This window comes from Choloepus didactylus, chromosome X, assembly GCF_015220235.1.
Source record: "Choloepus didactylus isolate mChoDid1 chromosome X, mChoDid1.pri, whole genome shotgun sequence".
Classification (NCBI taxonomy): Eukaryota; Metazoa; Chordata; class Mammalia; order Pilosa; family Megalonychidae; genus Choloepus; species Choloepus didactylus.
This window is the reverse complement of record NC_051334.1, coordinates 97,813,375-97,885,463: the sequence shown is the minus strand read 5'-3', so window position 1 is coordinate 97,885,463 and position 72,089 is coordinate 97,813,375. Positions and strand designations below refer to the sequence as shown.

The 72,089-nt window shown below is 37.6% G+C and overlaps 1 pseudogene; it reads right to left on the bottom strand.

Annotated features, from left to right (window-relative positions):
- Positions 1 to 61,107: 61,107 nt before the first annotated feature.
- LOC119523473 lies at positions 61,108 to 62,449 on the bottom strand (annotated as a pseudogene).
- Positions 62,450 to 72,089: the final 9,640 nt, after the last annotated feature.

Genomic DNA, 72,089 nt, shown 5'->3' with positions numbered 1-72,089 from the left:
TACCCCAAGAAAATAACCTAATATAGAAATGTTTCTGTGAACTTGTTCCTACCATACCCATAAGAAATTAACAGACCATCATCATTCCTGGGCATTCCCAGAACATTAAATTTACCCATGATAGCTTATCTGTTCTTATTGGGTAATCATTCCCCCTTCCTTAATTGCTCTCTATCACTAGTTCCCCTACATTCTACATTATAAACCATTTGTTTTACATTTTTCAATGTTCACATTCATGGTAACATATAATATTTCTTTTTTTGTGCCTGGCTTATTTCGCTCAACATTGTCTTCAAGGTTCATCCATGTTGTCATATGTTTCATGACATCATTCCTTCTTACAGCTGCATAGTATTCCATTGTGTGTGTATACCACATTTTATTTATCCACTCATCTGTTGAAGGGCATTTGGGTTGTTTTCATCTCTTGGCAATTGTGAATAATGCTGCTATGAATGTTGGCATGCAGATATCTGTTTGTGTCACTGCTTTCAGATCTTCTGGGTATATACCAAGAAGTGCAATTGCTGGATCAAAGGGTAACTCTATATCTAGTCTTCTAAGGAAGTGCCAGACTGACTTCCAGAGTGACTGAATCATTATACAGTCCCACCAACAATGAGTAAGAGTTCCAATTTCTCCACATCCTCTCCAGCATTTGTATTTTCCTGTTTGCCTTAAATCTTTAAATCAGTTTGAGCAGAATTGACATCTTAACTATATTTAGTCTTACAATCCAAGAACATGGGATGTTATTCCATCAATTTAGGTCTTTCTTGATTTCTTTTACCAATGTTTTGTAGTTTTCTGTGTATAGGTAGGCCCTTAACATCATTGTTTTAATTTATTCCTAGTATTTTATTCTTTTGGGTGCTATTGTTAATTTAATTTTCTCTTGATTTCATCCACAGATTTCTCCTTACTAGCTTATAGAAAGATTACTGATTTTTGCATGTTGATCTTGCATCCTGCCACTTTGCTGAACTTGTTTGTTACCCCTAGTAGCTTTGTTGTAGATTTTGTGGGGCATTCTAAATATAGGATCATGTAATCGGCAAATAGTGAAAATTTTACTTCTTTTCCAATTTGTAAGCCTTTTATTTTTCTTGCCTAATTGCTCTATCTAGAACATCTAACACAATGTTGACTAACAATTGTGACAGTGGACATCCTTGTCCTGTTCCAGATCTTAGAGGGAAGGCTTTCAGTCTTTCAACATTGAGTATGATGTCAGCAGTGGGTTTTTCATATATGCCATTTATCATGTTGCGAAAGTTGCCTTCTATTCCTATCTTTTGAAGTGTTTTCATCAAGAAAGAATATTGAGGATGTTGGATTTGTCAAATGCCTTTTCCACTTCAATTGAGAAGATCATATAGTTTTTCCCCTTCAATTTGTTAATGTGATGCATTACATTAATTTATTTTCCTCTGTTGAATCACCACTGAATATCTGCAATAAAACCCACTTAATCATGGTGTATAATTCTTTTCCTGTGCTGTTGGATTCAATTTACAAGTGTTTTTGAGGATTTTTCCATCTGTATTTATTAGAGGAATTTGTCTGTAATTTTATTTTCTTGCAGTATCTTTGCCTGGCTTTCTTATTAGGGTGATGTTGCCTTCATAGAATGAGTTAGGTAGTGTTACTTGTTCTGCAATTTTTTTTGAGATTTAGCAGGATTGGTATTCTTGGAATGCTTAGTAGATTCTACCTTTGAAGCCATCTGGTCCTGGGCTTTTATTTGTTGGGAGGTTTTTGATAGCCAATTCAATCTCTTTACTAGTGATTGGTTTTTTGAGGACTTCTATTTCTTCTAGAGTCAGTGTACATTGTTCATGTGTTCCTAGAAAGTTGTCCATTTCATCAAAGTTGTCTAGTTTACTGGCATACAGTTGCTAATAGTAACCTCTTATCATCTATTTTACTTCTGTGGGCAATGTGGAATGTCTCCTCTCATTTTTAATTTTATTTTTTGCATCTTATCTTTTTCTCTCAGTTTCTTTTTATCTGTGAATATTTTAAACTCTCCCTCATTAAAATTTTTTTAATTAAAGTTGTGGATTTACAGAATACTCATGCATAAAATATAGGATCCCCATACACCACTCCACCAACAACACCTTGCATTTGTGTGGAACATTTGTTATAACTGATGATAGCACTTTTTTGAAAGTGTACTTTTTTAACAATAGTTACCTTTGTTACAATTGATGGAAGCTTATAAAAATAGTAGTAACTATGTCCATGATTTACATTAGGTGTATTTTCCCCCATATACCACTCTATTATTAACTCCTTCTATTAGTGCCATACATTTGTTATAATTCATGAAAGAACTTTCTTAGACTTGTACTATTAACAACAGTCCATCAACTACAATAAGGTTCAATGTGTTTTACAGTCCTATGTTTTATCATTTAATTTTTATTCTGTTAACATATATGACCTATAGTCCCCCCTTTTAACCACACTCACCTATATAATTCAGTGTTGTTAATTACACTCACAGTAATGTGCTACCATATCACCATCCATTTCCAAACATTTGCAATCAACCTAAATAGAAATTCTGTACAAATTAAGCATAAGCTCCCCATTCTCTTACCCAAATCTTTCCCCTTATAACCTGTATTCTAGATTATAACTGTGTGAATTTGCTTATTGTAATTATTGTGTATCAGTAAGATCATAAAATATTTGTCCTTTTGTGTCTAGCTTATTTTTCTCACCATAATTTCCTTAAGGCTCATCCATGTTGTCACAAGCATTAGGACTTCATTCTTTTTATGGATGAGTAATATTCCAGTATTCCATTCATGTCCATTATCAAGAATGTGCTTGTTTGAATCTATTATGTCCCCTACAAAAGCCATGTTCTTTTATGTAATCTTGTGGCAGACTTAGCCTTTTTTCAGGGTGGGACAATTTGATTAGATCTTTTCCATAGAGGTGTGACCCTACCCACTCAGTTATTAGTTCATTGGAGTCCTTTAAGAGAGCTCACAGAGAGAAGAAACTGAGAGAAGCTGAGAGAAATTTTGGAGAGAAGCTAAGAGTTGACACAGACCCAGATGCTTGGAGATGCTGGGAGATGAAGACAGAAGGTCATTTGGAAATGCTAACAGATGAAGCCCAGTTTTTGCCACAGAGAAGCTAAGAGAGGAATCCCAGTTGCTTAGAGAGAAACACCCCAGGAGAACCAAGCAGAGATCTGAGAGGGACAGAAGCCCAGAGACATTTTAGAGAAAGCCACTGGAATCAGAAGCTGAAAGCAATGTAATCCAGGAGCAAAGGACCAGCAGATGACAGCCACATGAATTCCCAGCTGACAGAGGTGATCTAAATGCCATTGACCTTTATTCAGTGAAGGTATTCTCTTGTTGATGCCTTTATTGGACACTTTTATGGCCTTAAAACTGTAAATTTGTAACCTAATAAATCCCCTTTACAAAAGCTAATCCATTTCTGGTGTTTTGCATAATGGCAGCTTTAGCAAAGCAGAACAAGGAAATATGTCTTTTTCTTGTTCCATTGTATTCTGACTCTTATAGAAATTAAAGACTAGAGTTGTATATTAAGGGCACAGTACTATTGGGTTTTGCATTTACCCTTTTAGTTACCCTTACTGATAATCTTCATTTCTCTACACTACTCCAAGCCACTTTCTCCTGTTTTTTTTTTTTTTTTTTTTCCTTTCAATCTGTAGACCTCCCTTTACTAATCCTTGTAGGGCAGATCTTTTGTTGACAAATTCTCTGTTTCTGTTTATCTGTGAACATATAAAATAAAACTAAACCTCATTTCTGAAGGATAGTTTTGATGGATAAAGAATTTTGGGATAGCCATTTTTCTCTTTCAGTATCTTAAATATATCAAACCTCTGCCTTCTCACCTCCATGAGTTCTGATGAGAAATAATAACAGTTTTATTGAGGATGCATTTTATGTGATGAATTGCTTTTCTCTTGCTGTTTTCAGAATTCCCTCTTTATATTTGGCATTTGACATTCTGATTAGTATGTGCCTCAGAGTAGGTCTATTAGAATTTATTCTCTTTTGAGTAATCTGTGTTTCCCGGACATGTATAGTTATGTCTTTCATAAGAGTTGGGAAATTTTGGCTATTTCCTCAAATATTCTTTATGCCCCTTTTCACTAGTCTCATTCTGGGACACCCATGACACATACATTTGTTCACTTTGTGCTCTCATTCAATTCCTTGAGACCCTGCTCAATTTTTTCCATTCTTTTCCCTAGTTGTTATTTTGTGTGTAAGATTTTACATGTCTTAACCTCCCGTTCACTGATTCCTTCTTCTGCCTCTTTAAATCTGCTGTTTTATGTTTTGACTGTATTTTTTATCTCTTCTATTGTGCCTTTCATTCCCATAAGTTCTGCTATTTTTTGCATGTTTTCTAATTATTTCTGATCACCCAGTGTCTTCTTTGCATCCTTTGTCTCTTTTGTCACATTTTTCTTTGACTCAATGCACTGATTTAGGAGATTTATTTGAATATCCTTAATTAGTTGCTTCAACTCCCATTTCTCTTTTGAAGTTTCCATTTGTTCCTTTGACTGGGCCATATCTTCATGTTTCTTAGTGTGGCTTGTGATTTTCTTCTGATATCTACATCTGATATTCTTGATTCTGGGTTTCATATTCATTCTCTTACTTAGGGTTCTCTTATTGATTTGTTTTTGTGCTATAACTCTTCTGTGATGCTTGTTTCAACTTATTCCAGACCTCTAGAGTGTCTCATGTTTAATAGATCATATTTTTTTCAGCTGTTGTTTGATCCTTGCCCTGCATATATGATATTATTTTTGAGGTTGCACTATTTGTGCATTTGTTTCACCCCAGGAAATAACTTCTTTTTCCCTCTTCCTCCTCCAGGAATGTTGTTCTGTTCTTTATGTTTTTGATTTGCCTGTATGTGTTTTCAACACTCTTTTCATTATCTCTAGCTACTTTTACCTGGAAGGCTGATTCTGGGAGGAAGGTCACTCCTGAGAAGTCCTACCTCAGTCAGTTTTCCCAGACAAGACAGATTCAGGACTCACAGAGGGAGTATAGATTAGTTCCAAAGTGCTTTGGAGAGAGGAGACCCAGCAGACTTCTGTGAAGTCTCCTGTTTCTGTGCTTTTCCTGTCCTGCACAGCTAATGGCACTCTTTGGCCAGATATTCCCCACAGTTCTATGGTGGTAGTGTGCCTTTAATTCTCAGCCAACTCCATTCCTGCTGGGTGCTTCATTGAGACACTGAATGCCAATGGTTTTTTGCAGGTTGAAACAATTGCTAGGATCCCAGACACTGAGATGTGAATTATCTAAGCAACAGCCAGCTGCTTTTTACTGAAAATTAATTGAGATATACTCACACTCCATTTAATACACCCAAAGTTTACAATCAATGGTTTGCAGTATCATTATATAGTTGTTCATCATTGTCACAATCAATTTTCAAACATTTTCATTCCTCCAAAATAAAGAAAAAGGTAGAAAAGAATACCCAAACCATCTCATACCCTTTATCCCCCTCTATTATATACATACTTTTATCATTATTTTATTACTCATCTGCTGATACACTGGCTTAAGGGTGTGTCAGTCACTAGGTTTTCACTATCACATGGTCACACAATAAAAGCTATATAGTTATTCAATTACCATCAAGAATCAAGTCTTCTGGATCACTATTCAACATATTCAGGTATTTCCTTCTAGCTATCCTAATATACTAGAAACTAAAGCAGTATATCTATATAATGCATAAGAACAACCTCTACATTGACCTCTTAATTCTATTTGAGATCTCTTAGCCACTGAAGCTTTCTTTTCCCCCTTTCCGTCAAGATGGCTTTCTCAATGCCATGATGCCAGAGGCTGTTGTTTCATTTCTTTTTCCCCTTTTTATCATGATGGCATTCTCAATCCCACAATGCCAGGGCCAGCCAGCTGCTTTTTTTGTGGGCTCAAACATTTGCTGTATTCTCAACATAACTACTGTCCCCTTTGCTGGGTCCTCCCCCTCCCCTTCACTTGGGGAAGAGCCACCCTTCAGCAACATGGCTCCACCACCGAAAAGATTATTGTGTCTCTTGATCAGCCCCACTTCCACCCCTGCCCGGAGCAGGACTGAAAAGAAGGCAGCCAGGTGGCATCTTTAATGGGCTGTTTAAAAAATGTTCTCAGAGCTGGAGTTCAGCACCCCAAGTTCACCAATCAGGAGCTGGAGTTGATGACTGGCCCTGTTTCCTCCTTTTCTTGAGAGCAAACTGATCCCTGCTTTCCTGGAAGCCTCTGTGCCTCTCAGTTTGCCCTGCTTCTTTCCCTGTTGTAAGTGGGGTTGAAACAGAACATGACTGGTTCTCTCTTTCTTGGGTGAGTTGTAAATTTTTCTGTGCTCAAAGCTGGTATCTAGCATTCCAAATTTGCTATTCTAAAGCTGCAATCAGGCCTGGCTGAGTCCCCCTCCCCCTGATCCTAGGAGAGAGGGCTTCTATTTCCAACCATGGAGTGACTCCCTAGGCAGCCTGCTGTATCAGTGCAGGGTGGGCACTAGATGCTACAGTGTGGGGAGATTTACTCACAGGTATTCACCATAATTTATAAGTTGCTTTCTTTTGTTCATTCCTGGCTGTTGAATGACGTGCTTCTCATCTCTGGAAGCCCCAAAGGGTTGTTTCAGACAGTTCCTATATATTATCTGGACTGAATCCTAGAATTCCCTATTCCACCTTTTTGGGTCACAAACTCACATTACTTTCCAAATTTACCATTTTTACCACATTCATATATGTAACTCAGTGCTGTTAATTACATAAGCAATATTGTGTTATAATCAACACCACCAATTACCAAAAGTTTACATTCAACCCAAATAGAAATTCTGTACAATTTAAACATTAATCCCCACTCCCTTTCCCCAACACAGCCCCTGGTACCCCATATTCTATACTCTGACACTATGAGTTTGCTTATTCTAATTATTTCATATCAATGAGTACATAAAATATTTGTCCTCTTGTGTTTGACTTATTTCACTCAACATAATGTCCTTGAGGTTCATCCATGTTCATGCATGTATCCAGATTTCATTCCTTCTTACACCTAAAAAATATTCCACCATATGTATATACCACATTTTTTAATCCATTCATTGGTTGGTAGACTCTTGAGTTGCTTCACAATGCTGCTATGAAACTGTTGAACAACTCAGTAGCCTTGATTCTTGAAGACAAGTGTATAACTATATAGCTTATATAGTGAGACCATGTGGTTGTGAAAACCTTGTGGCTCACACTCCCTTTATCCAATGCATAGACAGATGAGTAGAAAAATAGGGACAAAAGTAAATAAATAATGGGGGAATGGGGGATGAGATGTTTTGGGTGTTCTTTTATACTTTTATTTTTATTTTGATTCTTATTTTTACTTTTATTACATTTTTTGTAGTAAGGAAAATGTTCAAAAATTGATTGTGGTGATGAATGCACAACTATATGATAATGTGAACAATTGATTGTACACTTTTGATGATTTATGGGATGTGACTATATCTCAATAAAATTACAAGGTAAGGAGAAACTAAGATGGCAGCTAGGTGAGACAAGGCAAAAAAAACACCTCCATGAAAAACACTAGATAAAAACCAGAAAGTGACCCAGAATACCGGTTACAGCGATGTGGCAGCTGGATGAGGTCTGTTAGTTCCACAAGGGCCATATACTTGGTGAAACTGGGAGTCTGCACTCTGAAATGAGTGAGTAAGCTGGCTGGAAGACCCACAGCCATGCAGCAATCTGGGGAAGCCAGTGTTTGGTGTTTGGAGACAGACAGGCTCGTTAAAAAAAAAAAAAAGGGAAAAACCCAGGAGTGGCTGCAGCTGTGATAGTGGGAACCACACAGTAAAACACAGCAAGAGGGTGCTGGGCTGGCCTCTCAGTGTCTGGCCTGGAAGATAGCCTGCTGCAGATACCCTTGGGGCCAGGGGAACAGAGGGGAGAGCCGGATGCAGAAAGAAACCCCGTGGCTAGCAGCTGACTCCCTGGAGGGCTGGATAAACTCCTGCCTGGGTCCGTGCCCACAGCCCAGAGCCCCACCAGTTGTCCCAGAGCTGGGAAGGAGGAACTGTGTGAGGAGGGGGGTGTGGAGACACCCTGTTCGGCCATCTTTGCATCAGGCTGAAAGCATCCCAGCATGGCCCAGCAGCCCAGGGCTTCCCTTGAGGGATGGTGCACACTGGTGATGTAGCACAGCATTCCCTTGGCAGAGGTCCTGGAAGATCGTGGCTAGGTGGGGGGACATGCTCAGAGAACCCAGGGACACTATGCCAAGTCCGGTGGTCTGTGGGACAGCGAGAGAGAGGGTCTGGGGCTGAAATGAAATGAAGGCTTAGACTCTTGCGGCAGCCTTGAATCTCTGGGAACCTGGGGGATTTGAATATTGAAGCTGTCCTTCCTCCCTGGCCACCCATACACATGCCCCACATTCAGGGTGGACGGCTCCAACAACACACCCAAACTGAGTTCTCCAACTGAACCCCACAAAAATCATTTCCCCACACACTGTGGCAACAAGGTGGAGAACTGACTTGAGGGGTATAGGTGACTCACAGATGCCATCTGCTGGTTAGTTAAAGTGTACATCACCAAACTGTGCCTCTGAAAAATTAGATAGGTATTTTTTTTACAACTTGAAAGAACTCTATTAAGCAAAGCAAATGCCAAGAGGCCAAAAACAACAGAAAATCTTAAAGCATATGATAAAACCAGGTGATATGGAAAATTCAACTCCAAACACAAAAATCAAGATATCAGAAGAGACACAGTACCTCACACAATTAATCAAAAAACTACGATCAAGAAACGAAAACATAGCAAAGGATTTAAAGGACATCAAGAAGACCATGGCCCAGGATATAAGCGACATAAAGAAGACCCTAGAAGAGCATAAAGAAGACATTGCAAGAGTAAATAAAAAAAAATAGAAGATCTTATGGAAATAAAGGAAACTGTTGGCCAAATTAAAAAGTGTCTGGATATTCACAATACAAGAATAGAGGAAGCTGAGCAACATCTCAGTGTCCTAGAAGTCCACAGAACAGAAAATGAAAGAACAAAAGAAAGAATGGAGAAAAAAATGAAAAAGTCAAAACAGATCTCAAGGATATCATAGATAAAATAAAATGTCCAAACTTAAGACTCATTGGTGTCCCAGAAGGGGAAGAGAAGGGTAAAGGTCTAGAAAGAGTATTCAAAGAAATTGTTGGGGAAAACTTCCCAAACCTTCTACACAATATAAATACACAAAGCATAAATGCCCAGTAAACTCCAAATAGAATAAATCCAAATAAACCCACTCCGAGACATATTCTGATCAGACTCTCAAATCCTGAAGAGAAGGAGCAAGTTCTGAAAGCAGCAAGAGAAAAGCAATTCACCACATACAAAGGAAACAACATAAGACTAAGTTGTGACTACTCAGTGGCCACCATGGAGGCGAGAAGGCAGTGGCATGACATATTTAAAATTCTGAGAGAGAAAAATTTCCAACCAAGAATACTTTATCCAGCAAAACTCTCCTTCAAATTTGAGGGAGAGCTTAAATTTTTCACAGACAAACAAATGCTGAGAGAGTTTGCCAATAAAAGACCTGCCCTACTTCAGATACTAAAAGGGGCCCTACCAACAGAGAGACAAAGAAAGGAGAAAGAGATATAGAGAATTTTAACAGACATATATAGTACCTCACATCCCAAATCACCAGGACACTCATTTTTCTCTAGTGATCATGGATCTTTCTCCAGAAGGGACCACAAGCTGGGACATAAAACAAGCCTCAAGAAATTAAAAACATATTTAATATACTCAAAGCACATTCTCCAACCACAATGGAATACAAATAGAAGTAAATAAGTTTTGAACTGTAACTCCACTATTTACTTCCTACATGATATAAAATACACAAACTCTAATGACAAATCAGTGGTTTTGAACTCAATATATAATATGTAATTTTAGACAACTATATAAAGGTGAGGGAATGGAGGAGTATAGGAACATAGTTTATGTGTCCTATTGAAGTGAAGGTGGTATCAAAGAAAAACAAGATTGAAATGGATTTAAGAGGTTAATTTTAAGCCCCACAGTAAACACAAAGAAATTATCAGAGAATATAACCATAGAGATGAAAAGTAGAGTTTGGGTTAAGAGAAATGGGGGAAGGGGCAATGGAGAGTTAAGAAATGAGTGTAGGGTTTCTGTTTGAGGTGAAGGGAAATTTCTAGTAATGGATGGTGGGAAAGAGCATTACAACATTCTAAATGTGATTAATCCCACTAATGGAAGGCTAGGAAGGGGGTGGAATGGGAAGATTTAGGCTGTATGTATGTTTCCACAATTGAAAAAAAAAAATTAAGACAGTCTAAATAGATGACAATTGAATGCCAAGGATGAACTTGGATGGGATTGGAGGATAGAGGACAGGTGGCTCAAAGGGACACAGTTGAGACATAAGGAAAAGGAAATATAGAATGTAAGCTTTGTATCATTGTTGAATCTCTTGTACTTCTTAGCTGTGCTTAATGGGATTACATAAAAGAATGTTCTTGTTCATGGGAAGTGTATACGTGAATTATAGTGTATGTTTAAGGATGTGTGCAGCGAGCTCTCATATGTTCAGAAGACAGAGCAATAGATGATGGATGATAGGGAGGGAGGGAGGGAGAGAAAGAATTAGTGATGTGACAGCATGTTAAAGTTGGTGGATTGAGCTATCAGGGGAGGGGGGTCAAGGTATGATGGAATTCTGTGTATGGAGTCAGTATTGTTTTTGCAACTGTTCCTATAACTTTGAATTTATTTCAAAATAAAAAAAATTGCAAGGTAAGTAATAAATAAAAATTTAAAAAAAATCAATTGGCTGTAGATGTGAGTGTCTATTTCTGAACTCTCAACTCAATTCCATTGGTCAGTATGGCTATACTTGTTCCAGGACCATGCCATTTCAACTGCTGTAGCTTTGTAGTATGCTTTAAAGTCAGGAAGTGTAGGTCTCCAACTTCATTCTTCTTTTTCAAGATGTTTTTGGCTATGGTGGCCCCTTTCCTTTCCAAATAAACTTAATGATGGGCTTTTCCATTTCTGCAAAGCAGGCTGTTGGAATTTTGTTTGTGATTTCATTGAATCTGTAAATCAAGAACTTCCAGTGCAATGCTGAATAACAGTGGTGACACTGGGCATCCTTGCTTTGTTCCAGACATTAGAGGGAAATTTTTCAAGTCTTGCACCATTGAGTAGGATATTAGCAGAGGGTTTTTCATATATGCTCTATCATCTTGAGGAAGTTTTCTTCTGTTACTAGTTTTAAAAATGTTTTGTCAGGGAAGGATGCTGGATTTTGTCAACTGTCTTTTCTGTGTCAAGTGAGATGATAATGTGATTTTTTTTCAATTTTCTTTGTTAATGTGGTTAAGTGATTTTCTCATGTTCAACCACCCTTGCATACCTTGGATAAATTGCACTTGATCATGGTCTAGAATTCTTTTAATGTACTGTTGGATTCAATTTACTGGTATGTTTTTTTTTTTTTTTTTTTTTTTTTTTTGCATCTATAGCAAAAGAGAGTTGTTCAGTAATTTTCTTTTCTTTTGGTATCTTCATGTGGCTTTGGTATTAAGATGATGGCCTTAGAGAATGAGTTAGGGAGTGTTCCCACATCTTCAATTGTTTGGAAGAGTTTGAGCAGGATTGGTACCAATTAATCTTGGAATGATTTGTAGAATGTACATGTGAGGCCATTTGGTCCTGGACTTTTCTTTGTTGGAAGGTGTTTGATTGCTGATTGGGTCTTTACTTGTAATTGGTCTGTTGAGGTCTATTTCTTCTAGAGCCAGTGTAGGTAGTTTGTGTTCCTCTAGGAATTTGTCTATTTCATCCAGTTGTTCAGCTTCCTCTTACGATCCTTATTATTTTGATGATGTCAGTAGTAATATCCCTTCTCTCATTTCACATTTACTTGTGTCCTCTTATCTTTTTGTCAGTCTAGCTAAAGATTTGTCAATTTTATTGATCTTTTCAAAGAACCAACTTTTGGTTTTCTTAATGCTCTTTGTGATGCTTTGAATCTATGTACCCCAGAAAATCATGTTCTTAAATTTAATCCATTCCTGTGGGTGTGGACCCATTGTAAGTAGGATATTTTGGTTTGTATCATTTTCAGATGTGATTCACCTCATTCAGGGTGTGTCTTAATCCTCCTACTTGAGTCCTTTTATGAGAATTAAACTCAGATAAACAGAGAGAAAGTCACAGAAGCTGAGAGAGCAAGCCACAGAAAGAGACAGAAAGCAACTGAAACCAGAAGTCAGAAACAATGAAATCCAGAAGAGGCAGGAGAGAACAGCAGACACTGCCATGCACCTTGCCATCTGACAGAGGAGTCCAGGATCACAAGCAGCCTTTCTTCACAAAGATGGTTTCATTTTGATGATGCCTTGATTTACACATTTTCGCAGCCTCGAAACTATAACTTTGTAAGTGAATACATTACCATTATTAAAAACCAGCCCATTTCTGTTATATTTCATTTTGGCAGCTTTAGCAAACTTAACACTGCATTGTTTTTGTTTTGTTTTGTTTTGTTTTTTAATTCAGTTTTATTGAAACACATTCACACACCACACAATCATCCACGACACACAATCCACTGTCCACAGTATGACAACACAGCCACGCGTCCACCACCACAATCCACCCCTGAACATCCTCCCCACACCAGAAAGAACCAGAACAAGAACAAAAAACAAAAGCGAAAAAAAAACACCCAAATCACCCCCCCATCCCACCCCACCCATCCCCCAGTTTCCATCCCCACTCCTCCACCCATCCACACACCAGACAAAGGGGGTGCGATCCACAAGGTCTCCACAACCACACCGTCACCCCCTGCAATCCACACCACCATATAATTGTCCTCAGGAGTCCAGACTGCCGGGCCGGAGCCCAGCAGTCCCAGGCATCCACTTCTAGCCATTCCAATACATTAAAGCCGAAGAGGTGCTATCTATATAGTGCATAAGAATGTCCACCAGAGTGACCCCTCGACTCCACCTGGAATCTCTCAGCCACTGAAACTATTTCGTCTCATCTTGCATCCCCCTCCTGGTCATGAAGATACTCTCAGTCCCACGATGCCGGGTCCACACTCATCCCCGGGAGTCATACTCTGCGTTGCCAGGGAGATTTACACCACTGGGAGTTGGGTCCCATGTAGGGGGGAGGGCAGCGAGTTCACCTGTCGAGATGGCTCAGTTAGAGAGAGAGAGGGCCACATCTGAGCAACAAAGAGGTACTCAGGGGGAGACACCTAGGCACCATTACATACAACTTTAGACTCTCCTCTGTGGCAACGAGCCCCACAAGGGCAAGTCCCATGCTCGAGGGCCCAGCACATCAAACCGCCAGTCCCAATGTTTGTGACAACATACGCTAGGGGATCAGCATTTCAAAGTTTAGAGATAGGCCTTACAATTCAGGGATAGAGTTAACTGCTATAAGAGCTTACAATCTAGGGACTATTACAATTATTGTGTCCACGTTAGGCTATGTTCTAAGATTCAATTCTGAGTTTACACATGGTAGTTAGTCCATATTGGTGAGGCATCATCCCTCTCACCATGTTTTCTCCAACACTTTTACTCCTATATATATTTTTTCCTACAATTTTATAGAGTTATATTCACATACCATACATTTATCCACAGTGTACAATCAGTTGTTCATGGTATCATCATAAAGTTGTACATTTATCACCACAATCAGCATTTGAACATACTGATTACTACAAGAAAAATTGTTTTTTTTTTTTTAGCAATAAGAAAAAATGATAAAAAGAAAAATAACATGTCATACAATACAATATACTACTAAGGACAGCAAATAACACCACTACCAACAATCCCATATTACTCCCCTATATCCCCTTCTCATACACATTTAGCATTGGCGTATTGCCTTTGTTACATTTAATGGAGGTATATTACAATGTTACTGTTGACGATAGACTCCAGTTTGCTTTGATTATGTTTTTTCCTGAATACCATCCCTTTTTCAAATTTCTACATGGTTGACATTCATTTGCTTTCCCACATGCAAAAACATTTTTATATTTGCATATTTAGTAACAGTCATTGGCCACTCCAGTTTTTGCCACGTTATACAGTCCCAGTCTTTATCATCTATCTTTACCTCTGGTGTCGTACATTCTCGTATCCCACCTCTTTCAGCTTTACTCACAGACATCTTTGTTCAGTATACTTACAATACTGTGCTACCATCACACAGTATTATGCTATCTATTTCTGGATCTATGCAATCAATCCTAAACATTCTGTAGTCCTTCAGCATCAAATGGCTGATCTCTGCCCTCTTTCTATCTCCTGGTCGCCTGTGTTGTCAGCTTTTAACTCCCAAAGTTTGTTCATTAATATCTGTTCATATTAGTGAGACCATACAGAATCTGTCCTTTTGTTTCTGGCTAACTTCACTCAACATAATGTCCTCAAGGTTCATCCACATTATTAAATGATCCATGCCTTTTTTCTGTCTTACAGCTGCATAATATTCCATCATGTGTATATACCACAGTTTGTTTATCCACTCGTCCTTTGATGGACATTTGGGCTGTTTCCATCTCTTGGCAATTGTGAATAATGCTGCAATAAACATTGGTTTACAAATGTCTGTTTGTGTCTTAAGTTTCAGTTCCTCTGAGTATATACCCAGCAATGGAATAGCTGGGTCATATGGCAAATCTATATTTAGCTTCCTGAGGAACCTCCATACTGTCTTCCAGAGTGGCTGCACCATTCTACATTCCCACCATCAATGAATAAGTGTGCCTCTTTCTCCACATCCTCTCCAGCACTTGTCATTTTCTGTTTTTTGGATAATGGCCATTCTGGTAGGTGTGAGATGGTATCTCATTGTGGTTTTGATTTGCATTTCCTTAATAGCCAGTGAAATTGAGCATTTTTTCATATGCTTTTGAGCCATTTGTATTTCCTCTTCAGGAAAATGTCTGTTCATGTCTTTTGCCCATTTTTTAATTGGATTGTTTGTCTTTCTGCTATTGAGATGCAGGATTCCTTTATATATTCGGGATATTAAACCCTTATCTGATATGTGGTTTCCAAATATCATCTCCCATTGTGTAGGTTGCCTTTTTACTTTTCTGACAAAGTCCTTTGATGCACAAAAGTGTTTAATTTTGAGGAGATCCCATTTGTCTATTTGTTCTTTGGTTGCTCGTGCCTTGGGTGTGAGTTCTAAGAAACTACCTCCTTTCACAGGATCTTTAAGATATTGCCCTACATTTTCTTCTAAGAGTTTTATGATCTTGGTGCTAATGTTTAGGTCTTTGATCCACTTTGAGTTAATTTTGGTATAAGGTGTGAGATGGACATCCTCTTTCATTCTTTTGGAAATGGATATCCACTTCTCCAAACACCATTTATTGAACAGGCTGCTCTTTCCCAGTTGCTTCGGCTTCACTGCCTTATCAAAGATCAGTTGTCCATAGATGTGAGGGTCGACTTCTGAACACTCAATTCGATTCCATTGATCAGTATATCTGTCCTTATGCCAGTACCATGCTGTTTTGAGCACTGCAGCTTTGTAATATGCTTCAAAGTCAGGTAGTGTGAGACCTTCCACTTCATTCCTCTTTCTCAAGATATTTTTGGCTATTCGGGGCACCTTACCCTTCCAAATAAATTTAGTTATTGGTTTTTCTATTTCTGTAAAGTAAGTTGTTGGGATTTGAATTGGTATTGCATTGAATCTGTAAATCAGTTTAGGTAAAATTGCCATCTTAACTATATTTAGTCTTCCAATCCATGAACATGGTATATTCTTCCATTTTTTCAGGTCTTGTTCAATTTCTTTTAGCAGTTTCTTATAGTTTTCTATGTAAAGGTCTTTTGTGTCCTTGGTTAAGTTTATTCCTAAATACTTGATTCTTTTGGTTGCTATTGTAAATGGGATTTTTTTCTTGATTTCCTCCTCTTGTTGCACATTACTTGTGTATAGGAACACTACAGATTTTTGCGTGTTGGTCTTGTAGCCTGCTACTTTGCTGTATTCATTGACTGGTTCTAGTAGCTTTGCTGTAGATTTTTCTGGATTTCCTACATATAGAATCATGTCATCTGCAAATAGTGAAAGCTTTACTTCTTCCTCTCCAATTTGGATGCCTTTTATTTCTTTTTCTTGCCTAATTGCTCTAGCTAGAACTTCCAGCACAATGTTGAATAGCAATGGTGATAGTGGGCATCCCTGTCTTGTTCCTGATCTTAGAGGAAAAGCTTTCAGTCTCTCCCCATTGAGTGTGATGTTAGCTGTGGGTTTTTCATATATTGCCTTTATCATGTTGAAAAAGTTCCCTTCTATTCCTATCCTTTGAAGTGTTTTCATCAGGAACACTGCATTGTTTTTTAATTCCCTATTTCATATCTTTCTGTTCTAATCTTTGTTAGTGCTTTCTTTCTGCTTGCTTTGGGTTTACTTTGCCCTTATTTTCCTAATTCTTCCAGGTGTGCACTTGTGCTTTGATTTTAGTGCTTTCTTTTTTTAAAATTCAGTTTATTGAGATATATTCCCATGTCATTACAATCATCCATGGGGTACCATCAACTGTTCACCTTACAATTCATTGTGCATTTGTAACTCCAATCTATATTTTAAACATTTTTCTTATACCAGAAAAATTAAAAATAAGAATAAAAAATAAATTAAAAAAGAACACCCAACACATCACCTCCTCCAACCCTATTTTTCATTTAGCATTTGTCCCCATTTTCTACTCATCCATCCATACACAGAATAAAGGGATTGTGATCCACAAGGCTTTCACAATCACACTCTCACCCCTTGTAAGCTACATTGCTATACAATAGTCTTCAAGAGTCAAGGCTCCTGGGTTGCAGTTTGATAGTTTCAGATATTTACTTGTAGCTATTCCAATGCATTAAAATCTAAAATATGTTAGTGATATACTGCATAAGAATGCCCACAAGTGACCGCTCAACTCCATTTGGAATCTCTCAGCCACTGAAATTTTGTTTTGTTTCATTTTGCATCCTTCATTTAGTCAAGAAGATGTTCTCAATCCCATGATGTCAGGTCCAGATTCATCCTCCAGAGTCATATCCCATGTTGCCAAGGAGATTTATACTCCTAGGAGTCAGATCCCATGTAGGGCAGAGGGCATTGAGTTCACCTGCCAAACTGGGTTAGCTAGAGAGAGAGGGCCACATCTGAGCAACAAAGAGGTATTCATGGGGAGATGCTCAGGCACAATTACAAGCAGGTTTAGCCTCTCCTTTGCAGTAACAATCTTCATAAGAGCAAGTCCCGAGATAGAGGGCTCAGCATACCAAACCTCCAGTCCTCAGTGTTTGTGAGAGCATCAGCAACAATCCAGGTTAGGAAGTCCAACATCTCTGCCTTTCCCCAATCTCCTCAGGGGGACTTGCATATATATTTTTATTCTTTGCACAGATTATTTTGGGATGTGTCACAATTTCACAGTAACCTATACAAACCTACCAGGTCTCACTTCCTATTCAAAGTTCCATGTAATTATGGTATTTGAAAAAACAGTACAAGTTAAATTGTTTAGGAAGTATAGATCCTGCACCAACTAAACATCTCTTCTATTGGTCTCACATGGAAGTTGAAGTTTTAACACACAGTCAGTATTGTCATTTACCCTTTGGCCCAATTTGCCCTAGTCTTAACCACATCTGCTTCATTCATATCTCTAAAGTCTGGAATGTTTTTCAGCTTTTCTAACAATTGCTGTATGCACTAATACTGACATTCATATCCACCGAGTTCTAGCTTTGAGTTTCAGGTGTCACAAAGATAACCAAAATTCCAGGGATTGATCAGGTTATACACAAAGGGATCAGCATCTCAGAATCTGGAGATAGCCATTACAATTCAGGAATAGATGTGACTGCTGTAGGAGCTTACAATCTAGGGACCATTACAGTAAGTGTTCCTCTGACAAGCTGTGCTCTAAGATTCAATTCTGAGTTAACACAATGTAGTTAGTTCATATTGGTGAGGCATTATAGTGTTTGACTTTCTCTCTGGTGTAGTTTGCTCAAAATGCTGTCTACAGGATCCATTCACCTCATTGTGTGTCTCACAGCTTCACTCCTGCTCACAGTTGCTCAATATTTGATTATATGCAAACACAGCAGTTCACCATTCTGTTCCTCAGATGAAGAACCCTAAACCCACCTCCACCCATTGCAAATCATGCATACTGTCTCCACAAACACCAGTGTGCAAATGTCCATTCATGTCCCTGCTCTCTGATCCTCCAAGTATATGCCCCCAAGTATATGAGGTGCAGGACCTTATAGCACCCACATAACTTAGCTTCTTGTGGAAACAGCACACTCTCTTCCATGAAGTCTACACCATTCTGTCTTCTAACCAACAGTAAATACATCCCTCCCTCTCTCCATGTTTTCTCTAGCACTTTAGTCCCTGTTAATATCTTCCCTACAATTTTATAGAGCTATATTTGCATACCATATAATTATCCACAGTGTGCAATCAGTTGTTCATGGTATCAACATATAGTTATGTATTTATCACCAGAGTCAGCACTTGAACATAGTCATTTTTATGAAAAAAAATGTTTTTTGTTTTTCTAGCAAATAATAAAAATGATAATAAAAAGAAAAATAAAATAGCATACAGTACAATGTAATCATAGGGTCAGACAAAAACACCATTACCAAGAATCCCATATCCCTCCCTTATATCCCATTCTCATACACATTTAGCTTTGGTATATTGTTACATTTAATGGAAGCATATTACAGTATTACTGTTGAACATAGACTCCAGTTTGCTTTGATTATGTTTTTACCCAATACCTTCCCCTATCTGACACTATGCATGATTGAAATTCATTTGTTCTCCCACATGCAAGAATATTTTTACATTTGTACATTTAGTCACAATCATTGACCACTCCAGTTTTTGCTAAGTAAAACAGGCCTAGTCTTTATCTTCTATCTTTATGTCAGGTGTAATTCATGCCCCTAGCCCACCACTTTCAGCTTACCCATGGATATCTTTGTATAGTGTAGTTACAATATTGTGGTACCATCACACAGTATTATGCTATTTCTGGATCTATACAGTCAATCCTGCTGAACATTCTGTAGTACTTCAGCATCAAATGCCTAATCTCTACCCTCTTTCTATCTCCTGGTAGCCTGTGTTATCAGATTTTAACTCTCAAAGTTTGCTCATTAATGTTAGTTCATATTAGTGAGGTGTTGCGGTTTGCTAATAATGCTGCTGGAATGTGAAACACCAGAGACGGATTAGCTTTTATAAAAGGGGGTTTATTTGGTTACAGAGTTACAGTCTTAAGCCATAAAGTGTCCAAGGTAACACATCAGCAATCAAGTACCTTCACTGGAGGATGGCCAATGGTGTCCAGAAAACCTCTGTTAGCTGGGAAGGCATGTGGCTGGTGTCTGCTCCAAAATTCTGCTTTCAAAATGGCTTTCTCCCTGGACATTCCTCTTTAGGCTGCAATTCCTCAAAATGTCACTCTTAGTTGCTCTTGGGACATTTATTCTCCATTTATCCCCCATTTTTTCTACTCATGAATCCATACACTGGATAAATGGAGTGTGAGCCACAAGGTTTTCACAATCACAATGTCACCCATTGTAGGCTACATTGTTATACAATTGCCTTCAAGTGTCAAGGCTACTGGGTTGGAGTTTGATAGTTTCAGGTATTTACTTCTAGCTATTTTAATACATGAAAACCTAAAAATTGTTCTCTAGTGCTCAAGAATGTCCACCAGAGTGACCTTTCAACTCCATTTGAAATCTCTCAGCAACTGAAACTTCATTTCATTTCATTTTGCATCTCCCTTTTGGTCAGGAAGATGTTCTCAATCCCATGATGCCAGGTGCAGATTCACCCCCAGGAAACATATCCTGCATTGCCTGGGAGATTTACACCCCTGTGAGTCATATCCCATTTGTCTATTTGTTCTTTGGTTGCTCATACTTTGGGTGTAAGGTCTAGAAAACCATCTGCTATCACAAGATCTTTAAGAAATTGCCCTAAATTTTCTTCTAAGAGTCTTATGGTCTTAGCACTAATGTTTAGGTCTTTGATCCATTTTGAGTTAATTTTTGTATCAAGTGTGAGATAGGGGTCCTCTTTTATTCTTTGGAAATGGATATCCAGTTCTCCAAACACCATTTATTGATGAGGATGCTCTGCCCAGTTGCTTTGGCTTAACTGCCTTATCAAATTTCAATTGTCCATAGAAGTGAGAGTCTATTTCTGAATACTCAATTCAATTCCATTGGTCAGTAAATCTATCCTTATGCCAGTATCATGTTCTTTCAAGCATGGTAGCTTTGTAATATGCTTCAAAGTCAGGTAGTATGAGACCACCCACTTCATTCCTCATTCTCAACATATTTTTGGTGATTCAGGGCACCTTGCCCTCTGAAATAAATTTGACTATTGATTTTTTTGTGTCTGCAAAATAAGTTGTTGGGATTTTAATTGGTATTGTATTGAATCTATAAATCATTTTAGGTAGAATTGATGTCTTAATTATATTTAGTCTTCCAATACAGGAACACTGCATGTTCTTCCATTTTTAAGTATTGTTTGATTTCATTAAGCAGTTTCTTTTAGTTTTCTTGGTACAGGTTTTTGTGGCCTTCATTAACTTTATTCCTAAATACTTGACTCTTTTGGTTGCTATTGCAAATGGAATCTTTTTCTTGATTTCTTCCTCTTGTTGCACATTACTTGTGTATAAGAACACTACAGAGTTTTGCATGTTGATCTTGTAGCCTGCCACTTTGCTGTATTCATTGATTAGTTCTAATAGCTTTCCTGCAGATATTTCTGGATTTTCTACATATAGACTCATGTCACCTCAAAAGAATGAAAGTTTTGCTTCTTCCTCTACAATTTGGATGCCTTTAATTTTTTTCTTACATTATTGCTCTAGCTAGAACTTCTAGCACAATGTTGAATAACAATGGTGACAGTGGGCATCCCTGTCTTTTTCCTGATCTTAGCAGGAAAGCTATCAGTCTTTCCTCATTGAATATGATGTTAGCAGTGGGTTTTTCATATATGGCTTCTTTCATACTGAGAAAATTCCCATCTATTCCTATCATTTGAAGTGTTTTCATCAAGAAAGTATGTTGAATTTTGTCAAATGCCTTTTCTGCATTAGTCAAGATGATCGTGTTGCTCTTCTGCTTTGATTTGTTGATGTGGTGTATTACATTAATTGATTTTCTTGTGTTGAACCAGCCTTGCATACCTGGAATAAGCCCCACCTGGTTGTGATGTATAACTCTTTTAATGTGCTCCTGGATTTGATTTGTGAGTATCTCATCAAGGATTTTGCATCTATATTCACTAAAGAGATTGGTCTCTAGTTCTCTTTTTTAGTAGTATATTTCTATAATTTTGGTATTAGGGTGATGTTAACTTTATGGAATGCATTGTGTAGATTTTCCTCCTCTTCAAATTTTTTGAAGTGTTTTGGCAGGATTGTTACTAATTCTTTCTTGAATACTTGGTAGGATTCTCATTTGAAGCCACCTGGTCCTGTGCTTTTCTTTTTTGGGAGCTTTTTGATGACTGACTCAATCTCTTTACTGGTGATTGGTTTGTGGAGGTTGTCTGTTTTTTTCTCAAATCAATGTTGGCTGTTTATGCTTTTCTAGGAAGTTGTCCACTTCTTCTAAGTTGTCTAGTTTATTAGCATATATTGCTCATAGTATTTTCTCATTATCTCTTATTTCTGCACGTTCATTAGTTAAGTCTCCTTTCCTATTTCTGACCACATTTATTTGCATCCACTGTCTCTTTTTTTATTATTTTTTGTTAGCCTAGCTAGGAGTCCATCAAGTTTGTTGATTTTCTCAAAGAACCAACTCTGGTTTTGTTGATTCTCTCTATCATTTTTCTGTTTTCAGTTTCATTTGTTTCTTCTCTAATCTTTGTGATTTCTTTCCTTCTGTTTCCTTTGTGGTTAGTTTGCTGTTCTTTCTATATTTCCTGCAGTTGAACAGCTAATTCCTGAATTTTTGCTCTCTCTTCTCTTTTAATATAGGTGTTTAGGGCAATAAATTTCCCTCTCAGCACTGCCTTTGCTACATCCCATAAGCTTTGATATGTTGTGTTTTCATTGTCATTTGCCACTAGGTATCTATGAATTTCTCTTGTAACTTTTACCTTTATCCACTGGGTTTCTAAGAGTGTATTTTTTACTCTCTACAGATTTGTGAATTTTACAATCTTCTGCCGGTTATTTATTTCCAACTTCATTCCATTATGATCTCAGAAAGTGTTTTTTGTAATATCAATAATTGTTGAAACTTGCTTTGTGACCCAACATGTGGACTATCCTATAAAATGTTCTGTAAACACTTGATAAAAAATGTGTATCCTTCTGTAGTGGAATGCAGTGTTCTATAAATATCTGTCAAGGAACCTTCTCCAGAGTAGATCATATGCTGGGACATAAAACAAGCCTCAATAAATTAAAAAAAAAACTGAAATTATTCAAAGCACATTCTCTGACCACAATGGAATGCAATTAGAAGTCAATAACCATCAGAGACTTAGATAATTCACAAATACTTGGAGGCTAAACAACATGCTCCTAAACAATCAGTAGGTTAAAGAAGAAATAGCAAGAGAAATTGCTAAATATATAGAGATGAATGAAAATGAGAACACAGCATGCCAAAATCTATGGGATGCAGCAAAAGTGGTGCTGAGGGGGAAATTTATAGCACTAAATGCATACATTAAAAAGGAAGAAAGACCTAAAATCAAAGAGCTAATGGATCAACAGAAGAAGCTAGAAAATGAACAGCAAACTAATCCTAAACCAAGTAGAGGAAAAGAAATAACAAGGATTAAAGCAAAAATAAATGACATAGAGAACAAAAAAAAAAAACAATAGACTGAATAAATAACACCAAAAGTTGGTCCTTGGAGAAGATCAACAAGATTGACAAGCCCCTAACTAGACTGACAAAATCAAAGAGAAAAGATCCACATAAACAAAATAATGAATGAGAAACATGACATTACTGCAGATCCCAAAGAAATTTAAAAAGGTATAAGAGGATGCTATGAACAACTGTATGCCAACAAACTGGATAATGTAGAGGAAATGGACAATTTCCTGGAAACATATGAACAATCTAGACTGACCAGAGAAGAAATAGAAGACTTCAGCCAACCAATCACAAGCAAAGAGATCCAATCAGTCCTCAAAAAGCTTCCCACAAATAAATGTCCAGGGCCAGATGGCTTCTGTTCTAGTTTTCTAATGCTGCCAGAATGCAAAACACCAGAAATGGATTGGCTTTTATAAAGGGGGTATATTTGGTTACACAGTTACAGTCTTAAGGCCATAAAGTGTCCAAGGTAACACATCAGCAATTGGGTGCCTTCACTGGAGGATGACCAATGGTGTCCAGAAAACCTCTGTTAGCTGGGAAGGCATGTGGCTGGCGTCTCTTCCAAAGTTCTGGTTTCAAGATGCCTTTCTCCCAGGATGTTCCTCTCTAAGCTGCAGTTCCTCAAAAATGTCACTCTTAATTGCACTTGGGGTATTTGTCCTCTCTTAGCTTCTCTGGAGCAAGGGTCTGCTTTCAATAGCCATCTTCAAACTGTCTCTTATTTGCAGCTCCTGTGCTTTCTTCAAAGTGTCCTTCTTGGCTGTAGCTCCTCTTCAGAATGTCACTCTCAGCTGCACTGAGTCCCTTGTTTGTCATCTCATTTATATGGCTCCACTGATCCAGGCCCACCCTGAATGGGTGGGGCCATGCCTCCATGAAATTATCTCATCAGAGTTATCACCAACAGTTGGGTGAGGTGCATTTCCATGCAAACAACCTAATCCAAATGTTCCAACTTAAACCCCACTAATATATCTGACCAACATGATTGCATCAAAGAATATGGCTTTTTCTGGGGGACATAACACATTCAAACCAGCACATTCCACCCCCTGGACCCAAGAAAAACATATTCTTTCCAAATACAAAATACATTCATCCCATTACAATATCAAAAACTTAAATCATTTCAGTAACTATAGGTAAACACAAGATCCCATCAAAATCATTTACAATCATGGTCTGTCCAAAAGCAAAATTCCACTCTGACTGTGGACTTGTGAAACTTAGAACAAGTTACATACTTCCAATATACAAAGGAGGGACATTCATAGGATAAACATTCCAATTGACATAAGGAGAAACAGTAAGGAGAACAAGGTTAGCAGGACCAAAAGAGTTCCTAAAACCCACAGGACAAACTCCATTAGATTTCAAAGTCTGCAAGTCATTAACAGAATGATGTTGCATCCTTGGGGCTTGAAAGAACAGGAGTCTAACCTTTCCTAAGGGCCTTTTTTGGCAGTCCTTTCCTCTCCAAATGCTGGGGTAAGTGCTCCAACATATCCACACACTGGGGAAATCACCTTCTCCACCCCACCCTCCTCAAACACTGGGGCAGCACCCAGATTCCCTTCCATCTCCAGGGCACACACGAAACCCCTTCAGAACAGTGTGGTGGCAGCCAGCCTCTCCCCAGTTCCCTGGGAATGTGCTCCACCCTCTTTGGGGCTTGGGGTGGCAGAACATTTCCTGAGCATCCAGGTGGAAGGCCTGCCCTCGACCTCCAGGGCAAACTCACCCTTTCCATGCATGTGGGCTGCTCTGCTCTCCCAGTGCAAGACCTCTTGACTCCAGACCTCAACTTCCATGGCTCTGTCTCTGAAGAAAATTTTCCTTCAATTTGTTCCTTGTCTGTCTCCTCTAGTCCAGATTGGTAATGGCTCTGTCTCTAAAGATCTTCCAAAAATTCTGTTGGCTTCACATGAAGCACACAGGGGTCAAAGCCATCAGACAATAGGACTTTCCACAAATCCTTTCTGCTTAAGTCTTTCTCATTCTTGGCTTGTACTGAAATAGGGGCTGGGTTCCATCTTTGGTTACATCCTCACATTGGGCTGTAGCTTCTGGGGTTTCACCCCATAGAAGCCCAGAGTTTTTCAGGCCATCATATTCTGGTTTCTTTGAACCCAAGAGTTCAGTTCTAAGTTTATCTCTCTCCACTCGCATTTTACTATAAGCTGCAAGGAGAAGCCAGGGTACATCCTCCACACATAGTTTGGAGATCTCCTCAGCTAAGTATTCCAGGTTGTCACTTTCAAATTCTTCCTTCCATCTGACACCAGGACTCAATTTTGTCAAGTTCTCTGCCACTTTAAAACAAGGATTGCTTCTCTTCCAGTTCACAAGAACACATTCATCATTTCTGTTGAAGACCTCATCAGAAGTGTCTTTAGAGTCTGTATTTCCACAGTCTCTTCATAGCAGTTTAGGCCTTTTCTATCAAGCTTCTCACAATTATTCCAGAATCTTCCCCTTATCCATTTAAAAAGCTGTTCCAACATGTTTGGTATTTGCAAACTCAACAGCAAGGGCACCTCACTTCTGGTACCAAAATCTGTTCTAGTTTGCTAATGCTGCCAGAATGCAAAACACCAGAAATGTATTGGTTTTATAAAGGCAATTTATTTGGTGACACAGTTACAGTCTTAAGGCCATAAAGTTTCCATGGTAACACATTGGTAATTAGGTACCTTCACTGGAGGGTGGCCAATGGTGTCTGGAAAACCTCTGTTAGCTGGGAAGGCATGTGGCTGGCATCTGCTCCAAAGTTCTGGTTTCAAAATGACTTTCTCCCAGGACATTCCTCTCTAGGTTGCAGTTTCTTAAAAATGTCACTGTTAGTTGTACTTGGGGTACTTGCCCTCTCTTAGCTTCTCTGGAGCAAGAGTCTGCATTCAATAGCCATCTTCAAACTGTCTCTCATCTGCAGCTCCTGTGCTTTCTTCAAAGTGTCCTTCTTGGCTGTAGCTCCTCTTCAAAATGTCACTCTCAGCTGCACTGAGTTCCTTCTGTTTGTCATCTCATTTATATTGCTCCACTGATCAATGACCACCCTGAATGGGTGCGGCCACAACGCCATGGAAATTATCTTATCAGAGTTATCACCTACAGTTGGGTGGGGTGCATTGCCATGCAAACAACCTAATCCAAATGTTCCAACTTAATCTCCACTAATATGTCTGACCCACAAGATTACATCAAAGAATATGGCTTTTTCTGGGGGACATAATACATTCAAACCAGCACAGCTTCACAGGGGAATTCTACCAAATATTCCAAAAAGAAATGATACCAATCTTACTTAAACTCTTTCAAAACATCAAGGAAAATGGAACACTACCTAACTCATTTTATGAAGCTAACATCAATCTAATACCATAACCTGGCAAAGATGCTGCAAAAAAGGAAAACTACAGGCCTCACTCCTTAATGCATATAGATGCAAATTTCTGAGCAAAAACCTTGCAAACTGAATCCAAAGACACATTAAAAAAATCATACATCATGACCAAGTGAGGTTCATTCCAGGCATGCAAGGATGGTTCAACATAAGAAAATCAATCAATGTATTACAACACATTAACAAATCAAAAGAGAAAAAGCAAATGATCATCTCAAAAGATGCTGAAAAAGCATTCAAAAAAATCCAACATCCCTTTTTGATAAAAACACTACAAAAAATAGGAATTGAAGGAAACTTCCTCAATATGATTAAGAGCATATATGAACTACCCACAGAGAGCACAGTATTCAATGGTGAGAGATGAAAGCCTTCCCTCTAAGATCAGGAACAAGACAAGTATGGCCACTGTCACCACTGTTATTCAACATTGTGCTGGTAGTGCTAGCAAGGGCAATCTGGCAAGACAAAGAAATAAAAGGAATCCAAATTGGAAAGGAAGAAGTATAACTGTCATTGCAGATGATATGATCTTATATCTGGAAAACCCTGAGAAATCAATGACACAGCTACTAGAGCTAATAAACAAATTTAGCAAAGTAGTGGGATATGAGATTAAAGCACATAAGTCAGTAATGTTTCTATATGCTAGAAATGGATAAATTGAAGAGACACTCAAGAAAAAGATATCATTTTCAATAGCAACTAAAAAAATCAAGTACCTAGGAATAAACTTAACCAAAGATGTAAAAGACCTATGCAAAGAAAACTACATAATACTACTGAAAGAAATAGAATGGGACCTTAAAAGATGGAAAAATATTCCATGTTCATGGATAGGAAGGCTAAATGTCATCAAGATGTTAATTCTACTCAAACTCATCTACAGATTCAATGCAATCCCAATCAAAATTCCAATAACCTACATTGCAGACTTGGAAAAGCTACTTATCAAATTTATTTGGAAAGGGAAGATGGCTTGAATAGCTAAAGACACTCTAATAAAGAAAAACAAAGTGGGAGGACTCACACTCCCTGACTTTGAAGATTCTTATAAAGCCACAGTTGTCAAAACAGCATGGTACTGGGATAAAGATAGACATATTGATGAATGGAATTGAATTGATAACTTGGAGATAGACCCCCAGATCTATGGCTGACTGATCTTTGATAAGACCCTCAAAGCCACTGAACTGGGACATAACAGCCTTTTTGACAAATGGGGCTGGGAGAGTTGGATATCTGTACCCAAAAGAATGAAAGAAGACTCCTACCTCACACACTACACAAAAATTAGCTCAAAGTAGATCAAAGATCACAATATAAAAGACAGTACCATAAAACCTCTAGAAGATAATGTAGGGAAATATATTCAAGACCTTCTATTAGGCAGCCACTTCCTAGACTTCACACCCAAAGCACAAGCAACAAAAGAAAAAATAGATAAATGGGAACTCCTCAAGCTTAGAAGTTTCTGTACCTCAAAAGAATTTGTCAAAAAGGTGAAGAGGCAGCCAAATCATTGGGAAAAGGGTTTTGGAAACCATATATCTGACAAAAGACTGATATCTTGCATATATAAAGAAATCCTACAACTCAGTAAGAATAGTACAGACAGCCCAAATATACAATGGACAAAAGATATGAAAAGAGAGTTCTTTGAATAGGAAATATAAATGGCCAAGAAACACATGAAAAAATGTTCAGCTTCACTAGCTATTAGAGAGATGCAAATTAAGACCACAATGAGATACCATCTCACACAGATTAGAATGGCTGCCTTTAAACAAAAAGGAAACTACAAATGCTGGAGAGGATGTGGAGAAATTGGAACTCTTATTCATTGTTGGTGAGACTTTATAATGGTTCAGCCACTCTGGAGGTCAATCTGGCACTTCCTTGGAAAAATAGATGTAGAGTCAACATTCAATGCAGTAATTGCACTTCTCGGTATATAACTGGAAGATCTGAAAGCAGCAACATTAACAGATATCTGCACTCCGATGTTCATAGCAGCGTTATTCACAATTGACAATTGACAAGAGATGAGAACAACCCAAATGTCCCTCAAGAGATGAGTGGATAAATAAAATGTGGTATATACACATGATGGAATACTATGTGGCTGTAAGAAGGAACAATGTCATGAAACATATTACAACATGGATGAACCTTGAAGACATAATGCTAAGCGAAATAAGCCAAGCACAAAAAGAGTAATATTATATGTTACCACTAATGTGAACATTGAGAAATATAAATCAAATGGTTTATAATGTATAATGTAGGAGAACTAGTGATAGAGAGCGATTAATATAGGGGGAATGATAACAAAATAAGAAGAGATAATCTATCGTGGGTAAATTTAACATTCTGGGAATGCCCAGGAATGACTATGGTCTGTTAATTTCTGATGGGTAGAGTAGGAAAAAGGTTCACAGAAATGTTGCTATATTAGGATATTTTCTTTGGGTAGAGTAGGAACATGTTGGAAGTACAGTAGATATCTTAGGTTAGTTGTCTTTTTCTTACTCCCTTATTATGGTTTGTTTGAAAATTTTTTTATTGTATGATTTTTAAAATTTCTTTTTTGATATAGTTGATTTTAGAAAAAGAAATGAAGTAATTATGCAGAGCCCCCTTGATAAGCCAGTGGAGAATGCATGTGTATTGGGTTTCCCCACCTCAATGGTTGCTGATATGCTTACAGACATAGGGGACTGGTGGTTTGATGGGTTGAGCCCTCTACCACAGGACTCACCCTTGGGCAGACTGCTGCTGCAGAGGAGAGACTAGACCTCCCTATAATTGTGCCTAAGAGCCTCCTCCTGAAAGCCTCTTTGTTGCTCAGATGCGGCCCTCTCTCTCTAGCTAAGGCAACTTGACAGGTGAAATCATTGCCCTCCCCCCTACATGGGATCTGACACCCAGGGGAGAGTATCTGGCTGTCAACGTAGAATATGACTCCCAGGGAAAATCTAGACCCAGCATAATGGGAAGGAGAACATCTTCTTGACCAAAAGGGTGATGTGAAAGGAAATGAAATAAGCTTCAGTGGCAGAGAGATTCCAAAAGGAGCTGAGAGGTCACTCTGGTGGGCACTATTACACAGAACATAGACAACCCTTTTTTAAGTTCCAATGAATTGGAATAGCTAGCAGTAACTACCTGAAACTATCAAACTATAAACCAGAACCCATGAATCTTGAAGACATTTGTATAAAAATGTAGCTTTTGAGGGGTGACAATGTGATTGGAAAAGCCATATGGACCACACTCCCCTTTGTCTAGTTTATGGATGGGTGAGTAGAAAAATGGGGGAAGGAAAAAATAAAACAAAACAAAACAAACAAAAAACTGCACCTAGTGTTCCTTTTTACTTTAATTGCTCTTTAATTTTTATTGTTATTATTTTTGTGTGTGTGGTAATGAAAATGTCAAAAATTAATTTTGGTGATGAATGCACAACTATATAATGGCACTGTAAACAACTGAATGCATGCTTTGTTTTGTATGACTGCATGGTATGTGAATATATTGCAATAAAATGAATTAAAATGTATCTGTCAAGTCTACTTCTTTTATCATACAATTCAACACCTCCATTTCCTTATTGATCCTCTTTCTTAATGTTCTATTCATTGACGACAGTGGTGTATTGAGATCTCCAACTATTATTGTAGATGTATCTGCTTCTGCTTTCAGGGTTCTCAGTGGTTGCCTCGTGAATAAATATTTATGATTCTTATGTTTTCCTGATGAATTGACCCTTTTATTAATATGTGGTTTGCTTTTTTTTCTCTTTTAATTGTTTCACTTTTCAAGTCTAACTTGTCTCATATTAGTATAATTACTCCTGCTTTTTTCTGGTTGCTGTTTGCATGAAATATCTTTTTCCAAACTTTCACTTTCAGTCTATTTTTGTCCTTGTTTCAAAGTCAGTTTCTTTTAGGCAGCATATAGATGGGTCATGTTTCACACTTCTATTGTGTTTTTCATTCTCCCCCATTAAGCCCTTCATTCCCATAAGTTCTGCCATTTGTTTTTTCAAGTTTATGAATTCTTCTTTATGGTCATCCAGTGTCTTCCTTATACCTTTCTTCTCTTTTCCATATCTTCCCTCAGCTCACAGAATTGATTTGGCATTAGTTGTTTCAACTCCTGTATCTCAGTTGAACCATTAGTTTCTTCCTTTGGCTGGCCCATTTTTTCATGTTTCCTAGTATGGCTCATTATCTTAAGCTGTCTAGGCATCTGACTTTCATGATTAGTTTCTTTCTGGTGATCTTTTTCACTCTTTTACCTAGGGTTTTCTTGTTTGGTTGGCTTTGTTCTAAAACCTTTGGTGTTCTGTTCATCTTATTCTAGACCTCTAACTTACATTGTATTTAGTTGATCGGAGTTTTTCACCTCTTGTTTTTCTGCTTCTTTTCCTGCCTCTTTGTGGCCTTTTTGTGAGAGGCTGTCCTCAGATATGATCAACTCTAGTCATGTTTTCCCAGGTCAGAGAGGCCCAGGTCTCAGGAGGAGGATATGGAGTTTCCCTGAGGATGATACCCTCCTGCAAAGCCTTTAGACTCTGTCCTTTTCCTATCCTTTACATCAGGTAGTGCTTTCCAGACTGCAGCTCCCCCACCAGTGTAAGGAAATGTGGGCCTGTATTTCCCCTGGTGACCTTGACCCTGTTATGGGCATGGCTGACTGAAGTTGGTATCTGAATTCTAGCCCCTGGGGTCTGAGTCCTAGAAGGAGGGCTGCCACTTGAGCTGGACCACATCCCCCTTTTCTTGGGGGAGTTATGCCCTTTAGGGAATTGTCTCCCCCACTAGACTTATTGCTTTGTTTCTCAGAGCTATCTTAGCTCTGCTCTTGCTTGGGTCCAGTGGCAAGTTTTTGAGGTTTTCTGTAATGGGCTACTTACAATAGTATTTTTTTTTTTAGTAGAAAAAGTTAAAAAAAGATAAAAGAAAAAGAAAGACCCAGTATAGACTATTCAAAGAAAAGGCCTTTAGTCTTATTATCTCTTCCTACTGGGTAGTTACCCTGAGAAAACTTTAATTCCACCCTTGCAGGGTGGGCTGGGTTGACACAGGAGTTCTGATGGGCTATTGAAATAACAAAAGATAAGGAGATGGAGAGCAATTGAGGACAAAACAAGAAACCAGAAAAACCAGCTTTTCAGAGAATGGCCCTGGCTTCTTGGGTTTGCATAAGTGCCTGATTCTGCTGAAGCCCAGCCCAGCTCTGTATTATGTTCACCCTCAACTCCAAATGTCTCTGTTTTTTTGTTTGTTTGTTTTGCTGTTTTTGCTAGCCCTGTCTCCTCTCTGCTGAGCTGACTGCTCCCAGATTCTCCAGTGTCTGGTCTCAGTTTATCTATGGTTGGAGTTTTTGATCAGCTTTCTGCTGGTGTGGCTGTGAAACAGGTAGCATCCATGAGGATATACCATGAATAGGGCAGGCAGTGGTGCACAGTGATACCACAAAAATGCAGAGACAATTCTTGCTTTTTAGTATGTATTTCATATATTTCTTTCCAAACTCCTATTCTATCTACATAGAATATAAAATATGGTTTAATTGACCATATTCTATTCAAGCCTATCACAAAGTTAGTCCAAATATGAATTCATTCTTTCTATTATTAATGGTTTGAGTCTTACATAGATGAACATCATCCGCAAGGATTTGAAAAAAAAAAAAGCTCTGAAACTTAGATTATTCAGCCATTTCCTTATAAAGACTAATAAAAAGTGTTTTTCTGTGGAAATAAAACATGAATATATTATTGGAAAAACAAACAGAACTAACAAAACACAAATAATAGAAGGGACTACTTGAACAAACTACTGGAAATTTTTAAAATTTTCTATGAATAGCCCTTTTATTTGGGGGACTGGATCACCCTTTGAGATTAAAATTTCTCTTTAAGAATTTTATTTTATTGAAAATTAAAAATCAAATACAATTAATCATGAAACCATCTCATATTGCAGATTTTCACTCGTTTGTTCAAACTTTTCTTCTTTGTGCTGCCATACAGAAAATTTACTACATTCAAACTTTGAGGTAAATAAAAGAGAATGCAAGTTAATTTATTAAATCTGAAATGCAAAAGAATAATGTTTATACTTAATCTTTTCAATGTATATGCTTGAATATGTTTAGACAAATCTAATTAACTGGATGTTAGTTCAACTAAATAAAATAGGTAAACTTTGCAATCAGGCCACTGTGTATGAAATTTTACTATGTTGGTATGCACTTCTATTTGCTTCTAATGACAAGGATCCATTGGTAAAGTGAATGCCCATTTTGTGGTCTGTTCAGCAGAAAATGGTTAATCAAGTTTTTGATTTATTCTGTTAAATCTTCCTTACTGAATATGCTTATTCATTCATGCAGAATTGGGAATGATGCTGTATGTCACTGACATTGCAATTAAACAGCTAAAAGAAGAACAGACTTTCTGCAAAATTTCAAAAAATTCCCACAAAAATTATTACAGTTTTTGTTTTGTTTTGCAAAGACTATAAAAACGCAAATGTGTTCTGAATATTTCTGTACTGAGGAAGGTGACAAATTCTGTCATTAGTACAAATAATCATCTTGTTACTAAAACTAGAATTGAAAACATTTATTATGCAGTGGAAAATATTGCAAACATGATATTGACTATCTTTTAAAGATGTAAATGAACAAAAAATCAAAGAACCTGCATTTTATATAACAGAAGATGTGATGGAATAATATTGGTACATGTGTGAAATGGAAAATTTAAGTTGAATTCATCTAGGTGTACATTAAAATTCCTCATGGCATTTATATGTTCTGAAAAGTGCATGCCATATAATTGGAGGTTATTCTTGAGTAGACAGGACTTTTTCCACCTTTAGCTATATTTTATTATCAAGAGTTTTTTTGCTTGTGAATTTTTCCCACCACTAGGAACACAGGGATAGAGATAGAAAAATTTTAATTCAAAGCAAGCTCTTAAAAAAAGCTTTGCATTTTTATAAATTACTTTCTAAGTCTGGGACTTGTAATTAGGTGTTAATAATCTACTTTTTGAATTGTTATTTCTTATTTTTATGGTGTTAAGAGATATATATTCATATAAGCATTATTTTCTAAAAAGCTTTCTGAAACTTAACTCAGGGTATCAATGGTTTATCTGACACTCTCAGTTTAGTTTGTGATAGATCAGTGTCTAGTTAGTTTGATTGTTTAGAACATGGTGAAATGAGATTCCATGGTAGTAGAATTAATTTGGATGTGTGTGTGTGTGATGGTTAGGTTCATGTGTCAACTTGGCCAGGTGATGGTATCCAGGTGTCTGGTCAAGCAAGCACTGGCCTGTTACTGCAAGGACATTTGTGGCTGGTTTATTAAATCATCAGTCAACTGGCTGCAGCTGTGACTGATTACATCAATGAAGAATGCGTCTTCCACAATGAGAGAATTCAGCCAGCTGGATTGAATCCAATCAGTCAATGACTTTTAAGTGAGAAAGATAGAGGACCTTCACTTCTTCAGCTAGCCAGTGAAGCATTTCCTGAGGAGTTCATTGAACATCTTCATGGAAGTTGCCAGTTTGCTTCCTTCCCTACAGAATTTGTACTTCCACATACCAAAGTTGTGTGAGACACCTTCATAAAATATTAGATTTATAGATATTTCTTGATTCTGTTTCCCTAGAGAACCAATCATACAGTGTGTATGATTATGTGACTGATGGATCATAGACTCTACTACTAGCACTGACATCTGAAAACAGCATATGCAACTGTGGTCCATATGGCCCATTACTACTCCTGAAAAAAAATGTACTTTACATGTCCTACTGATGATGTGGTAATATCATTATCCATGAAAACATGAGAAATCCCATTATGGCTCAGAAAAATAGTCCACCATAGTGTCTCCAAAGTGTATTTTGTAATTTAAAAGTTATTGTGAAATCCTCACAGTCTACATATCTATTTATTATTAAAGATTTGTGGAGTCTTCCAGTATAGAAACCATGTAACTTTTGTTTGGAACTCTATTCTGTTTTTATTCTTTTTATGCAATTTTATTGTGATATATTCACATATCATACAACCATCCAAAGTGTTCATAGTATAATCATATAGTTGTGCATTCATCACCATAATCAATTTTTGACTATTTTCATTACACAAAAAATAAAAATACAATAAGATTAAAAATAAAAGTAAAAAAGAACACCCAAAATATCACATACAACTCCTCTCTCCTGTTATTCATTCACTTTTTGTCTCCATTTTTCTACACATATGTCCATACATTGGATAAAAGGACTATGAGCCACAAGGTTTTCATAATTACATGGTCACACCATATAAGCTATATAGTTATATGATCATCCTCAAAAATCAAGGATATTGGATCACAGTTCAGCAGTTTCAGGTATTTCCTTCTAGCTATTGTAATACCCTAAAAACTAAAAAGTGATATCTATAAAATGCATGAGAATAAGCTCCAGAATGACCTCTTGACTGCATTTGGAATCTCTCAGTCACTGAAACTTTATTTTGTTTCATTTCTCTTCACCCCTTTTGTCCAGAAGACTTTCTCAATCCTACAATGACATGTCCAGGCTCATCCTCAGGAGTCATATCCCACATTGCCAGGGAGATTTACACCCCTGATAGTCTTGTCCCAGGTAGGGGGATGGGCAGTGAGTTTACCTGCAGTGTTGGCTTAGCAAGAGAGGCCACATTTGAGAAACAAAAGAAATTCTCTGGGGGTGACTCTTAAGCACAATTATAAGTAGGCTTAGCCTATCCTTTGCAGTAACAAGCTTCATATGAGCAAAATCCAAGAATGAGGGCTTAGCCTACTAAACCGGTTGTCACCAATGCTTGAGAGAATATCAGGAATTTCCCATTGGGGAAGTTCAGTATTTCCTCATTTTTCCCCAGTCCCTTAAAGGGGCTTTGCAAATACTTTTTATTCTCTGCCAAGGTTATTCTGAGATGTATCAGGGCTTCACACTAACCCATACAAACCAAACAGACCTTACTCCCTATTCAAGGTTCCATGTAATTATGGTGAAAAAATGAAGAATAAAAAATAAGGGATAGAATAGTAATTAAAATAAAATAAAATAAAAGGTCAGATGACAACAACCACACCAAGAATCCCATACCACTCCATTATATACCCCTCTTATAGACATTTAGATTTGGTATACTGACTTTGTTATAATTAATGGAAGCATATTAAAATGTTACTGCTAACTATAGACTCTCATTTGCATTGATTGTATTTTTCCCCTATACCATACAATTCTCCACACCCTGTAATGTTGATACTAATTTGTTCTCACTCATGTAAAAACATTCTTATATTTGTACATTTATTCACCATCATTAGCCATTCTAGGTTTTGCTAAGTTATACACTATGTGTCTTTATCTTTTATTTTTCCTTCTGGTCTCATACATACTCCTAGCCTTCCTCTTTCAACCATACTCACACTCGTCTTTGTTCAGATTACTTAAAATATTGCACTACCATCACACAGTACTGTGCTAAATCCATTTCTGGTTCTATACAATCAATCCTGTTCAACATTCTGTACTCCTTCAGCATCAAATGCCTGATGTCTACTCTTTTTCTATCTCCTGATAACCTATATTCTCAGCTTTAACTCTCAAAGTTCACTCATTAATGTTAGTTCATATTAGTGAGACTGTTCAGTATTTGTCCTTTCTTTCTGGCTAATTTCACTCAATGTAATGTCTACTGTCTACCATTTTGTCTTTTGGATTTTATATTTCATATCTTATTTTATTTTTATTCTTTTCTGTCTCTCTTCTTAACCTTACAATAGTCTTCATTTCTGTATTCTTCTCCAAACCTTTCTCTCCTGCCTTTCCCTATCTGCCTGCAGTGCTCTCTTTAGCATTTCTTGTAGAGCAGGTATCTTATTCACAAACTCTCTCAGTGTCTGTCTGAAAAAATTTAAACTCTCCCTCATTTTTGAAGGACAGTTTTGCCAGATATAGAATTCTTGGTTGGAAGTTTTTCTCTTTCAGGATCTTAAATATATCACACCAGTGTCATCTGTCCTCCATGGTTTCTATTGAGAAATCCCCACATAATATTATCCAACTTCCTTTGAATGTGATGGATCACTTTTCTCTTGCTGCTTTCAGAATTCTCTCTTTTCCTTTTACATTTGACAATCTGATTAATAAGTGTCTTGGAGTGGGTCTATTCAGATATATTCTGTTTGGGGTATGCTGGGTTTCTTGGATCCTTAACTGTATGTTTTTCATAAGAGATGGGAAATATTCAGTGATTATTTCTTCCATTATTGTTTCTGCACCTTTTCTCTTCTCTTCTCCTTCAGGGACATGACAAGTATATTCATTCACATCATGCTGTCATTCAATTCCCTGATATCCTGCTCATATCTTTCCATTCTTTTCACTATCTGTTCTTTTGTGTGTAGGATTTCAGATATCCTGTCCACTGGTTCATGAATTCTTTCTTCTTCCTCTTCAAATCTGCTATTGTATGTCTCCATTGTGTTTTTTATCTCTTCTATTGTGACTTTCTTTCCCATAAGTTTTACCAATTGTTTTTTTCAAACTGTTGAGTACTTCCTTATGTTTTCCTAATGTCTTCTTTATGTTTTTCATCTCTTTTGCTCTATCTTCCCTCAACTCATTGATTTGATTTTTGAATTGATTTAGCATGTTTGATCATCTTTAATTAGTTGTTTCAACTTCTGTAGCTCATTTTAATTGTAAGTTTGTTTCTTTGACTGGGCCATATCTTCATTTTTCCTAATGTAACTCATAAGTTTTTGTTGTCTAGGCATCTAGTTTCCTTGATTACCCCAATCAGATTTTCCCAGACCAGACAAGCCTGAGACTCAGGAGGAGTGTGTAATTAATACCAAGTTTCTGTGAGGATGAGACCAAGAAGATTGCCAGACTTTCCTTTGAGACCTCTAGACTCTGTGCTTTTTCCATCCTGCCCTGCAGGTGGCACTTGTCAGCCTGCAGCTCCCCACTGACAAAAAGAGTTTTGGTGTCTTTTATTCTCAACAAACCTTGTCCCTGCCAGGGACCAAGGGTGAGTCAGAAACCAAGCTTAAGCTGTTTATGTTTTGTTTTCCCCTCGCCCTGTGGTCTGGATTCTTTGAAGGAGGGCAGCCATTTGATTTGGGACACACTCCCCCTTTTCTTAGGGTTGATAAGCTCTTTGAGGAATTATCTCCTTCACTTGACTTCTTTCTTTGTCTCTCTATCTTGACTCCATCCTTACCTGGATCAGAGATGACAACTGAAAATGCCTGAGGCTTTCTCTAATGCGCTACTTAGAGAACAAAAGAATAAAGAAAGAAATCCTCTTGTCAGAGCCAGTCCCTAGGCCCCAGTTTCAAAAAAGGGAAGCCATAAACAGTTTTTGGTAGAAGGGAACCTGATGAGATTTAAGTTTCATAAAGCTAACTATGCCTGAAGTGTGGAGATTGGACTGGAGAGAAGCAAACATGGATGAAAGACCAGCTAGCATGAGATTGTAGTAGTCCAGGCAAGAGATGGTATGGGAAGTCCAGATTGAGGAAAGTGGATATATTCACAATATAGTTTTTCAGTAAATCAAGCAAGACTTGTTGATCAATTGGTTTAAGGGTGAAATTGATTTGTCAGGGATGACACTTAGGTTTTTGACTTGAGTACATGGGTAGCATGTGGTACCTTTCCTAACATAAGGAACACTGGATGAAGAGAGGGTTTGGGAGTGGGGTGGAAGTGTTCAGGATTTCAGTGTTGGACATGTTCAGAAGAGATACTGAGTAGGGGGTTGGATATATGTGTCTGAAACTCAAAGGAAAGGCTGGGGATAGAGACCATTAAATTATTGGTTTGTAAATAGACAATACGTCATATCCCACAGTTGAGTAAATTTCTGAACACAGTGTAGATGTTCAGAGAATCATGGCTTTTCCAACTCAAGAAACCATTAAGTACACAATTAGTGCCACAATGATTTAACAGGGAAGTCATTTCTTAGGTATCCAGCTTCTCATTGTACTGTGACTTACCCAAATAAAATATTTAAGCTCTCAAAAATAGGTTTCCTTAAAATAAAAGAATAGACATCAATTCAGCTTCTCTGATTTCTGCCCTTTTACTGACATTATCTCCTCCTGCGTTCATGTTTACTTTGCAGGAATTCCACAACAAAAAGTAAATTTGAAAGAAAAGGAATTTTGAGCATTTTCTCCATGCAAAGCCTTTAAATTTTCTAATGTAATGAACTTTTCAATGCCTGGAGAAGGTGCTAATCATTCATATGATAACTTTAGAGAAAAGACTGCTAAACACAGAGAGGTAATTTTATTTCTCTAAGAGTCATGGTGTCTATTCCCAGGAAAAAAAAAGTAGGGGTGGTGGAAGGCTTCAAATTTATGGCAGGGCAGATTGGAAAATTAGCATTAGAGAGCAATTACTTGTTTATTTTATGTTTTATCCCACTAAATGTAAGCTTCATGAAGACATGGGTTTTGTCTATTTTGTTCATTGTTGTAACCCCATTATATAAAATAGTGCCTTATATATAGTAGATAATTAATAAATATTTTAGGAATAAATGAATGAATTAATGATTAGCTTCTTCCCAGTGGGATTACATTTGATTCAAAATTTCTGAATCCCTAGAAAATTAAACACATCCATATTCAAAAGGGTACATGCATATCTATGTATACACACATGGATACACACATGTATATGTATACATCTGCAAAGTAATATACAAATACTGTTATTAATCAATATTACTGTTTTTAACCAACCATGCTAGGGTTTGTCACTATTAGGAAGATTTTGGAAAGCTTTCTGTGTTTACCCTGGGGAATTAATTAATTTATGAAAGTCTCAGAGATAAGATTTTTTTTATTTCTGATAGTATTCAAAACCTTCTTTTCATACCAAGGTGAATGGCAGAATGATTTTCGGAATAATACACTACTTTTAAATTCTCAGAGGAATCTTTTTAACATGAAATAGTCATCAGATGATTGCATCACAAGAGAACTGTTCAGTACAACAAGATGATCCAAAAAGATGTTGGCTTATGACAATGTTGCCAATGATTAGTACAAAATGCAGCAGAAATACAGCAAAAAAGCCCAACAGCAAAGTACATTTTAAAGGTGTTTTCATGGAATTTAGAAAAATTAACAAACATATTGAACACTGTGCTTGTTTGAATCTATTATGTCCCCCACAAAAGCCGTGTTCTTTAATGCAATTTTGTGGGGGCAGACTAATTAGTATTTTGATTAGGGTGGAAACTTTTGATTGAGTGTTTCCATGGAAATGTGACTCACCCAACTGTAGGTGAGAACTTTGATTAAATAATATCCATGGAGATGTGACCCCACCCATCCTGGGTGGGTTTTAATTAGATCACTGGAGTCTTTTAAGAGAATTCAGGGAGAGGAGATCAGAGTAGCTAGGAGACACATTTTGGAGAGAAACTAAGATATGTAATTCAGAGTTTGCCCTCAGGAGAAGCTAAGAGCTGACCCAGACCCAGATGCTTGGAGACACTGGGAGATGCAGACAGAAGGACATTTGGAGATGCTAAGCTAAGTGGTGGAGCCTGGAGCTTGCCCCAGAGAAGCTAAGAGAGGAACACCCTGGGAGAACAAGCATGGATTCACAGAGGCTGAGAGAGATAAGCTGAGAGAGATAAGCTAAGAGAGACAGAAACCCAGAGACGTTTTTGAGAAAGCCATTTTGAAAATGCAAACTGGGAGTAAAGGTCCAGCAGACACTGGCCACATACCTTCCCAGCTGAGAGATGTTCTGGACACCATTGACCTTCCTTCAGTGAAGGTATCCTCTTGTTGATGCCTTAGGTTGGACACTTTTATGGCCTTAGAACTGTAAATTTGTAGCCTAATAAATCCCCTTTATAAATGCCAATCCATTTCTGGTATTTTGCATAATGGCAGCTTTAGCAAACTGGAACAAACACCTATAAAATGCAAGACTCATGATAGAAGTGGGCCAATACAAATGTGAAGAAGACTCATCCCCTGTCTTCACAGCACTTACCACCTATTAGAAGAATCAGAATTAAGTTCAGTTCAACCAACATGTATTTAATTCCTACTATTTTGGCCTCAGTTAGATGCAAGTTTTAAAAAGATAAATAAGGCACGGTCCTTATCACACAGGGGCTTATAATTTACTGTATTGTATGCCTGTGTTTGTGGGAATATGTGTACTGCATGGTAACAGACATAAATGCAAATAATTTCAGTGCAATTATGGCAGGCTATGACAGAGCACCATGTAGGGAAACTTTTCCCAATGTGAGGAGGAGGTGAAAAGAGGTCAAGGTGGAAGCTGAGCTGATTCTTGGGGATAAATGTTAGAGAATGGAAGATCATTCCATGCTGAAGGAAGAGCTTGAGCATAGTGGAGAAGATGGGAGAGAACACAGTGTGTCAGAGGAACTACAAGGACCTCAGAGGACAGGTGGTATAGGGAAAGACAGGTCCACTACTGCAATTATTTTGAAAACTCTGAATTCCTTTGAAAATTCTTGTCATATAACTACACAAGTTATTTCAGGGATCAAAAAAGTATCCCCCTCACTTCCATGCACTCATCTCTTTTTTTCCTTAGGAATTTTCAGACAGCAAAACACTTAACCAGGAAGGGTGGGGGGCAGGTAGGCCTCAGAAATACCTATGAAAGCTCTATTAGCTACTTGGCATAGACAACCTAAAGCCTCTCCTCAAAATTAATCACTTTAATATAAAGGTCACTTTATCTTCATCATTCCTGCAGTAGCTTTTCTTCTTTTTGCAATTTCTTTTTATTAATACATTTTTTGTTGTGAAATTTAACATACATACATAACAGTGTACTGTTATGTATATAACTATTTAACAAGTAGTTAGAGGGCAAATTTCAAAGAATATTATGGGTTTCAATTCCACAGGTGCAGGTATATCCTTATTGTGAAATATAAGATATGTAGAGAAAGGTGATAACTTTCAAGTTACAATGTAACAAGTAGCTATAGAGCAAATTTCAAAGAATGCTATGGGTTACAGTTCTACCATTTCAGTTATTTCCTTCTAGCTATTCTAATACCCTAGCATCTAAAAAATATGTTTATATAAAGATTCACTATTTGTAATCCTTTGTTAAATCCTATCTTGTCTGTTGCTACCCCTTCCTCTCATTAATCACTTTCCCATCTTCAGGGGTTTCTAGGGAGCAACCACCCTAACTTGTTCATATTGAAAAAGGGTCTCAACATTATGGGGAAGGGGACTGCATCTGGTTGTTGTTCTTCAAGTGGCTGTTGCCTCTAGGTTTTAGGATTTGTCTGGCATTGGAACACTCTGGTGGATTTTAGTTTCTGAGAGATAAATTTAGTGAGTGAAATTTTATAGAATCTCAGGGACCTAGGTATTTTGGGGCTAATGTTGGTTAGGGTTTGGCATATGGTGGCCATTTGGGATATCTATCTGGAGCTTGCATAAAAGTAACCTCCATGATAGCCTCTCAATTCTATTTGAAATCTCTTAGCCACTGTAACCATATTTTATTACCTTTCTTTCCCCTCTTTTGGTCAAGAAGGCATTTTCAATCCCTTGATGCCAGGGCCAGACTTATTCCTGGGAGTAATGTTCCACTTCACCAGGAAGGTTCACCCCCCTGGGAGTCATGTCATGCATAGGGGGAAGGCTAATGAATTTGCTTTCCTTGAAGTAGCTTTTTATGAGAATTTTGCATGGGCTCATTTTATATGTGTAGAAAATCAGATTTAGATTTGACAAATCCTTATTAAACATCTACTAGGGAGGATCCAAGATGACAGATTAGGAGAGGCAGAGCAAAATACTTCTCCATGAAAAACACTAGATAAAAGACAGAAAGTGCTCCAGAATACCAGTTCCAGGGTAGTGCCAGCTGGACAAGGTCTGCTACATCCACAGTGACAGTGCACTTGGTGAAACTGAGTGTCTGCATTCAGAAATGAGTGATTGAGCCTGCTGGGGAAACAGCAGCCATGCCATGATGGGAGGAAAACGGGTTAGCATCTGGAGGCAGGTTAGTTTAAAAACCCCAAAAGCAGCTGTGAATCTGGCAGCAAGAGCCATGTAGTTGAACAGAGTGGGGAGCGCCTTCCATGCCCTGGGCACCTGCCTCAGTATCTGGCATGGACATTAGCCTTTCACACACCTACAGCTAATTGTCCCAGAGCTAGGAAAGGTCCACTGCAGCAGGCAGAGGTCCATGGATGGGATGTCACCACACCCTGTACAGCTATCTTTTCAATGGGAAGGGAATACCCCTGCATGGTGCCACAGCCAAGAGCTTCCCTTGGGGATTCTGCTTGCCTGTGATGTTGTGCAGTCTTCCTCCGTGCAGGCCCATGGAATGCACAGCTGAGAGGTGGGGTCCCACATGGAAGTCCCAAGGGCCCTACACCAATCCCAAGGACTTGTGGGCCCATGACAGAGAGAGTGTGGGGAATCTGAGCTAAAGGGTTGGACTCATGTAACAGCTTTAAGACTCCAGGAATGGCTGGGAGAGCTGAGTCTTAAAGCTATCTTCCCTTTCTAACTGCACAGGGCACAACCCCAAATTCAGGGCTGGTGGCACCAACTGCACATGGAAAGTTGGTGCATTGATTGGACCCCCACAAGCTTTGGACCACCACTCACCACATAGAGGAAGTTAGGGAGAACTAGCTTGAGGGTAATAGGTGGCTTGTGGGAGCCATCTGCTGGTAAGTCAGGGAACATGCATGCCACCAAGCTGTAGCTCTGACAAATTATAGATAATTGTTCAAATAAATCTGTATATCCTAAAAGAACTCAATCAAGATAAGCAAATGCCAAGAGGCCAAAAACAACAGAAAATTTTAAAGCATATAAAGAAACTAGAAGATATGGAAAAAACAAATCCAAACACCCAAATCAAAAAATCAGAGGAGACACAGTACTTGGAGCAATTAATTAAAGAAGTAATCACAAACAACAAGATCATGGCACAGGATATAAAGAACAGGATGAACACCCTAGAAGAGCATAAAGAAGAATTTGCAAGAGTAAATAAGAAAAAAATAGATGATCTTATGGAAATAAAAGAAACCGTTGATCAAATTAAATAGATTCTGGATACACAGAGTACTAGATTAGAGGAAACTGAGGAAAGAATAAGTGAAGTGGAAGAGTGCAGACTTGAAAGTGAAAGTACAAAAGAAAGAATGGAGAAAAAAATCATAAAATTTGAAATGGATCTCAGGGATATGATGCACAACATAAAGTGCACAAATATAAGAATCATTAGTGCTCCAGAAGGGGAAGAGAAGGGTAAAGGTCTGGTAAATTATTCAAAGAAATTGTTGGGGGAAACTTCCCAGCCCTTCCTCACAACAGAAATATGCAAATCATAGACACCCAATGAACTCCAAACACAAAAATCCAAATAAACCCACTGCAAGACATCTTCTGATCAGACTGCCAAATGCTGAGAAGGAGCAAGTTCTGAAAGCAGCAAGAGAGGAGCAATTCACCACATACAAGGGAAACAACATAAGACTAGTAGTAGTCACTACTACTCAGCAGCCACCATGGGGGTGAGAAGGCAGTGGTATGACATATTTAATACCTGAAAGAGAAAAATTTCCAACCAAGAATTATTTATCCAGCAAAGCATTCCTTCAATTTTGAGGGAGAGCTTAAAATCTTCTCAGACAAACAAATGCTGAAAGAATTTGCTAACAAGAGACCTGCCCTACTTGAGATACTAAAGGGAGCCCTACCAGAAGAGAAAAAAGAAAGGAGAGAGAGGTATAGCTAAGGTTTCTGAATTAAAGAGATTTAGCAAGGGTATGTTAGAGGAAATAAAGAGAGAAAGCAGAAAAATATATCTGACAAACATAAACCAAAGGATAGGATGGCTGATTCAAGAAATGCCTTCAAAGTAATAACATTGAAAAAGAATGGATTAAACTTCCCAATTAAAAGACATAGATTGGCAGGATGGAGTAAAAAATATGAACCATCAATGTATCGCTTATAAGGGACTCATCTTAGACACAGAGACACAAATAAATTGCAAGTGAAAGAATGGAAAAAATATTCTGTGTAAGCTACAGCCAAAAGAAAGCAGAAGCAGCAATATTAATCTCCGATAAAATAGACTATAAATGCAAGGATGTTATAAGAGACACAGAAGGTCACTATATACTACTAAATGGGACAATTCAACAAGAAGAAATAACAAACATAAATGTCTATGCACCCAATCAAGGTGCCCCAAAATACATGAGACAAATATTGGCAAAGCTGAAGGAAGCAATAGATGTTTCCATAATAATTGTGTGAGACTTCAACACATCACTCTCTCTTATAGATAGATCAGTCAGACAGGGGACCAATAAGGAAATTGAAAACCCAAACAATCTGAAAAATGAATTTGATTTAACAGACTTATGTAGAACATTACATCCCAAATCACCAGGATACACATTCTTCACTAGTGCTCACAGAACTTTCTCTAGAATAGATCATATGCTGGGACATAAAACAAGCCTCAATAAATTTAAAAAGATTGAAATTATTGAAAGTGCATTCTCTGATCACAATGGAATACAATTAGAAATCAATAACTACCAGAGGCTTACAAAATTCACAAATATCTGGAGATTAAACAATACACTCCTAAACGATCAGTGGGTTAAAGAAGAAATAGCAAAAGAAATTCCTAAATATATAGAGATGAATAAAAATGTGAACACAACATATCAAAACTTATGGGATGCAGCAAAGATGGCATTGAGGGGGAAATTTATAACATTAAATGCATACATTAAAAAGGAAGAAAGAGCTAAAATCAAAAAACTAATGGAACAACTGAAGAAGCTAGGAAATGAACAGCAAATTAATACTAAACCAAGTAGAAGAAAAAAATAACAAGGATTAAAGCAGAAATAAATGACATAGAGAACAAAAAAACAATACAGAGAATAAATAAAACCAAAAGTTGGTTCTTTGAGATGATCAACAAGATTGACAAGCCCCTAGCTAGACTGACAAAATCAAAAAGAGAGAAGACCCAAATAAACAAAATAATGAATGAGAGAGGTGACTTTCTGTGGATCCCAAAGAAATTAAAAAAAAAAAAAAAAAACTTATGCGGATACCAGGAACACCTGTATGCCACAAACTATATAATGTAGATGAAATGGACAATTTCCTGGAAACATATGAAAAACCTGGACCGACAAGAGAAGAAATAGAAGACCTCAACAAACCAATCCCAAGCAAAGCGTTCCAATCACTAATCAAAAAGCTTCCAATGAATAAATGCCAGGGCCAGATAGCTTACTTAAACTCTTTCAAAACATTGAAGAAAAAGAAACACTACATAACTCATTTTATGAAGCTAACATCATTCTAATACCAAAACCAGAAAGGAAAACTACAGGCCAATCTCCTTTATGAATATAGATGCAAAAATTCTCAACAAAACAGTTGCAAAATGAATCCAAAGATGCATTAAAAAAAATCATACACAATGATCAAGTGGGTTTCATTCCAGGCATGCAAGGATAGTTCAGCATAAGAAAATCAATGAATGTAATACAACACATTAACAAATCAAAAGGGAAAAATCAAATCATCTCAATAGATACTGAAAAAGCATTTGACAAAATCCAACATCCCTTTTTGATAAAAACACTTCAAAAGGTAGGAATTGAAGGAAACTTGCTCAGTACGATAAAGAGCATATATGAAAAACTCACAGTCAGCATAGAACTCAATGGTAAGAGACTGAAAGCCTTCCCTCTAAGATCTGGAATGGGACAAGGATCCCCGCTGTCACCACTGTTATTCAACATTGGGCTAGATGTGCTAGCCAGAGCAATCTGACAAGACAAAGAAATAAAAGGCATCCAAATTGGAAAGGAAGAAATAAAACTGTCCTTATTTGCAGATTATATGATCTTATATCTGGAAAACCCTGAGAAATCAATGACACAGGTACTTGAGCTAATAAGCAAGTTTAACAATGTAGTGGGATCCAAGATTAATGCACATAAATCAGTAATGTTCCTATACACTGGAAATACCTAACTGAAGAGACTCTCAAGAACAAGATTCTATGCTCAATAGCAATTAAAAAAATCAAGTACCTAGGAATAAACTTAACCAAGGATGTAAAAGCCCTTTACATAGAAATCTACATAACTTTACTAAAAGAAATAGAAAGGGACCTAAAACAATGGAAAAATATTCCATGTTCATGGATAGGAAGGCTAAATGTCATTAAGATGTCAATTCTACCCAAACTCATCTACAATTGAATGCAATTCCTATCAAAATTCCAACCACCTGCTGTGCAGACTTGGAAAAGCTAGTAATCAACTTTATTTGGAAAGGGAAGATGCCTCAAATCGCTAAAAACATTCTGAAAAAGAAAAGCGAAGCAGGAGGACTTACATTTCGTTCCTGACTTTGAAATTTAATATAAAGCCACAGTAGTCAAAACAGCATGGTACCAGCATAAAGACAGACATATTGATCAATGGAATTGAATTGAGGATTCAGGGATAGGCCCCCAGGTCTACGTTTGACTAATCTTTGATAAGGCCACCAAAACCACTGAACTGGGACAAAACAGTCTATGCAACAAATGGGGCTGGGAGATCTGGGTATCTATAACCAAAAGAATGAAACAGGACCCCTACCCTACACAAAAATTAACTCTAAATGGATTAAAGACCTCAATATAAGAGACAGTACCATAAAGCTCCTAGAAGATAATGTAGGGAAACCTCTGCAAGATCTTGTATTAGGCAGTCACTTCTTAGACCTTACACCCAAAGCACAAGCAACAACAACAAAAAAAAAAGATAAATGGGAACTCCTCAAACTTACAAGTTTCTGTAACTCAGAGGAATTTGTCAAAAAGGTGAAGAGGCAGCCAACGGAATGGGAAAATATATTTGGAAACCATGTATCTGACAAAAGACTGATAACTTGCATATATAAAGAAATCCTACAACTCAATGGCAATAGTACAGACAGCCCAATTATAAAATGGGCAAAAGATGTGAAAAGACAGTTCTCTGAAGAGGAATACAAATGGCCAAAAAAAAAAAAAAAAAAACCTGAAAAAATGTTCAGCTTCACCAGCTATTAGGGAGATGCAAATTAAGACCACAATGAGATATCATCTCACACCAATTAGATTGACTGCCACTAAACAAACAGGAAACTACAAATGCTGGAGAGGATGTGGAGAAATTGGAACTCTTATTCATTGTTGGTGGGACTGTATAAAGGTACAGCCACTCTGGAAGACAGTCTGGTGTTTCCTTAGAAAATTAGATATAGAGTTACCTTTCGATCCAGCAATTTCACTTTTTGGTATATACCCAAAGATCTGAAGGCAGTGACACGAACAGATATCTGCACGCCAATGTTCATAGCAGCATTACTCACAATTGCCAACAGATGGAAACAAACCAAATGTCCTTCAACAGATGAGTGGATAATCAAAATGTTGTATATACACACAATGGAATACTAAACTGTAGTAAGAAGGAATGATGTTGTGAAACATATGACAACATGGATGAAACTTGAAGAGAAAAATCTGAGCGAAATAAGCCAGACACAAAAAGAGAAGTATTTTATGTTGTCTGTCATGTGAACACTGTGAAAAATGTAAAATAAGTGGTTTATATTGTAGAATGTCTACCTAGCGATAGACAGCAAATAGTGAAGGTGGAACAATAATCTAATAAGAGCAGATAAGTTTTGGAGGGTAAGCTTAATGTTATGGGAATGCTCAAGAATGACTATGGTTTGCTAATTTCTGGGGGGTATGGTAGGAACAAGTTGGCAGAAATGTGGTTATTTTAGGTTATTTGTTTTTCTTATTCCTTTGTAGGGTTATAGTCTTTATTTCCTTGGGGTAGGGTAGGAATGTGTTGGAAGCAATGTAGTTATTTTAGGTTTTTTGTTTTTTTCTTATTCCTTTGTTTTGTTTTTGTTTAAAATGTTTTTTATTGTTTGTTTTTTAATTTTTTGACAAAGTTAAAATACACTGAATGAGTGTGAAAAAAAGTAAATGAACAATGGGGGGAGGAAGGGAATGGAATGTTTTGGATATTCTTTTTCTATTCTAATTTTTATTTTATTTGTTTGAGTAATGAAATGTTCAAAGAATGATTGTAATGATCAATGCACAACTATATGATGATTCTATGAACAGCCGATTGTACACTTTGAAGGACTGTATGTTATGTGAATATATCTCAATAAAATTGCATTTAAAGAAAAGCCCTATGCTTTCATATCTTTCCACCCTCCCACAAAGTAGGGCTTATTTTGCAAATATATATTGCCAGGGTAGCTGTTAGGACAAACTAGAACAAGTGAAACTAGGGGAGGTGTGTTTTTTTGGGGGGTGGGGTGGGGGTGAGGGCGTTGGCGCTTTCGTTAGGGACAAAGAGAGACCAAAAACATGTGGAATAGAGTTTGAAAGTATTGGTGTGAAACACTGTGAACCGAGGGTAAAAACGACAGTGCAGACACACTGGGGGAAACAGACAAGTTTAACAGCTGGAATGACAATTTCCCTTGTTCACAGAGCAATTCCCTTTCAATTTCAATCCATCCTCCGTGTTGCCTAACAATTCTTGCTTCATCATTTTCAAGGTACCCAGGTCTTCCCACATTCATCCTATATACCGGAGTTCAAATCTACATTTCATTCCTACTGAAAATCTCCAGCCTAAACGCGTTACTGCCCTCTGCCTGGAAAACTAATCGAACTTTTTTTTCAAAAAATTGAACTCTTTAAGGTTCGCGTAAACCTTTCAAGTGTAATGCTGTAGCCGCCCACCTGTGTCCTCCAAGGAGGAACTACAATACCCAGAATGCACTGTTTTCCTTTCCGCCTACTATCAAGGGACTGCCTAACGCGATCTCATTTCCACAAGCTCTAGTCACGTGACACATTTTTTTTCAAGATAGCGGATGATCTGCCTTCGGAGTTTGATGTGATCGTAATCCTATTATTATTATGTGTGACCCTGGTATTCCCCGGACTAAGTGAAGGAAGTCTGTTTCTTTCCTATCGCCCCTGACAGTGGCCGGAGTTGGCGAGAAATGTCACGGGGCGAGCATGAGAGAGGTATTCTGGAGTCAGCGCGGGAGCTGGCAGCTCCGAGGAGTGGCTTGGACCCGCGGTGTTTGGCACTATTTGAGTAGAGGTGGATGCCGTTTGTTGAGGTTGGTTGCTGCGGGTGATCCCTTTAATTTCCTTAGAGGAAGCTGGTTTTGCAGTGTCATGAGAATACAGGGTCGGGATTTTATCAATGGAAACGCCTTTGGCATGACATGATTTCCTCACTGATTTCAAGATGATTTTCCCTATTCATTTTGTCTTGCTATTATTTCTTAGGATTTTTCATATATATATATATGGTGGTAGGGTGGTGTAGTGTAGTCAAAAATTGTTCGGATACAGTTTAATTCTCAGTTTTGCAAGAAAGATGCCCAGGTGTTCGTGGGCGTATTAATTTACTGGGGCAAGGAAAGGGATTCTTTTCTTTTGTGTTAAGAAGCCTAGGGGATTGTATTTTGTTGCGGTAGCCATTATTAACGTTTTACGGTGCTGAAAGCAAGCATCCTGTTTTCTACCACCCAAGTATCCACCCACAACCAAATGTGCTGAGAACAATCTTCTGTGAGTTCTAATTCAGGCGTGTGACCTTATCTTCCCCTTGTTTTTCCATAGCTTGTTTCCGTGTTTTGGGTGGAGTCAGAAAGCCCCCTGCAATTTCTAGTTGACAAATTCAACATGTAACGTGTCAGAAGACATTCTGCAGAAATTGGGATTGCGTTTTTCTTAACGTGGTAAAGGGTGACTTTTAGATATGGTGAAATAGGTTGTTGGGTGGAATTTGCTCCTGTCTGCAGAATGGTAGGCCGGAGAAGTTCTAGGGAATGGGACCCTGTCCATTTTGCTAATGAATTCAGTTTGTCTTCTCAAAAAGGAGCAGCCATGTTTCCAAGGTGGGTGTAAAAAGAATGGCTACTTTTTTGAATGTTTATTATTTGCTAATCGATGTGCTAAGCACTTTACAAACCTTAACTACTCCTCAAAATCACCTTGTTAAAGTAGGTACTATTCTTTACATTTACAGAAGAGGAAGAGAGGGATTAGAAAGATTGTAATTTGCTTGAGATCCCACAGTTGGTAAATTTTCAAATGCCCATCCCACCCCAGAAGGATTGTCAGTGGTGCTGACCCTCCGAGTTGACCCAGATTAGTAGAAATAATTGGGAAAACTTGGTGCTAGACTTTGCTTGGTCATTAACTAGGTGTGTGACTTTGGGGAAGGCCAGATGCTTAATGTCTCTGAGGGTCAGTTTCCTTATTTGTGAATATAGGTATTGTAAACTAGATAGCCTTTAAGGTGTTGTTGAACCAAAAATTCTTTTATTCTAGTTTTCCTGGGTAATTGTTTTACAGAACAGCAGGGACATGTTTACTCCCAATCTGAAAAAAACTGCCTGGCTGCAGATATGTGGCTGTTGCTGCTATGGATAGATGTTGGTGAGAGCTGGAAGGAGCCAGAAGACTCATTTATTTTCTCCTTTGTAACCTAAAACTGAGAACACCGTTTTAGAATAGTTGTTACACCACACTTCGGTTATGTTTCTTGCCTTTCTTTTTTCTTATCTTGGAAGGTGGGGTGTTTTTAAAAGTTTTTTTAAATCATTAAGAGGTTTTTTTTCCTTTCCTGGATTCAAATTTTAACTGATAATACTAATTTTTATCTGTTAATTCTTGTACCAAACATTTTGCTTCTGGTGTAGTTCAAAATACAGAATACATCCTGTGGGCATCTCCCTACCATGATAGAGTTAGGAAGATACTGTGAGTGATCCAGAAAATTCCATTAGGAGGCATCTGGTATATTTAGGAAAAGACACATTTTAGATTTATTCCAGTGAGTGTAAAGTTATTTCTCAATGTATGGGAATAATTTATTTGAAGTTAATTTTAAAAATTAAGTTTTTCATGTCTCTTAATGGTGAGACATTCCAGGTTTTATCAAGCATGTTGTTTGAATTTACAATTATGAAACTTTGTTTTGGTCACTTTAAAAGTGGAAAAATTGGATACAAGGAAGCCATTTCTTTAAAAATGATTCCAATCATTACTTTAATTGGAATTATTGTTAATGTAGTTCGAATAATTTCTAAAATAGTTGGCTGAAAGTAGCCATTAATATATGTTTACTAAATTGACAAGCTTGAGTAAATTATGGGAAAAGCAGTGCTTCATATATTGAATATTATTAACAAAAGCAGAATTAATCATTCATGTATTAGAAACACGAAACAGGTTAGGAGTTGCAATTTTTCCTCTAGCAGACTGAGTTCTAGTTAAAATGTCATCAAGAGACAATTGACTGTCATCAAGTAAAAACAGCTGGGGATAATATTTTAAATTCCTTCGACATTGGTTAATCTGTATTTCTTCTCATAGTCCATGACACAAAGTGAAAGCTTTTCCTTAAGATCATATTTTAAAGAGATTATGGGAAAAATAAAGTTTTTTGTGTGTATTTTCTTAGTTAAGCACATTTCCTTCTCATCACAAAATACAGGAAATATCTGTTGAACACCCAAGACAGAGGAATGAGATAAAGTATGAACTATGGAAAAAAAATGGAAGAAAATGGCATGAGGAAGGAGGACCAATTAGAGTCTCAAGGGAGAGAACAAAAAAAAAAATGGACATGTGATAAATGTCTAGAAAGTGGTCTAGACACACAGCTTAAGAAATGAAACCTCACCAATAGAGTTGAAGTCTCCTGTGTACCCACCCTAACTGTATCTACCTCCCACTCTCCAGACATTGCTCTTTATCATCCTTGTGCATTTCTTTATATTTTTACCACAAATGTGTCTTCCTAAAGAATTCATAGTTTTTCTTTGAGTTTCTTTTTAGCCCTTTCTTTAAAATTTCCTAAAATTAGGACTTACATATATTTATAGTAAAATTTCACTAAACTGATGATTTAAGACCAAAAAAAAAATCATCACCCAGAACTATTTAGGATTTAGTGAGATTGAAAATGAATCATCAGAAATGGATCAGAGTTTTGATGCTGAGAAAAAGGATGTTTTATTAATTATAATTATCATTTATAAAAGTTATATAAATGCAGGCCAATCATTTTTAAAGTCTCAAAAAGTTAAGTATATATAAAGGACAAAGAATAAATTCAGTTGGAAAAAGTTCTGACAAAGTTCTAAATGTTATGTGGAATCATAGAAAGAATCATGGCAATCATTATTCAAACCAATATTAAGGATAACAAAAAGATGTTTGGTTTTAATGTAAATTCAAACATATAGTGTCTACTGTATACTAAACAGATCAGAGAGAAAGTATAACTGCAATTCCTAATAGCAAAAACTAAGTTAGTTTGCAACTATTATATTCTTCAATGCAATAAGAAAGCAGATCAAAGTATAAAATGTTGGATAGTTATAGCAACCGGGCCACCTTAAGGATAGTTTTTCAGGGTAGCTAAGATGAGAAGTGATAAAGGTCTGCATGTATAACCAAAATGTCTGATATTAAACTAGAGCCAGTGCTTTTTTTTTTTTTTTTTTTTTTTAATCATCATTTTATTGAGATATATTCACATACCACGCAGTCATACAAAACAAATTGTACTTTCGATTGTTTACAGTACCATTACATAGTTGTACATTCATCACCTAAATCAATCCCTGACACCTTCATTAGCACACACACAAAAATAACAAGAATAATAATTAGAGTGAAAAAGAGCAATTGAAGTAAAAAAGAACACTAGGTACCTTTGTCTGTTTGTTTGCTTCCCCTACTTTTCTACACATCCATCCATAAACTAGACAAAGTGGAGTTTGGTCCTTATGGCATTCCCAATCCCACTGTCACCCCTCATAAGCTACATTTTTATACAACTGTCTTCGAGATTCATGGGTTCTGGGTTGTAGTTTAATAGTTTCAGGTATCCACCACCAGCTACCCCAATTCTTTAGAACCTAAAAAAGGTTGTCTAAAGTGTGCGTAAGAGTGCCCACCAGAGTGATCTCTCGGCTCGTTTTGGAATCTCTCTGCCACTGAAGCTTATTTCATTTCCTTTCACATCCCCCTTTTGGTCAAGAAGATGTTCTCCATCCCACGATGCCGGGTCTACATTCCTCCCCGGGAGTCATATTCCACGTTGCCAGGGAGATTCACTTCCCTGGGTGTCTGATCCCACGTAGGGGGGAGGGCAGTGATTTCACCTTTCAAGTTGGCTTAGCCAGAGAGAGAGGGCCACATCTGAGCAACAAAGAGGCATTCAGGAGGAGACTCTTAGGCACAAATACAGGGAGGCCTAGCCTCTCCTTTGCAGCAACCGTCTTCCCAAGGGTAAAACTTATGGTAGAGGGCTCAACCCATCAAACCACCAGTCCCCCTATGTCTGTGGTCATGTTAGCAACCATGGAGGTGGGGTAGGCGAATACCCCTGCATTCTCCACAGGCTCCTCAAGGGGGCACTACATCTTTTTTTTTTTTTTCCTTGTTTGTCTTTTTTCTTTTTTTTAACTTTCCCTTCTTTTTTCAAATCAACTGTATGAAAAAAAAAGTTAAAAAGAAAACAAACATACAATAAAAGAACATTTCAAAGAGACCATAGCAAGGGAGTAAGAAAAAGACAACTAACCTAAGATAACTGCTTAACTTCCAACATGTTCCTACTTTACCCCAAGAAAGTTACATAATATAGCAACATTTCAGTGAACTTGTTCCTACTACATCCATCAGAAATTAACAGACCATAGTCATTTCTGGGCATCCCCAGAACGTTAAATAGCTTATCTGTTCTTCTTGGATTATTGTTCCCCCTTCCTTAATTGGTCTCTACTGCTAGTTCCCCTACATTCTACATTATAAACAATTTGTTTTACATTTTTCAAAGTTCACATTAGTGGTAGCATATAATATTTCTCTTTTTGTGCCTGGCTTATTTCGCTCAGCATTATGTCTTCAAGGTTCATCCATGTTGTCATATGTTTCACCAGATCGTTCCTTCTTACTGCCGCGTAGTATTCCATCGTGTGTATATACCACATTTTATTTATCCACTCATCTGTTGAAGGACATTTGGGTTGTTTCCATCTCTTGGCAATCGTGAATAATGCTGCTATGAACATTGGCGTGCAGATATCTGTTCGTGTCACTGCTTTCCGATCTTCCGGGTATATACCGAGAAGTGCAATCGCTGGATCGAATGGTAGCTCTATATCTAGTTTTCTAAGGAACTGCCAGACTGACTTCCAGAGTGGCTGAACCATTATACAGTCCCACCAACAATGAATAAGAGTTCCAATTTCTCCACATCCCCTCCAGCATTTGTAGTTTCCTGTTTGTTTAATGGCAGCCATTCTAACCGGTGTTAGATGGTATCTCATTGTGGTCTTAATTTGCATCTCTCTAATAGCTAGTGAAGCTGAACATTTTTTCATGTGTTTCTTGGCCATTTGTATTTCCTCTTCAGAGAACTGTCTTTTCATATCTTTTGCCCATTTTATAATTGGGCTATCTGTACTATTGTCATTGAGTTGTAGGATTTCTTTGTATATGCAAGATATCAGTCTTTTGTCAGATACATGGTTTCCAAAAATTTTTTCCCATTGAGTTGGCTGCCTCTTTACCTTTTTGAGAAATTCCTTTGAGGTGCAGAAACTTCTAAGCTTGAGGAGTTCCCATTTATCTATTTTCTCTTTTGTTGCTTGTGCTTTGGGTGTAAAGTCTAGGAAGTGGCCTCCTAATACAAGGTCTTGAAGATGTTTTCCTACATTATCTTCTAGGAGTTTAATGGTACTTTCTTTTATATTGAGATCTTTGGTCCATTTTGAGTTAATTTTTGTGTAGGGGGTGAGGTAGGGGTCCTCTTTCATTCTTTTGGATATGGATATCCAACTCTCCCAGCCCCATTTGTTGAAAAGACCATTATGGCTCAGTTCGGTGACTTTGGGGGCCTTATCAAAGATCAGTCGGCCATAGATCTGAGGGTCTATCTCTGAATTCTCAATTCGATTCCATTGATCTATATGTCTATCTTTGTGCCAGTACCATGCTGTTTTGGCAACTGTGGGTTTATAATAAGCTTCAAAGTCAGGGAGTGTAAGTCCTCCCACTTCGTTTTTCTTTTTTAGAGTGTCTTTAGCAATTCGAGGCATCTTCCCTTTCCAAATAAATTTGATAACTAGCTTTTCCAAGTCTGCAAAGTAGGTTGTTGGAATTTTGATTGGGATTGCATTGAATCTGTAGATGAGTTTGGGTAGAATTGACATCTTAATGACATTTAGCCTTCCTATCCATGAACATGGAATATTTTTCCATCTTTTAAGGTCCCCTTCTATTTCTTTTAGTAGAGTTATGTAGTTTTCTTTGTATAGGTCTTTTACATCTTTGGTTAAGTTTATTCCTTGGTACTTGATTTTTTTAGTTGCTATTGAAAATGGTATCTTTTTCTTGAGTGTCTCTTCAGTTTGTTCATTTCTAGCATATAGAAACATTACTGACTTATGTGCATTAATCTTGTATCCCGCTACTTTGCTAAATTTGTTTATTAGCTCTAGTAGGTGTATCGTTGATTTCTCAGGGTTTTCTAGATATAAGATCATATCATCTGCAAACAATGACAGTTTTACTTCTTCTTTTCCAATTTGGATGCCTTTTATTTCTTTGTCTTGCCGGATTGCCCTGGCTAGCACTTCCAGCACAATGTTGAATAACAGTGGTGACAGCGGGCATCCTTGTCTTGTTCCTGATCTTAGAGGGAAGGCTTTCAGTCTCTCACCATTGAGTACTATGCTGGCTGTGGGTTTTTCATATATGCTCTTTATCATGTTGAGGAAGTTTCCTTCAATTCCTACCTTTTGAAGTGTTTTTATCAAAAAGGGATGTTGGATTTTGTCAAATGCTTTTTCAGCATCTATTGAGATGATCAATTGATTTTTCCCCTTCGAGTTTTTAATGTGTTGTAATACATTGATTGTTTTTTCTTATGTTGAACCATCCTTGCATGCGTGGAATGAACCCCACTTGGTCATGGTGTATGATTTTTTTAATGTGTCTTTGGATTCGATTTGCAAGTATTTTGTTGAGGATTTTTGCATCTATATTCATTAGGGAGATTGGCCGGTAGTTTTCCTTTTTTGTAGCATCTTTGCCTGGTTTTGGTATTAGATTGATGTTAGCTTCATAAAATGAGTTAGGTAGTGTTCCATTTTTTTCAATGTTTTGAAAGAGTTTGAGTAAGATTGGTGTCAGTTCTTTCTGGAAAGTTTGGTAGAATTCCCCTGTGAAGCCATCTGGCCCTGGGCATTTATTTGTGGGAAGATTTTTGATGACTGATTGGATCTCTTTGCTTGTGATGGGTTGGTTGAGGTCTTCTATTTCTTCTCTGGTCAGTCTAGGTTGTTCATATGTTTCCAGGAAATTGTCCATTTCTTCTACATTATCCAGTTTGTTGCCATACAGTTGTTCATAATATCCTCTTTTAATTTTTTTAATTTCTTCAGGATCTGCAGTTATGTCACCTTTTTCATTCATTATTTTGTTTATATGGGTCTTCTCTCTTTTTGATTTTGTCAGTCTAGCTAGGGGCTTGTCAATCTTGTTGATCTTCTCAAAGAACCAACTTTTGGTGATATTTATCCTTTCTATTGTTTTTTTGTTCTCTATGTCATTTATTTCTGCTTTAATCCTTGTTATTTCTTTTCTTGTACTTGGTTTAGGATTGGTTTGCTGTTCATTTTCTAGCTTCTTCAGTTGATCCATTAGTTCTTTGATTTTGGCTCTTTCTTCCTTTTTAATATATGCGTTTAGTGCTATAAATTTCCCCCTTAGCACTGCTTTTGCTGCATCCCATAGGTTTTGGTATGTTGTGTTCTCATTTTCATTCGTCTCTATATATTTAGCAATTTCTCTTGATATTTCTTCTTTAACCCACTGATTGTTTAGGAGTGTGTTGTTTAACCTCCAGGTATTTGTGAATTTTCTAAGTCTCTGATGGTTATTGACTTCTAATTGTATTCCATTGTGGTCAGAGAATGTGCTTTGAATAATTTCAATCTTTTTAAATTTATTGAGGCTTGTTTTATGTCCCAGCATATGATCTATTCTGGAGAAAGTTCCGTGAGCACTAGAAAAGTATGTGTATCCTGGTGATTTGGGATGTAATGTCCTGTAGATGTCTGTTAAATCTAATTCATTTATCAGATTGTTTAGGTTTTCAATTTCCTTATTGGTCTTCTGTCTGGTTGATCTATCTATAGGAGAGAGTGATGTGTTGAAGTCTCCCACAATTACTGTGGAAACATCAATAGCTTCCTTTAGTTTTGCCAATGTTTCTCTCATGTATTTTGTGGCACCTTGATTGGGTGCATAGACATTTACGATTGTTATTTCTTCTTGCTGAATTGCCCCTTTTATTAGTATGTAGTGGCCTTCTTTGTCTCTCAAAACATCCCTGCATTTGAAGTCTATTTTATCTGAGATTAATATTGCTACACCTGCTTTCTTTTGGCTGTAGCTTGCATGAAATATTTTTTTCCATCCTTTCACTTTCAGTTTCTTTGTGTCCCTGTGTCTAAGATGAGTCTCTTGTATGCAACATATTGATGGTTCATTTTTTTTGATCCATTCTGCGAATCTATATCTTTTAATTGGGGAGTTTAATCCATTTACATTCAACGTTAAAACCGTGAAGGCATTTCTTGAATCGGCCATCTTATCCTTTGGATTATGTTTGCCATATTTTTCCCTCTCTCTATTAATATCCTTTATTGTACCCATACCGAATCTCTTTAGTACTGAACCTTTCTCCAAGTCTCTCTGTCCTGTCTTTGTTTCTCTGTCTGTAGGGCTCCCTTTAGTATCTCCAGTAGGGCAGGTCTCTTGTTAGCAAATTCTCTCAGCATTTCTTTGTCTGTGAAAAATTTAAGCTCTCCCTCAAATTTGAAGGAGAGCTTTGCTGGATAAAGTATTCTTGGCTGGAAATTCCTCTCTCTCAGAATTTTAAATATATCGTGCCATTGCCTTCTCGCCTCCATGGTGGCTGCTGAGTAGTCACTACTTAGTCTTATGCTGTTTCCTTTGTATGTGGTGAAATGCTTTTCTCTTGCTGCTTTCAGAACTTGCTCCTTCTCTTCTATGTTTGACAGTGTGATCAGTATATGTCTCGGAGTGGGTTTTTTTGGATTTATTCTATTTGGAGTTCGCTGAGCATTTATGATTTGTGTATTTATGTTGTTTAGAAGATTTGGGAAGTTTTCCCCAACAATTTCTTTGAATACTCTTCCTAGACCTTTACCCTTTTCTTCCCCTTCTGGGACACCAATGAGTCTTATATTCGGACGTTTCATATTATCTATCATATCCCTGAGGTCCATTTCTAGTTTTTCAATTTTTTTCCCCATTCTTTCTTTTATGCTTTCATTTTCCATTCTGTCATCTTCCAGGTCACTGATTCGTTGTTCAACTTCCTCTAGTCTTGTACTATGAGTGTCCAGAATATTTTTAATTTGGTCAACAGTTTCTTTAATTTCCATAAGATCATCCATTTTTTTATTTAGTCTTGCAATGTCTTCTTTATGCTCTTCTAGGGTCTTCTTGATTTCCTTCATATCCCGTACTATGGTCTCATTGTTCATCTTTAGTTCTTTGAGTAGCTGCTCTAGGTGTGTCTCTTCTGGTCTTTTGATTTGGGTGCTTGGGCTTGGGTTATCCATATCGTCTGGTTTTTTCATATGCTTTATAATTTTCTGTTGTTTTTGGCCTCGTGGCATTTGCTGAACTTGATAGGGTTCTTTTAGGGTTTGTAGACCAGTTGAAGTCGTTATCTCTAATTTATCAGATCTACAGCTTCGTGGAGTACACTTTCTCTAACTAACCAGCAGGTGGCGTCCACGAGCCACCTGTTCTCCACAAGCCAGATCTCCCCTGCTTAGCCTTTTTGGTGAGTGGGGGAGTGAGTCTTGTGGGGCCCAATTGGTGTACCGAGCTTGCGTTTGTAGTTGGTGTTGCCTGCCCTGTATGTGGGGCGTGTTTCTGGGCAGTCGGGGAGGGGGGGTGGCCCTAACAATCAAATCTCCCTGATGATCCTAGAGTTTTAAAGCTACTGCAATAGTCTAATCCTTCAGTTCAGTCTTGCCACAGTTTGTCTCTGCCACTGACCCACAAGTCTTTGGTATTGGCGTATGGCTCCTGAGACTTGCAAGTGGGCCCCTCTTCCAGGCTGTGCACCCCGGGTCCTCTGTTGAGGGATGACTGTGCTATGTCACAGGTGAGTGCCGTCCCCCCAGGGCAGTTCTGGGCTGCTGGGCTGTGTTGGGAGGCTCCCAGTCTGCTCAAATGATGGCTGAATGGGGCTCTGTTAATTCACACTGCTCCCCCTTCCCAGCTCTGGGACATTCAGCTGAGGTTGCAGGGAAGGCTAATGTCCACGCCCAGTTTTGTGGTGTGTGCCTGTTATTTGAAGCATTTCCGTCACACTGGGTTGTCTGGGGCAGCTCTGGGCTATGGGGCTGGCGATGGGCAGGAGTGTTTCCTGTCCACCAGGATGGTGGCTGTGAGCGGACACCCCCCTTTTCTTGGGAAGTTGTGTTGTTTAGTGAATTTTCTCAGCCACTGGATTATTGCCTTTTGTCTCAGAGCTCTCTTAGTTCTGCTCTTGACTTGACGTGCCCAAATTTCAATTCTTTGAAGCTTTCTGTATTGAGCTTCTTAGAGTAATTGTTTTAGAAAAAGCAAAAAGGATTTAAAAAAAAAAAAAAAAAAAAAAAAAACGGCCCTCCTCAGAGATCTAATGGGTTATTGAAATGCTAATAGACAAAGCAACCAGGGCCATTAAGGAAAGGTGCACAGGGCAGAGAGATCAGCCTTGCTTCGGGATTTGCATATGCGCCTCAAGGCCTGATCTCCGCCCTTCCCCTTTCTGTGTTCACCAGAACTCCAAAAATCCTCTGCTTTTATTTTGGAGTTTTTCGTGTTGTTTTTTTTCTATGCCTGTCTCCTCTCTGCTGGGCTGGCTGCTCTCAGAGTCTCTGGTGTCTGGTCTCAGTCTATCTATGGTTGGAGTTTGAATCAGTAGAATGAGTTTCCGATAAGAGCAGCCACTGCAATTCTCCCTTCTCCTTCCTGGAGCTGACAGCCCCTCCTCCCCCGGGACTGAGCCTGGCAGGGAGGGGCGCGGGTCCCCTGGCCGCAAAAACTTACAGATTTTGCTGATCTCAGCAGTTCCACGTTTTCATGAGTGTTGTATGAAGTATGCCCAAAGACAGATTGCTCTGTGGTGTCCAGTCCACGCAGTTCCTGGCTTTTTACCTACTTTCCTGGAGGAGTAACTAAAACATACAGCTCACCAGTCTGCCATCTTGCCCCGCCTCCGAGCCAGTGCTTTTATATGTAGAGTTTACACATCCAAATATAACAAATAATTATACATTAGGATTGGTAGGAATACCAAATATTATTTCTCAACTGCTACTATGTGTTTCTTCTTTTCCAACACAACTGGCATATATCCAGGCTTGTTATGTTTATGACAGTTTACTTCCTTACAACAACCTTCTTTCATGATGCACTGCTCCTGAATCTGGCTGTAGATAGATTTTGGTAGATGTTGGTGATGAGCTATACATTTTATCTGAGGATGATGTTGAAATTTCTCCTTCAACTTCTGATTATAATCCTTGGCTGCTTTTTCTCACAATGTGAGCACACCCAACTTTTCAGAAGCATTAGATTTCCACAGACTAATGTTAATTTCATCAGATCCACACATAATGCACTTGCTATCAAAAGTCCATTTTACAAAGATAACGTACTGCATTCACTTTGTGTGATAAACTTCCCTGCTTCGACCTTTGTCCACAGGAAAGATTTGAATAGATTTATCAAAACTAGGTGACACAAACTCTTTCCTGGTGGGAGAGTAATCCACATCAAGCACCGCAGATACGTGATCCATATGTACTATCACAGGAGTGTCAAGTGCCCGTATACCAAAAGTATATGCTGTAATCTTCATTTGCTGCAGTAAAAATGAAAGCCTCCATAGAGTTCCAACAGATTGCATTTGTTCTCATATCTAAGATAACCTTTTTCAGAGGAGTAGCTTGCCTCATATCATATAGTAATATATTCCTGTCAGAAGCACAACTTCCCTAGAGAAATGTCTCAATTGGGTTAAGTTTAACACTACATATACTGTCAAATCCCCAGGTCATTGAACATATAAGATTGGTTCTTTGTTCATCCCAAATGTCCACTTGCTGTCTACTTGCCGTCCACATGTGGCAAAAACAGCTTCTTTCTGGTGATGATCAATTCAGGCATAAACTGTCTTTCCTAACACTGCATGCAATGGCTCTTCCTCTTCTCCTTAGCCAGGTCCATCCATTTTCCAGTGCTTTACAGTTTTATCATCACCAATAGTAAAAAAAAAAGAAGTCCCACAAAAGTGAGTACATATTCTTTGTACAAAACCTTCTTATGCTTGTACAGATACGTTTTTGTTTAGTCAAATTCCAAATTTTAACCTCTCCATCACATGCCCCAGAAAGGACTGTAGCCAGGCTCTTTGGATGCTTTGCCAAGCAATTGACTCCATCTCTGTGACTGTCCAGGGAAGGAAGGAATGGTTTTGCAAATACCTGTTACAATTTGGTAGCATTTAAAGCTCTTACATACTCTCATGGGACCTCAAAAGGATGTAACGTAGGATCATAGTTTCTTGGAACTCTCTGTAAGTCCAACTTTGTTTTGTGGATGTAGTTGTCCAGGTACTGCCTCAGCATCCTCACCTTCATCTTTGCTACTTGTTCTCCACAATGGCTATTATGTAATGATAATTTTAGTCATTTTTATTGCTTTGAAAAGTTTTGGATCATAGTTCTGCAATCCAAATTTGCACATTTGTTAAACTATATTTCTATATACAGTTGAAATAATTATGAAGAAGTTTACTCAAGCTAAAGTATAGTGAAATTAGGTTTTAAACATAAATATCATGCATATTAGGAAGATGCTGAACTGCAAATTCTAATCTTATTTTTCCATAAACTTACTTTGGCATGAGCTATCTAAGCAAATTGGATGACAATTAGATAATTAATTTTAATTACCTACAACACATTGTCAGATACATGAAAATATTTTCTAGCATTTATTATATGCGGACCACTGCGCTAAGCCTATATTTCATTTGAGTCTCACAATAACCCTGTCTGTGGTAGATACTAAGGTTTAGCTAAGTTAAGTAACCTGATTTAGGTTAAACAGTTCAGTAGAGTTGCTTTGGTTAAAGTTGATGTATAAATAAAGTTGATGTGTAAAGAGTTGCTTGAGTGGTTGGATTCCTCCAAGTGAAAAATACTTCAAATTATCAAGATTAGATTAGTGTGCCCTAGGTTAGTGGATGGCAGATTCAATTTGGTGTAGTTACTGTTGTTGACATTAAAATCCTGATGCCTACAATAGCCTAGTGATGCCAACTCCTTATTATTGGCAGCATCGTGAAATCTTTGTCAGCATGCAAAATCTTAGATAAAGGTGAACAGAATGACCTGGTTGTGTTTATCCCTAAAAATTGAAAAAGAATCTCAGCCACCAAATCAATGTCAAGAAATGGGTTCAGGCACTGTAGCCATGTTAAAAAAGTATAATTTGTTTCACTAGGAATTATTTATTGATTCCAAGATACATAATTTCCCACTGAAATACAATTTATAAAAATTGTTTATAAGATGACATATAGGCCATTTTTCCATGTGCCAGGATTTGCCATTTTATGTCTTTTTAGTGATCATCACTTGCAAATTAAATTCTCAAGATCAAGATCATGTATGGGACAACTTGCACTGTTTATGAAGCTTTTCTTTTTGGGTTGACTGTTCTTATGGCTCCTACAAATTTCAACAACTGTCAGCACTTAAAATGGATACATTTTTTAGATTACAAGGGGTGACAGTGTGATTGTGAAGACCTTGTGGATCACACCCCCTTTATCTAGTGTATGGATGAGTGGAGGAATGGGGATAAAAACTAAAGGACAAACGGGGTGGGATGGGGGATGATTTGGGTGTTCTTTTTTCACTTTTATTTTTTATTCTTGTTCTGGTTCTTTCTGATGTAAGGAAAATGTTCAGAGATAGATTGTGGTGATGAACGCATAACTATGTTATCATACTGTGGACAGTGGATTGTATATCATGGATGATTGTATGGTGTGTGAATGTATTTCAATAAAACTGAATTTAATAATAAAAAAATGGATACATTTTTAACTGACAAGGTAGATATGGTAATGTCTGCTTCCTCCAAGGGCCCTCTCATTTAAAAAAACAAAACAAAGCAAAACAAAAAACCCCAAGACTTTTGTGATGCATATGCTGCCAGACCTTTTTTCTCCTTGCATGCATAGATGTGTGTGTATATATATATATATATTTTTTTTTTACAAAAATGTATCTAGTTATAGATGTTATTTTAAAAAATGTGATTGTATTTATCTGTCCCTTGGTTCTCAGCTTTTCAAGTCCTAGCCCCTCACAATAAAATATATCATATTATAAACACATGCCAAAATAAGATCATTCTGTACATAATGTTTTGAAGCTTATTTCAGCCAGTAATACTCACCTTTCCATCTATTCCAGTAAATTTTTTTTATCTCATCTAGTACAAAGACCATATTGAAATTCCCCATGTCCCCCACCAAATACCCTTTACAGCTGATCTGTACAAATTTGTGTCCAATTCAGTATCATCTGGTTGTTCTGTCTCATAAGCCTCTTCTTTTCTAGTGTTGTTCTTTTATTTAAAAAATGATATTAATATGTTGAACAGACTGGCTCAGTAATCCTACAGAATGTGCCACCTTTTGAATTTGGCTTTCTTCCTTGTGATATCATTTGCCTTGTTCCTCTAGACTGTGTTTTTCCTGTAAACTGAAAACTATATCTAAAGGCTTGATGGATTCAAGGTGAACATCTTTGGCAAGAATACATTTTAGATGATGTGAATCTAGAGTTCGATCATGCCAGAAGACATGTAGTGTCTATTTGATCCATTGTGAGTGTTTCTAAGATTCACCCTGGATTGGGATGATGACAGTCTAATGCCTCCATTGTATGGATTTGTTTTTCCCTTTGTATATAGAAAGTTATCTGCATACTGTTAATTTGTCACCATACAAATGTTCAGTTTGATACCACTCTTTCATGTAATTATTTTAACATCAATTGATGATCCTTACTGTTTTGGTTTGCTAAAGCTGCCAGAATGCAATATACCAGAAGTGGGTTGACTTTTACAATGGGGGTTTATTAGTTTACAAATTTATAGTTCTAAGGCCATGAAAATGTCCCAATTAAGGCATCAACAGGATGATACCTCCTCTGAAGAAAGGCCGATGTCATCCAGGTTCCTCTGTCACATGGGAAGGCACATGGGTGGTGCCTGCTGATCCTTCTCTCCTGGGTTTCATTGTTTTCAAGTTCTGGCTTGTGCCAGTTTGAATCTAATCTTGTGTGGGCAGATGTTATCAGTGTTGATTAGATTGTAATTCTTTGTTTCTGTGGAGATGTGCCCCACCCAGCTGTGGGTGATAACTCTGATGAGATAATTTCCATGGAGGTGTGGCCCCACCCATTCAGGGTGGGTCTTGATTACTGGAGCAGTATATAAGCTCAGACAGAAGGAGCTAGCTTGACACAGCCAAGAGGGACACTTTGAAGAACACACAGGAGTTGCAGATGAGAGACAGTTTGAGGATGGCCGTTGAAAGCAGACTTTTGCTCCAGAGAAGCTAAGAGAGGAAAAACACTCCAAGAGCAACTAAGAGTGACATTTTTGAGAAACTGCAGCTTAGAGAGGAACATCCTGGGAGAAAACCATTTTGAAACCAGAACTTTGGAGCAGATGCCAGCCACATGCCTTCCCAGCTAACACAGTTTTCCAGACACCATTGGCCATCCTCCAGTGAAGGTACCTGATTGCTGATGTGTTACCTTGGACACTTTATGGCCTTAAGACTGTAACTGAATAACCAAATAAACCCCCTTTTATAAAAGCCAATCCATCTCTGGTGTTTTGCATTCCAGCAGCATTAGCAAACTACAACAGATTTTGGTACCAGAAGTGGGATGCTGCTGAGTTTGCAAATACCAAACATGTTGGAATGGCTTTTTAAATGGATAAGGGGAAGATTCCAGAAGAATTGTGAGAAGCTTGATAGAAAAGGCCTAAACTGCTTTGAAGAGACTGTTTGTGGAAATAAGGACTCTAAAGATGCTTCTGACGAGGCCTTGAACAGAAATGATCAATGTGTTGTTGCAAACTGGAAGAAAGGTGATCCTTGTTTTAAAGTGGCAGAGAACTTGACAAAATTGAGTCCTGGTGTCAGATGGAAGGAAGAATTTGAAAGTGACAGCCTGGAATACTTAGCTGAGGAGATCTCTAGACTACATGTGGAGGATGTACCCTGGCTTCTCCTTGCAGCTTATAGCAAAATGTGAGCAGAGAGAGATAAACTTAGAACTGAACTCCTGGGTTCAAAGAAACAAGAAGCTGATGGCTTGGAAAATTACAGGATTCCAAGGGTTGGAATCCCAGAAGCTACAGCCCAACATGAGGATGTAACCAAACATAGAACCCAGCTGCCATTTCAGTACAAGCCAAGATTGGAAAAGGAGTTAAGCAGAAAGGATTTGTGGAAAGTCCTATTGTTTGATGGCTTTGACCCCTGTGTGCTTCATGCGAAGCCAACAGAATTTTTGCAAGGTCTTTATAGACAGAGCCATTGCTCATCTGGACTGGAGGAGACAGACAAGGAACAAATTGAAGGAAAAATTTCTTCAAAGACAGAGCTATGGAGGTTGAGGTCTGGAGTCAAGAGGTCTCAGGCTGGGAGAGTGGAGTGGCCCACATGCATGGAAAGGGTGAGTTTGCCCTGGAGGTCGAGGGTGGGCATTCCGTCTCGATGCTCTGGAAGAGTTTTGCCACCCCAGGTCCCAAAGAAGGTCGAGAACATTCCCAGGGAACTGGGGAGAGCCTGGCTGCCACCACACTGTTCTGAAGGGATTGAGCATGTGCCCTGGAGATGGAAGGGAATCTGGGAGCTACCCCAATGTTTGAGGAAGGTGGGGCTGAGAAGGTGGTCTCCCCAATGTGTGGATATGTTGGAGAACTCACCCCAGTGTTTGGAGAGGAAAGGGCTGCTACAAAGGCCCTTAGGAAGGCTTATACTCCCACTCTCTCAAGCCCCAAGGATGCAATGTCATTCTGTAAATGACTCTCAGACTTTGAAATCTAATGGAGTTTTCCTGCAGGTTTTAGGAACTGTTTTGGTCCTGTTAACCCTGTTTTCCTTACTCTTTCTCCTTATGGCAATGGGAATGTTTATCCTATGAATGTCCCTCCTTTGTATATTGGAAGCACATAACTTGTTATAGTTCACAGATCCACAGCTAAAGGAAAATTATGCCTTAGAACTGACCACGCCTATAATTGATTCTGATGGAATTTTGTAATTAACTATTTTTACTGAAATGATTTAAGTTTCTGTGATATTGTGAGATGAATGTATTTTGTATATGGAAAGATAATATCATTTTGGGGTCCAGGGGGTGGAATGTGCCAGTTTGAATGTATTATGTCCCCCAAATGCCATTATCTTTGATGTAATCTTGTGTGGGCAGATGTTATCAGTGTTGATTAGATTGTAATTCTTTGTTTCTGTGGAGATGTGCCCCACCCAGCTGTGGGTGATAACTCTGATGAGATAATTTCCATGGAGGTGTGGCCCCACCCATTCAGAGTGGGTCTTGATTACTGGAGCAGTATATAAGCTCAGACAGAAGGAGCTAGCTTGACACAGCCAAGAGGGACACTTTGAAGAACACACAGGAGTTGCAGATGAGAGACAGTTTGAGGATGGCCGTTGAAAGCAGACTTTTGCTCCAGAGAAGCTAAGAGAGGAAAAACACTCCAAGAGCAACTAAGAGTGACATTTTTGAGGAACTGCAGCTTAGAGAGGAATGTCCTGGGAGAAAGCCATTTTGAAACCAGAATTTTGGAGCAGATGCCAGCCACATGCCTTCCCAGATAACAGAGGATTTCCGGACACCACTGGCTATCCTTTGCTGATGTGTTACCTTGGGCACTTTATGGCCTTAAGACTGTAACTATATAACCAAATAAACCCCCTTTTATAAAAACCAATCCATCTCTGGTGCTTTGCATTCCGGCAGCATTAGAAAACTACAACATGGCTCTTTCAGTTTCTGTGGGTCCTTGCTTACTTCTCCTGGGGATTTTCTCTGTCAGATCTCTCTCTGTGAGCTCTCTGGCTGTTTTCTGTCCTTTATTGAGATGTGGGTCACATCTCAATTTAAATATCCTAAGCAAAAGGTCTCACCCACAATAGGTCCACATCACAGGAATGGATCAAAAGAACTTGGCCTTTTCTGGGGTACATAACAGCTTCCAACCAGCACACTTGCATAAATAATTATTTTCATTAGGGCTTGCAAAATGATGTTTTTCTAATTCTTCAATTACTTCTACATTTAATAGCTGCCATTGAATGCCAGTTTCTTAATCGACAAAGGGGAACATACCTTTCTAGCATTATTAGTGTCCACCAATTAGAGTACCTGCTTTCTAGAAATAAAGCATTTGAGAAACTGAATCAATTGTAAGGTTGCTTGGTGGGGATGGATAAAGAGATTAGGTGTACTGAAGCAGTATAGTATAGTACTTAAGATCACAGACTCTGGGGCCAAACCGTTTGGTTCTTAACGTAGCCATTTGCTGGGTATGTGACTTTGGCATATACTTAGCCTCTCTGTGTTTCAGTTTCCCCATCCATTACTGACATATATATACATATAAATAAGACTGGAAAGTAATGGAAAAATGAAAAGTTGTTTTGTTAGGGGTCAGATTACGGGTGATTCAAATATTTTCTTTAGCATTATATCATATTTACAATATAAGAGAGGAAATGGGAAACAAAAGTAACTCATGCTGCTTTTTAGGTGGTTCTAATATGTATTTTCAAGTAAAAATACACCAAGTGACTCATGAACCTCTCACATTGATTTTGGTTTATCCTCCTTGAAATGGTGTTTAAGAAATTCTTACTGCAATATAGTTTTCGTTAGATAAATTTTATCCTTAAACTGTTTTATTTTAATAAACTCAGTGTACTCACTTTTCAACTTTTTAATATGCATGATGAAATAATTATCCTCAATGTTTTCTCAATGATACATAGCTTTTTTTCTCCTAAAACATGTAATCAATTTAAAACTTAATTGGAAGTGTTTGTACTTTAAAAAATGTTGTATAATTAAAAAGAACAAATCTGCAGCTCTTTTGAAATTTAGTTTGTAAGTCTTGGTATACAAACTGACAATTTAGAATTTAAGGTAAGAATCAACAAAACTATTGAACCTGAGTTGAAATTCAGTTTCTGTCTAATACTGTGGTGTAATTTCATTTGAAAGATGATAACATAAGTTAAGTATGTAGTCTTACCTTTGCATTCCTCAGTCTAGTCAGTTCTGTACCTAATGTGGCTTATGCTTTGTTTATGATGTTAAAGAATGTCTGTGTATAGGATTGTGTAAAATAGTAAAATAAAGGTTGTGACTCTCTGAAAGTTTGTTGTATTCACATGTTTTTCCTTGCCAGAAATACTATTTTTTTTCCTTAAAAAGAAGTTATTTTTTATAAAGCAGTCACAGTAAATTTTCTAGTTCCATGTAATTTTCTTTCTATTCTGGTCCTCACTAGTTATAAATAACATGTGAAATGACTTTCAAGGTAGAAAGCAGGAATCCATTTTGAAATGTTCTACAAAATAAAAAGTGATTTATGGTTTCATATGATTTGGGCTGAAAGTACTTGGGCTTTGCCAGGTCATGAAAGTCCTGTCAGAGGAATATTAGTTATTGTTTGATAAGCTGGGAGTAGTGAAAGTACTTTATTTTATGTTTATCTTATGTAAGTATAGTGTTAGGAAAAATCAATTACCATATATTAATACATTTTTAAGAATGTATCATGGAGAATAACCTAAATATTGTAGTTGTAAGTGATAAGATTGAGCATTAAAGATTTGGGTTAAAAAAAGGGATTTGATAAATGAATGAATAATGGTTTCATTCCTATAAAATATTATAGGTGAGATTCTTGAAAATATTAATTTCATATCTTTTTGGTTCTGATTTTAGCATAGCTCTTTCATTTGATAATGAAACAGCTCTATTTTATCAAGATAGGTTTTGGAAAATTGCATAAAGCTGGGACTATGCAAGTTTGATATATGATCATATAACATTCCTGAAGCTTTGAATATATTTTTTCTAGTTGCCAACTTTATAACAGAACCTCAACTGAGAAGAGCATGATGTAGCAAACTGGACATTGTAGCAAACTGCAGTATCTCTCATTAAGAACTGTTATGACAGTTGTTAAAACTATCAACCCATTCTCTGTTTCCTTCAAAATGTATGTATTAATCTCATAAAAATGATTTGTTTCTTTTCTATTTCTTAGCAAGCACGTATCACACCAAACAAGGGCATTTAGCACATAGTTACCATGACTTGCCCTTCACCCCATATTCTATATTCAAAGTCTTAAAATTACAAGCTTTAGAGACTCAACATCTCTTGTAAACATAAAAGTTAATTTTCTTAACCCACAAAAGTGGTATTTTTAAGATGTTTTCAGTTATTTTTGCTGCATATTCCAGACTTGTATACTGACAGATGATGCTCATCTTTTCACTGTTTTTGATGCAAAATAAATCACAAGTATGACTAAACCAGGAAAAAAAAAAAGAACTGTTATGAAATGCTGATTTAATACTTAATATTTACCTGTGCACAGTAAAAATGACTTGCCAGTAAAAGTTTTTGGTTTTGCATCAGAATTATACATTTTTGCTATAATCCATTGTCAGAGTAAGTTCTTTAGTGCAAGCTTGCTAATGAATTTAATAATCACATTTAATAATGTGAAATGTTTAAAAGATATTAAATGTTTGATGAACTTCTATAGTGTATATAGAGAAAAGGGTAGTGGACTTAAACATTTTTTTAGTTGTTAGATCTTTGAGGTAAGTAAGTAAAGAGTAAACAAGTTGGATAGCCATTTTTTCCCAAATAACTAATCTTAAAGAAGAGGTAAGAGGAGAAGGGAAAAGAACCAACATTTATTGAATGTCAGTGACATGGCAGGAGGCACTGTGTAAAGTGTTTTATATTGGTTTGTACCTATTCCTTACTATACTCCTATGAGATGTATTAGTAACTCCATTTTATAGTTGAAAATATTGTACTTGTAGATTTGTGCTCATACATTTTAAAGAGTGTTGCCCATGTTAGGCTGTGTGATTCAACTTTGATCTAGGTATCTATTTCTAGTTCATGACTAGCTTTTCCTTGTGGGAGAGATGGTATAATTTATTGTAAGCCTTTATATATTTCATATAAATGCCTCACAAAGAAGTATGAATTTGAGTAGTGATTCAGAAGTTCACTTTTTTATGGTGCCAAGTGTATAACAGGTTTTTATTTTGAGATAAATCAAGTGCCATTTTGTTTATTTTGCTAAATTATTGATATGTCCGCAAATGTTCTAAATGAGAATGAGAAAGCAAAAGTAAGGCTTAGAGCTCCAAATTTCTTCCATTCTCCATGCTCTGACTAGAGGTATTTTTCTGAAACTGATTTGACCATGCTGTTCTTCTGGTTAAAATCCTTTTAAGAATCCCTGTTGCTTACAGATTCAGGTTCAGACTCTATAATTTGGCTCCAACCACTCTTTTAATCATCTTTTGGTTCTTCCTTCCCTTACCCTTTCCCAGAAATGTTCCCACCCACTTTTTCCCCTCCTCCTACACTCTTCAATGGGGGTGTTATAGATCCTGTAAGACACAGTTGGTGTCCCTTGCTCTTTGGAGCCTTCTATGACTCTCTCTACAGAGGGAATATTTCTTTCTACTGTGTTCCTTTAACAGTTTTAAATTTATTTAAATGAATAAATTTATTATTATAGATTCTTGTTCTTTAGACTTTGAGCTCTTTTAGGCTAGGAATTGCCTTAATGTTATTTTTTTCCCCACGATCTAGCAGTGTTTGCTTTATCCCTCCCTCCCTGTCCACTTTCCCCCTTTTCTCTTTCTCCTTTTCTTTACTTCAGCAAACATTTACACAGAATCTACTGTATGCTTCCTGTGTTCAAGGAACTACCAACTCGGTATTTATTGAATAGGTGAGAGCAAATAGGAAATCCCAGCCAGGAAGACATTACTAGCCATATTATTATTCTGTTTTTTAAATCATTCTAAGCATGAAGATAGTAGACCCCTGCCATTTGACATAGACATAGCCTATCAGTTTCACAAACTTGTGGGGAGATCTGGATGGAAATATT